Source organism: Crocodylus siamensis, chromosome 1, assembly GCF_052110815.1.
Source record: "Crocodylus siamensis isolate JL-2025a chromosome 1, ASM5211081v1, whole genome shotgun sequence".
Taxonomy (NCBI): Eukaryota; Metazoa; Chordata; order Crocodylia; family Crocodylidae; genus Crocodylus; species Crocodylus siamensis.
The window spans coordinates 336,297,434-336,369,522 of NC_143395.1; positions in this window are offsets into that span (position 1 = coordinate 336,297,434).

Here is a 72,089-nt window from a genome sequence, read left to right on the forward strand (position 1 = left end):
TCATATATGTGGCCTAGCACTCAGACTCCAGTCGGGTGGCACACACTGGGCCTTTACCAATGCCTAGGTAAGTCTGAGTTGTTACATCCAGTAATCAAGCATTTACTTATCTGGTAATTCTGTTTCCTTGTTTAGGTAATTCTGCATTCTCTGTTAGGTAAATCTGGCCTTTCACCAGCGTAATTCTGCCCTCTCACCAGGCCACTCATCTCACAGCCCCTTAACTGGGCCACTCTGCACTCTGACCTGCTGTCTGGCCACTCCACATGCTCAGCCCCTCTTTGGACCACTCTACATGCTTCAGATCTTGCACCCTGTGGGGCTCAGATGGCTGCCACCATGCCTGCCCCCTAACACTAGGGTCTCTTACCCTGTGGGCTCATGTGGCTGCTGCGGTGCTTGGCTCTCTGTACTGAGGCCAGGCAAGCACAGCATTGGGGCTGCCTGAGCCCACTCTCCTCTGGTATTGTAATCTGCCTGTAGGTGGGGTGCTGGGGTTTTCAGGTGCCCCTCCTTGCCTTTCACTGGGGAGGTAACTGGCCTGGTATTTTCTAGGGGTTCCCACACCACAGGGAGTCCCACCAGGTCACCCTTCCCCAGCAGGGTGCAGTTTTAGGTCATACCCAAGACCAGGAGCCTCCAGTCAACCCCCATAGCTCCTGTCCTTACCTCCAAGATGTTTCTGAGCAGCCACTGTCACTCTGGTCTCCCCCAACAGACTTCTGCCTTCCCCTCTGAGGGCCTGGGCTAAAATAGAGGCTGCTCTGCCCCCTCAGCCAATCCCAGGGCCTTCCTGGGGTCATGTGTTAGCCTTGATGAGGCTAGCACCACTTGCCTGCTGCTTCACTGCCGAATTCAAACCTTAAAGTGGCAGGCACACAGGTGCTCTGCAACATCATGATCTGTTTCAAAGGTAATCAGCCAGTTCAGCTGAAGCTCCTTTGCCACACACATGATTCATACCTTAGAATGGGGAAGGCTCGAGGTGTCTTACAGGTCCTGCTCCTGTGTTTTACAGCATTCAGTAGTTGTGATATTCTTCAGGCAGCTAAGCTGACACATGAAGCCAGAAGAAGAGGAGAAAGACAAAAAATGTTGATGCCAATTGGCAGCAAAATAATAAGTTTGTTCTGCAAATTGGAGTGTACTAAAGAGACCTGTTACAAACTAGTCAGAGGGGACGAGCAGGCATTTGGGGAGTCCCTGTTCCCCCGAGCACTGCCAGGAGTGACCAGGAATAACAGTCACAATCTGGCAGAGGGTAGATTTAGGTTAGATATCAGGGGGCACTACTTCATGGTCAGGGCGGCTGGGATCTGGAACCAGCTTCCAAGAGATGTGGTGCTGGCTCCTACCCTAGGGGTCTTTAAGAGGAGGCTAGATGTACACCTTGCTGGGGTTTTTTGACCCCAGTACTCTTTCCTGCCATGGCAGGGGTTGGACTTGATGATGTGCTCAGGTTCCTTCCAACCGTAGAAACTATGAAACTGTGACCTCAGTCTGGGAAGAGATCAGATGTCCCTTTCACATTGCAGGCAAAAGTTCCAGGAACCACAACCCTGGTTACAATTACGTCTGCAAGCTGGGCATTATTGACTTAATCTATTCTGAACACCAGTTGAAAATTGCTACAAAATAAGCACTACTTTATTACGTCCTATATATTCAGTTTCCTGTTCTTCCTTCTTTTAAAGTGAGCTTACATGATGCTTCAAAGTAGACAAAAAATAAATCTTCTTAGCCCTTGACAATTTAACCTAATGGGGTGGAAGTGTTCTCTCCTGACCCCGAAATGACATTTAGACTACTAGCATTCTGGAAACAGGGCACAATATATATTCCAAATGCAGATAGCAGTGTGGGAGAGCATTTGCAGCAGGATAGCCTGACAACATCTAGGAAATCTTTCAATTAAGGGGTTGCTAATCTTATTCAGCAATCCCTCATAGTCAAGGATGATTGTCTTCCATGACTGTCTTATCTGTGTGTCTGAAGATGGATGATGAGGCCAATCCAGGATTGAAAAACTCTATAGTTTCATAGTTTCATAGTAGCTAGAGTCGGAAGGGACCTAGGTAGATCATCTAGTCCGACCCCCTGCCTTGGCAGGAAAGAGCACCGGGGTCAGATGACCCCGGCAAGGTGCTCATCTAGCTTCCTTTTAAAAATCCCCAGGCTAGGAGCCTGCACCACTTCCCCTGGAAGCCTGTTCCAAGCCCTAGCCGCCCTGACTGTGAAGTAGCGCCTCCTAATATCTAATCGAAACTTACCCTCCGCCAGCTTGTGACCGTTATTCCTGGTCACTCCTGGCAGCGCACGGGGGAACAGGGACTCCCCCAATACCTGCTGATCCCCCCTGACCAGTTTGTAGCAGGCCACAAGGTCCCCCCTTAACCTTCTCTTGTGGAGGCTAAACAGGTTCAGGTCCCGTAGCCTCTCCTGATAAGGCCTGCCCTGCTGACCCCTGATCATACTCAGACATGTGTTTCCATGTGGGGTGGATGGCACTGGTGGGTGGGTGGATCCTTCATTTGGTCTGTGACATGCTGCTTTTGCCAGTTCCCCTTTTCCTTCTCCTGTTGTTGTCATGAGGTTTCAAATTACTGAGAACCCAGCAGCAGACTCTTCCTCTATTTGGAATAGTCTTGGGTGATAGTCTCCCATGAGCTGACAATGATGTTGCATTTTTTGAAGTTGGCCTTGAGGATGTCCCTGCAGCACTTTCTCTGAACTCCTCTTGAGTGTATACATTGGCTGAGCTGGGGGAAAAAAAACTTGCTTTGGGAGTCTGGAGCTGGACATCAAGATGACATAGCTGGCCTAATAAAGTTGATGTCAGACAATCATGGCCTCAATACAGTACTTATGTTGTTTGCTTGCAAGAGGATGCTAAGTTTGGTGTGTCTGTTTCCCCACTGGGTATTCAGCAGGCAGTGTCAATGGTACCTTAGATGTCTCCTATATGTTTGTAACAGGGGCTGAGGCAGGAGCCCCATTACTAGGGTAGCCACAGGAGTGGGTAGACACAGAGAGCACCTTGCATAGGTGAAGGGAGTTGTGCACCAGGGGAAGATCAGGATAATTAGTCTGCCACAGCTTGTATGAGCCTGGTGGTGAGTGAATGCATTTTGCCTTCAGGTACTGGAGGAAAAGGAATGGACTGCAGTGGAAGGAGAAAAAGAGAGAAGTGCAACCACAGCCAAGGAGACCCAGGGACCAGGGACCCTGAGACACCATGGCTGGCCAGTAAGAAGTCGTGGTACTCACCCAAAGCCTGTAGCTGATGCAGATAGCCCAGGGAAGAGCCAGGGCTCTGGGAGACCAACACACAGAGAAGAACCCTGAGGTAGAAGGTTCCAGGGTGGTGCACAGGCAGCAAAAGTGGCACAGAGCCTTCCACTCCACCAGACAGCTGAGAGCTGAGCCAGGTTCACTGTTGGATGCAGGGAGATAGTAGCAGAGACATCTCCTTGCCAGGTACCCATGGAGATGCTGGGAACATTCCCCACTGATGAGGTAATTTGCAAGGAAGACGTGGCTCAGACCAAAATAGCCTAATGCATCCAGGGCACTCCCTGACTTAAAGAGTTATCAGAGCAGCTGTAATTATGAGGTAATTAGTGTGGTGGAAGCAACAATGTAACTCTGCTAAAAACAAAACCAGTACCAGGAAAGCGTACCATCTGGGTGGTCTGTGGTGTTTTCTCACCCCAAAGGGTTGAACATTTTTTCCTTTCAATCAAAGTTGTGGCAGGTGAGTTCAGAGGGAGATCAAGATAAACCCAACTACCCCCCTACAATGTTGTACATGTCTCAGCTCCATACAGCAAGGTGGGGATCATGAATGGTTGATAAACTAAGACCTTTTGTTTTGGATCTCATGTCATGATCTTCAAACACCCATTTCTTCAGGCATTCAAAGGCTGCACTTGCACATTAGAGGCACTGTTGGATTTCTTCGTCAATGTCAGCCGTCTGTAGGAGATGGCTTCCAAAGTACAGGAAACATTCAACATTCTCCAGAGTCTCACCATGGATCTGGTTTACTGGAGTGTGTTGGTGAAGGGCCTTAGTCTTCTGAATGTTAAGCATCGGTCCATTTTCTTGTATGCTTCGCTAAAGACATTAATGATTGCCTGAAGGTCTGCTTCTAAGTGAACAGCATCATCAGTGTACTGGAGCTCAAATACTTAGCTGGCAAATGGAGGAAGTGAGCCCATCCTGCAAGCATGCTTCCATATGTACTCTGGGGTTCAAAAAAGGAGTAGGCATGAGCTCTTTTTTGCTCCCCCCATCTGTTCCAGGTAAATCTTTCTTGAGGCATTCCCATAACAAAATGCCAGATTCTGCATCTGTTCAGGATAAAAGAATTTGGAAACTCAACTATAATACTGCAGTTTTCATATTATGAGACCACTGAAATAATGACATGCATTTCATTGTTAGATCAGGGTGAATTCTTGTCTCTCAAAGAAAATAAGTCACTAATTCAGAAGAGAAGTGTGCACAATGTTCTCTGCCCCAAAGTAGCCAGTCAGACCCTGCCAGATTTGAATCTATTCTAGGAGGTTTCATCACATGATGTAATGACTTTAATGACTGATTTACTGTACTGAGTAGACTTTACATCAGGAAGGAAAATGCACATTGCTACTACATTTAAAAAACCCACTGGACTACTGTAGAAATCGGATTTAACTTTTAATATTTATTTTAATTAATGCCCTATCATTTATGCCCTGATTGATTCTCAACAGTCTCATGGAGATATATAACTAATTTCTGGAGACTCCAGGGGAATCCTGGAGGGCTGGTAACTCTACCCTGGCACCTTTACAAGGGACCCTGTCACAGATTTGTAAAGCCAAAATGAAGCTCTATCCCTCACAGTTTTGTACAGATTTAGTATTCTCATACAGCATTTTTTTAAGTATAGCATGCTTTCTAATTGTTGATTGCAACAACAAGGAAGGATACCATAGTAATATGTGAACAATTATGCTGTCAAATTCAACAATGTTAGGCATAGAACTAAAAAGAAAATAGCAAATTACATTCAGTAAAGAAAAACAGGCATCAAAATCTTTTGTCAGTAAATGGCAGAATAATTCACAGGTTAAAGTCCTAGAATTGTTATCAGTATTGATCCTGTTTTGCATTTGAGGTAGGCTAAATCTACTACAGGGAATCAGAGCCTGAACTCAGTTGAGCAGCTTGATCCATATTAGGTTAGGGTTTCACTGAAGACTAGGATATGGTGTGAAAATATGCAATCTTGCTATCTTTCTATATTTCTGTGCTTGTCTTTGAATCCTGATGGAAAATAATGTTTACTCTTCTGAAAACTCAATCTAGTCCTGAACCTTGATCTTTTCAATTGGGCATTCCATCTTCACTTGCCATATTGCAGGGTAAATCAAGCAGGGTTCTGGCAGGAAAAAGAATCTTTTTTTTTTTTCCCTTACATTTATCAAAATTCTTCAGCTGATAAGGAAAAAAATCAAATAAAATACATGTAGAGAAGCTGGATTTAGGCATATGTTGGCAATAATCTGTTCACAGTGTCAGCGGATAGTATGATGCTGTCAGATTATTAGGATTATATTGAAGAGAGGATTCACTTGACACAGACTGATTTAGAGGTCCTTTACATTTTACAGCAGGAAGCAGGTCAAGAGAATTGTTGCAATATCTGAGGAGATAATGCTACCAAGTACCTATAGGAGAAGGTTTCTTGCAGCTGAAGACTGCTACTCATTTTACCAAAAAGATAAAATGACATAATGACTGGGAGCTGAAGCTAAATATATAAATATGTGCACCTCAGTGAAGGTAATCAATCATGGTGATGTTGATGTTGCATCTCCTTAGTTCCCTGGGACAATACCAGTTCTTCTTCCTGGTTCTTCATTGTCTTTGTTGTCCATCAAGGTGGAAACATTCATATAATGTTTGTGACAATGGATAGAATGATCCTGCTGGATGCAGTTTTTCACCTGAGAGTAGATAAGACAGCCCAGGTTTACAGCACCTTTTTTAGTTCCTCCTCATCTAGGTTGAACAGAGAGGATCCTGAATAGGGCTGCTAGTAGCATGGTAGATGGGTAGGGTAAGTTGGCAGCATGGTAGCAGCTTCCAAATTGCACCCCTGTCTCAACCCAGGTGCAAGACAAGCATCAAGCTACTGCCATCTGAGGTTTCACTGAAGACTAGGATATTGTGTGAAAATATGCAATCTTGCTATCTTGCTACTGCAGATTCATAGCTGCAAACTGCCAATGTCCCATTCACAAAAGTATTGGGAACAACATCAGCATCTGTACATAGCCTAACTCCATCAGTCACAAAGCCTGGTGGAAAGTACTGGCCAGATTTGGATGCCCTGAAGAATACATTGAGGTCCTGATGCTTCTTCATGACCAGATGACTGTCTGTTCTTTGTAGCAGATCGGAGACAGATCCATTTACATCCAGACTGGGGTCACGCAAGGATGCTCCATCACCCCAGTTCTGTTCTCCATTTTTTTTTACCATGATTCTGGCTTTCCATTTTTTTGCTACGATTCTGATTCTTCCAGAATTGATATTAAATATTAAACAGAGAGAAGGGGCCTCAATTTGGGAAGTTATCACACAAAAACCAAAGTACTCAAAATAACCATCCTTGATCTTCAGTATGCTGATAACTGTGGAACATTTGTGTACACTGAGGAAAACCTCCAGACCACAATGGATTTCTTCACAGAAGCCTACCAAACATTGGGCCTCTCTCTCAACATTAAAAAGAATAAAATGCTCTATCAATCTACTCCAGGACATGAATATGAGCTCTTCTCAAATTACAAGCAAGGGAAAGATCCTGGAGATAGTCAACTACTTCCCTTACCTCAGTAGCCAGCTCTCTTAGAGAAGAAATACTGATGAGGAGCACAGCAACCAGTGCACAAATTCCTTTTTCACAAACTTACTTCTGCATATTTTTACTGATTATGATCCCTGGAAAGACACCAAGATCCAGGTTTACAATACAATTATCATCCTCACTTTCCTCTATGAATGTGGAATGTGGGTAATCTATAATTAACATCTCAAGAGCCTGGAGAAATATCAGCAATGACACCTCTGCAAAATAATCCCTATTAAAAGGGAAGATTAGTGAACAAACACCAGCATCCTTTCTGAAGCCAATATTACCATCTTTGAATTAATCATGCACAAGCACCAACTTTGATAGACTGGACATTGTGTACAGATACCTGACTCAACTCCCAAAACAAGGTTAGTTGTGGCCCAGTTTAGTTGTGGCCTGAGATCTTGCAGTGGCCAGAGGAAATGCTGCAAGGATGCACTGAAGATATAACTCAAGAAAATGGGTGCTGACATCAAGAGCTGGGAGGAGCTGGCTGTTAACCAACTCAAATGGTTCAACTTCAACCAAGTGGCAGCCCACTTCAGAGTAAAGCATCTTGCCATCAAAGCAGAGAAAAGAGAGTGGAGGAAGGAAAAAGAGAAATCCTGGCCTAGGGCTTACTCTGTCTTTCAGAAAGATCTGTAACTTCTGCGAATGGGTCTGTGGCTCAAGGATTAGATTCTTAAATTACTCCATGACCCATCAATTAGCCGTGGTAGAGATCTGTTGAGTAGAGATCCCTTGATCTCAAATCAAAGGACTGCCAATGATGAATCAATTGCTGAAACAGTTTAATAGGGGATGTGGTAAATCCTCTATTTAGTGAAATCTTTATGTCAAGATTAAATAGTTCTCTAGGATTATTAACGTGTTAGGTTATATATGATAGGCTATAAAGAAAAGTTTAAGCATCAGTGACACAAAATAGAGAAGTCTCCTGTGGTTCAGTAGTAGAATCTTTGTCTACTAGGGCTGTGCAAAACAGCACCATTTTGTTTCAACCTCCATTTCACCATTTTGATGGGACAGTGTTTCGTTTCAAGTTTTGTTTTCTTTCATCAAAACTCTTCCACTGTTTCAATGTTTTGCCCATAGGCTATAATGGGGAAGCCCAAAACTGCCTATAACTTTGTCATTTTTTGGAAGATTTGGATGAAAACAGCAGGGGTAGTAGCCCCTTCTGAGGACATGAAGTCTGACAAGTTTTAATGAGATAGGTGTACGGGTTTCTGGGAAACTGCACCTTAACATTTTGAAATCAAAACGTGTCACTTATAAGTATGAAGGCACAGCAGGGTGAAAACTGCAGAAATGGCATCCCCCTGCTGAGGCCATGAAGCCTTCTGGGTTTCAAGGAGATAGGTACAGGGGCTTCTGGGAAACTGCTCCTCAAGCTGCTGACAAGCAAAATTCTTGGTGTGACTTTGTGTATGTGTTAAGGCACGCCCTCACTGGTGCTGGGGCAGCTACACAACACAGCAGTGTGACCCAATGAGGCCTCCTCCTCTCCTACAGCCTCATTCCAGTCCACTACTTTAAATGATAACAGGTGATAACTTAGAAAGTAGCACAGTAGCACTAGCAGCATTTCAGGCAGCCAAACAGTCACAGTCAATAAAGCGATCCTTCCCTACTTTTCCCCCTCCCTCTCTTTACTTTATGTTTCCCTGCAGGCAAGCCCAGCTTCAGCTTTGAAATTCAAAACATTTCAAAACTTTCCAAAAGTTTTGATGGCCCTTATTTAATTTCAAGGCTGTTTCGAAGCCCTTCATTTCATTTCAATTTTGCTGTTTTGAGCTCAAAACAAGTCAAAACAGTGTCAAAATGAAACAGCTGGTAAAATTTCACACAGCCCTATTGTCTACCACACAGGAGACCTGGGTTCGATTCCCAGACACTTATACAACTACAGCCGTGGAGACACCAAACATCTGGACTCAGTCTGGTCTTTGGATTCTGTTTCAGTTGCCTAAAGGGAGGATGAAAGGTCTGGGCAGCTTCCACTCCTCCAAAAAAAACCTTAAAAACTCCTTCCCAGTCATATGCATTGAAGGTCTAGGTGGCCCTCATGCATACACCAGGATCCAGGAGGATTGGTTGTTGCCACACAAAAAATAGCCATTTAATGAAATGCTACTGTAAATTGTTATGATGTAAGTAAATGAGGTGGTATCTTCAGTTTTATGCTATATTCTATTTCATGTGATTGTATGTTATTTACTTTAAATATAATGTTTACCATAGACAATAGTGAAAATAAAGAATCTACGTAACATAATAAAGCTGTCTTCTCCTCAGTTTAATAAGAGTTGTAAATGGGTCTATACTGCCATAAAGTATACTAACTCTACTTTATAAAAGCATGTAATTGTTGTAGCAAGATGATGAATGAAACAAGAAAGTTGTATTAATAAAGAGCCACATTTTCATGCCTTTCTTCAACCTTAATGGAATATAATTCCATAACTGTTCACACAGAAGTCAGTGAGTATCTTTGAAGTGAATAGCTCCACCCATTGAATGAGGTAATATCTGAGTGGTTTTATTGACTTTGGAAATACTATCTAACTCTTGTTACTCAGTATTTCTAAAGTGGGAATACTTAGAGTATTAAGATGAACAAATGTATCATAATATGGCCCTCGTGTGATATTAATTTCAAAATGGTGTAGTGATAACCTTAACAGAATTCAGTAACGTTTGTTTTCTTTTTGTGTATGTGTGTGTTTTTCTTGTTAGAATGTATGAGGGGTTTAAAGTTTGTTGCACAGAAGTTATCATTAGATAACTTAGGCATATATACATTGAAAACAGAAATTAGGTTCATCCTGAAACTCAAAAATCAGGTATCTTTGAATATTAGTGTATAGAGATCTCACATTACAATAATCTCTAATCAGAAAGCCTTACTGAAATTAACTGAAAAAGAGAGCCTAATAAATTTCTGAACCATGGACATAGAAAGTGTTATCAATGCTATCAAAAGACTTAAAATGCCCTTATGGAACAAGTATGATTCTCTATTGTGTACTGTATAATTCTTTGGAGACCCAAACATATTCCACTCAAGTCAGATGTGAAAGTCTTATTGGGAACTGTGCTGTGGCTTCAAATGTCTGTAACTATCTTATAGTTTTTAGCAAAGACTTTATATTATTTTTCCTCTTCTGTATAACTGCCGTGCGACACTCTCACATTTATGTAACCTTGAAGTCGACTGTTAATCAAAGTGAACGCTTTGTACTTTTCTCCACTGGCATTAAGCTACACATGTGCATTCTGTAAATTTCATTTCTTATCTAGAAGTGTCATTTCTGCAAAAATGAAACTTATGTAGAAAGTCTGCCTAGCAATAATTATGTAAAAGAAAACTATCCTATCTCTATATATGATAGTTAGTGTCATAGAGGCAGTCCAACAAACATCTATAAAAGAGGCAAAAAAGCAGGAAGCAGCAGAGACGACAACTGGAAAATTCTGTGGGCCTGATCACCCCGCAGACCAGTTCTCAGCCTCCCCGCCTGGGCATATCCCAGCGAAAACAAAGGCCTCAGAAATCCGACAACTGACAACGATTCACTGTGTTACAGTATTGCTTTGTATTTCCCATTCATGAGCTGTTGACCAGTTCTGGGACTTAAGGAGCCGGCAGCCGCACCTAGCTTTGGACTAGCTCCACTGTTGGAACGCAAGGGCTGGCTCTGGAACCTCGTGAACCAACGGACACCCTATAGAATATCCCATTCATGAGCTGTTGACCAGTTCTGGGACTACGGCGTCGGCAGCTGCTGGCTCTGGAACCCCGTGAACCAACAGACCCCTTTAGTATCCGGCATCCTGTAACTGAAGAAACATCGGAGACTCCGCTTCTCGACTGCCTCTCATCGTAGCTTAGACAGCATACCTACGCTCGCTATACTTGTATTTACTGCAACTTCGTTCCAACCGGCCTCCCCTCTTACTTGTAAGAGGGTGAGGCCAGGTGAGTGAATAAAATCTTTTTATTTTACTCTATATCTACTCTGTAATAACTTTTATTACTAACATTCCATCTCAATGAGCCATTGACCAGTTCTGGGACTTAAGGAGTCGGCAGCCGCACCTAGCTTTGGACTAGCTCCACTGTTGGAACGCAAGGGCTGGCTCTGGAACCTCGTGAACCAACGGACACCCTATAGATTAAGAGACACTAACTACTTACTCTAAGTCGTCTACCTGTGCCAACTCAGCGAACTTCGAGGGCGGCTAAGAGCTACCTCAATCCCGCCCCACAAGCCGCGCGCTCGCACAACTCCGCAAAGCCCGTGGCTCCCCTAAGCGGTGCCGGAGCTGCAGCTGCTAGCCCGGCATTTCGCCACAATGTCTTGTACATCAAGGAGACCAATCCTCTTTCCCTTTCAACTTAACACTAATATGAAGGGTGGATCATGGGATACAAACATTAAGCCAGAAAGCAGTCATGAAGGGGTTCTGACTGGCAACAGATGAAAGTGATTATGTAAAAAATCTTGATCTGTACAATACAGTCCATTGCCAATAATTAATAGATAAGTTAATAATGCTGCAACTTAACGAAATCACAGACCTTGCATCTTGCCTTTGTCCTTGAGTATCTTGTACAATGAATAACTACTTTGAAATCTGGGGAGATTTAGAATCATATTGAAAGTTTTCTTAAGTGACTCATCTCTAGTTTCAGGTGCTTCAAATCTTTGTTGTTTCATTTTATCTTATGTTATTTCTGTTGAAAGGTATCTTAAAGGTTTTGTAGGATTGAATAATGAAAATTTTCACATATTTTTTCAAAGGAAATCTATGCAATGTTAAGTGATGAATCATTATGTCCGTCAATAAAGCCACTATTGTTTTGAGGCAAAGATTAAAACACCTCAATGACCTTGGCTTTGCATTGCCTAAATTTTGAGAGCCTAACACAAGAGCCTGATTCAAAATGTGTATTATGTGTCTTAGATTCCTGTACAATCAATAGAGAATGTTCAGAGATACTTAACAGTTGTTCAGGTTAAGGCACTTATTATGTACCCTACACAGAATGGGAGATGTAGGTGCCTCCAAAAGACAGTTCTGAACATCCTGGGATACAGAAATGCAGCCAATAGGAAACACTAAATGTGAAATCTTATCCTTATACAAATTTAGAAACATGACTCAAGTTATCAATTAGAAGTAACTCTATTACATTGCCTGGGCACTTTACGAATGGGAGGGGACATCTGCACATCTGCAAAGTGCAATCTTACATTTAGTTGGATGAATCACAGGAGGTGAAACAGCATTCTGTGAGCGGTGTCTCCATTCACAACATCTAACATCACTTATGCTCTGAGATAACTCCACCTTCTGTCTAATAAGCTGCTGATTGCAGTAATTGCCCAGGATATGCAAGACTTCAAACCCAGGCACAGCTCTTGTTAAGGGATCCACAGTGGTCTGGCCATCAGTGGAGGAGAGCGGGAGGGTAGGTTTTCTTCCCTCCTTCAAAAGCATATTTCTGATTTTAATGACTAATTTTAAATGCATAAATAGTTCGGTGAGAAGGCAAAAGGGAGTTTACTTGGCAGTTTGATTGTTAGAGCACTTCCCTGGGAAAGAAAAGGATTGGATCCAAGCTCCTGCCTAATATTGGTCTTCTGTTATTAGAAATCTTGACCTTTTCTTTATTAATATCTTTTGGGAAGAGAGATAAAACCATTTTTATTTATTTTTAATTACTAATTCTCATCATAAGCATTTGCAAATAAATTTGTAAGACACTTGCAGGTTAATGAAAACAATTCTACCAGTTGCTCATATAGTATTTGCTAAATTCTGATACAGTAATATTTTGTATAGGAACATATATTTGCTATTTAGGAATAAAACAGGGTTTTGTTTTGATGTATTTATTTTTAAATGAGCTCCAACAAACTTATTTTTCCATAATTTAGGGCTTAAGATCCAAACCTCTATAGGCAGTTTTCACATCTCTGAAATAAATTATTTCATGGTAGGCTGGAGGTGTTAAGAATATGCTGATTGGCAGTGACTAGATCAACAAAAACAAGTGCAGTTATTCAAAGAGTAATCCACAGATGTTGAACTGTCAGCTTTAAATAATAAAACATTACCCAGTAAAGTGAATTTGATATCTCAAAAACAGTTTCCCAAAATCCATTACAATTTAATAGTCTATTACCAGTCCTGTATCATTAAGTCCATGTGGTAAGAGGTGATTGCATATTGGAAGATATAAGGCTGTAGTTTCAGAAGGGTGAGAAGGAGGACTAATATTAGTCTCTGGCTTAAAGTGTAGTATTATTTTTATTGCAGACTGTATTTTTGTTTTTGTTTTTCAGTTTTTTCTGTGGATTTGGGGGTTTTTGGTATCTGCATAGAGCCTCTTTAAAATGTACTTATCACCAGTGGTTACTCCTAGCAGGAAAATAGCTACCAACAAGATAACATGTCAAGAGTAAATGGAAATGATTAAATACAAGTTTCTAGATACTCAATTAATCTCAAAGGTGTCTACTATTTACTGCCAGATATATAGATATAGATAGGTCTATATCTCTCTATAATGGGTGTGTGAAACAGGCTGTATTGAATTCAGATTTGGCCCAAATCAAGGACAGTGAATCAATTTGTTGATTCAGATCACTGCCCCCATTCAGTTCAGCCAAATCCAAATCTAAAGATTCAATTCTGGTTTGGAGAATCAGCAATTCAGTCATAGACACAGCTTAAAATGTTTTTTTCTCCATACCTTGAGGTACCAGGCGTGGCTCATGAACACTGTGATGGTGGGGCAGATGGAGTGTCCCACAGGAGCGCAGGGGGGGGGGCCTCAGAAATACTTCTGGTTCACTTCTGGGTCCACCACTGAGTGCACGGGGGACTCCCCCCCAGCACCCTGTCAGCTCAGTGATTGCCATGACGGGACCCCAGGTGTCCCCCAGACCCAGGAGGTACCAGTCACTGAGCTAGGGGGGCATGTAGTCCCCTACATGCTCCCCAGTGGATCCAGAAGTGGACTGGAAGCACTTCTGGGTCTGCCAATGAGCATGGGGGGGGCGGGGGGTTAATCCTGTGGGACTCTCCAACCGCCCCACCATCAAGCATTCATTGTTGGGGCAGTCTGCAATAGGAGCCTGGGCAGGGGCAATGTCCCCCTGCCCAGGCAGCAAGGAGCTCCCAGCCCCAGTGCCATGATAGTGGAGCTGGGGCTGAAAACAATCTCCCAGTCACCACTCCATGATCACAATTGCAGAGTGAGGGCTGGGAGCTCCCTGCATGGGAAGGTTTCCCTCCCACTCCTGGAGCTGGCTGGGACCTGGCCCTGACAGGGACAGGTCCCAGACAGCCTGGGCCTGCATGGGCACATCTGCATGTGCTACCTGGAGGTGGATGGAGACTGTCCCATTTTGGGCAGTTGCCAGCCACCTCTGGGCTGCACAGATGAAGGTGAAGCAGTATGAGATAGCAGACTGAGCCCCTGGGCCTTCTCCCAGCCAGGGCTGTGTTGCCCTGGCTCACATTGCTGTGGTCCCAGGCGCATGTGTAAACACTATGCCTCGGAGCAATAAACTCAATTATGAATTACACCCAAGTTTATTGCATTGCATTAATACCATGTGTAGATGCACCCAGCTTATTCTAACTTGCCCTTCTCTTCCATGTGCTACGGGGAAGCAGACTGTGAAACAAAAGTTTGGAGAAAGAGCTGCAGTCGGAAGAAGTTGGTGGGGCATAGAGCAAGGGGGCTACCTGACCCTCCCAGATTTGTGTTCCCTGCTGTAGCAGTGGGAGGAGGACAAACCTCCAATAATAGGATTCTATACCTGGAAAAATATAACAATCTTATACATTTTCCATATCTAAATTTTCCAATTTCCACTAATTGTACAGTAAGTTACCTGGTGTGAATACATGTGGCAGGATCTGAACATTATTTTTAAACTCATGGATTCATGAATCCTTATGTTCAAATATAATTTATTTATTTAGAGGTCAAGTCCTTAAAAATGTATGTCTCTGTTCCTCTTTCTTTCTTACGTTGGGTCCCAGACCCAAAAATAGGAATCCTTGCTTTTACTAAAAGATTATATTAATACATTATTAGATGTAGCCACTGACAGTCCTAGCCAACAAAAAAATGTAGTGTGACATAAGTAAAATATTTTACTCTATTTGAGGGGACATTACCTGAACAATCAAAGTCCTCTACAAATATTAAAATATGTTGTTTAATAACATACCTCTGGAGCTTATATATCTATTTCATAAGTATTTATAAAAATCTTGATTATATACATCCAAAGATACTGAGAGCAAGACTAAGAACTGTTCTGCCTCTAAGACATTTTAGTCATTGCCACAGATGACCTGAACAATATGTCTCTTGCCTCAGAAGTGTGATCCTATTCTGCCAAGAACAAGACAGAATTCTTCCAGCCTCTCAGGGTGTCATGGAATTGGAAAGGGTACAGAAAAGCAAGAAGGATGATCCAGGGTATGGAGCAGATGTCATGCCAGGAGATACAGAAAAGGCTAGGATTCTTCAGTTTGGAAAGGAGAATGCTGCACTGGGATATAAAACAAGTCTTTAAAATATGAAGGTTGTAGACAAAGTGTGCATCAGTAGGGACTAGGGACCACCCACTGAAAACAGAAATAAACAAAAAAGAAGTACATTTATACACAGTGCAAAATAAACCAAGGAACCTATTGCCCTGGGAAGTTGTAGAGGCAGGTAGTATAAACAAATTCGAAATGGCAAATTTGTGGAGAACAAGTCATTTGGGAACTATTGCACAAAACAATCAGGGATAAATCCTCTGACATCTATAAACCAATGACAGTTAATTGCAAGGGAGGTATAATGGGGATGGATCATGCCCAATTCATATACTTTCCTCCTAAATTATCTACCAGTAGGATGTTAGCTTAGATAGGCCATTGGTCAGAAATATTATGGAACTTCTTATGTTCTTAATCCTGAGAAATGCTACTGTGTAGTTTATAGGTTTTTTTACTGCAACTCTCTAGAAAAGTAGGAGTGCGATAGTGGAAATGTGAAAAAAAAGTATTTTTAAGTTTACAAGATGCATGAAAAAGCAGAAGTCTTGAAATCATAGAGTCATAGGATTTTTACCAAGGCTGCTAAAATTTCGGTGCTAAGTTGTCACAAAAAATTAAGGGAAAAAAGTACTTCAAAAAAGCCCTACATTAAATAGACTTAAAATGCAAAATTAAATGTTGCTGGAGAGTGCACAGAAGAGTTCAGACTCTGAGAATGTCATTAAGTTCCATTTTATGAACATCTCATTTACCTTCCTGCTATCAGTAGAAATGTGCAAACTATAATTAAAATGACATTGTTTGCTCCCGAAGACAAAAAGGATAAGCAAAAAAAAATTACTTCTTGAAAAAGTACTATTAGAGTACAGTTCATGCTTAATTATTTAAATGTCAGAGGCAGAGAAAGAATGCTGAGACAAATAAAAGTCAATCTATATTTTTTGTTGACTTGAAAAAGGTTAAGTGCTTATGGAAGAAAATGATACCTTTTTGATTTTAAGAACTAGACAGAGCTGAAATTATACCATTTAAAGATGTTTAAGTAAAATTTGCTCTTGTTATAGATAGAGTTCTAGAGAGAAGTCACCTTTCTTTTTAATCTTAATTGGAGGGCATCCCTTTTTACCTCTTCATTTTGACTCCTTGCTGCTTAACCATATCCGATATCAGGCAACTACAGAAAGTATATTTCCTTTTGTTTTGAAAATAGGAAAATGTAATATTAAAATCAAGAATGTGTCATTTGGCTTTTAAAATCTTACGTTTTCTTAACATCCTTTGAATTGAAACATTAGTACTATAGGGCATTTAAAAGCACCCAGAACATGGCAGGGGCACTTTAACTAAGGCTCATCAAATGAGCTTCAGTTAAAGCACCCCCACTGACTTTTTTCAACACAGGGGTACTGATACACATGATGCTGGAGTCAGCTGGAGCACGGTAATTACCACACTCCAGCAGACTCGATTAACTGAGTTAGTTCTGAAGCACTGTAATTACAGCACATCACAGCAGCCTTGTTACACATGCATAGGTGCCCATAAACTCTTTCACAGACAGATTTAAAGTATAATTCAAGAACTGCACAGATAAAACATTGAACATAAGGAACAAACTTAGTGCAACTTTTTTTCATAGTTTCATAGTTTCTAGAGTCGGAAGGGACCTGAGCAGATCATCGAGTCCAACCCCCTGCCATGAGTACTGGGGTCAAATGACCCCGGCAAGGTGTACATGCAGCCTCCAGGTTGCAGTACACTGGGTTACCACTGGGGACTCATGACAGTGTGGTACAAGGCAGACAACATGGGATACGGGCACTGTGATCTCTCCCATGTCTCAGAGAAGAGTTTCCTGCATGTGCTTCCAGCTGCTTCTATTCTGCCTTCTCTAGATCCAACAGAGGGGAATGGTTTCTGGGCTAGAGAGGGGGAAGTGGTGGGGTGGAACAGATGGGTGGAAAGGGAACCCTAAAAAAAAAAGTGTATACTTGTATCTGTACTGAAGTACGAGTACAGGAAAAAGGAATACCCTTCCAGCCCAACTGCATCATATCTGAGAAGGCTGCAGTCAGCTGTTCTGTCCCTTCTCCCTATCCCTACCACCAAGAGGTATTAGGCAGGGATCTTAGGCACCAATTACATGCCCATGGGACCGGCGGATTTCTGGATTCTGTTTTGCAGTTATGTCCCTCATGATCCTGTTACACTTAATATATTAGACAAGATCACAGCCCTAGATGATACTTTCATGTAAAGGAGAATTCCTAAGATAACCCACTGGCCAAGCACAGCTGGAACTCATGCTGATGCTTTTCCTCATCTCTCAGCAGAAGGGAACTTAACACAGCAGAGTAAAGGCCAACATACCTGGGGGTTTTGTCAGAACCTCATCTACATTCTTCTTCTGGAACAGTAGTTTTCAAACTGTGTTATATGAAGCTCTGGGGTTCCACAATACATTATCAAGGGCTCCCCAAAGAGACTGGAGGTAGTGGCAGAACAGGTCAGTGAGGTGGTGCGTTGCCATTGCCAGGCAGGGCCTCTTGCCTCCACATCAGCTCAAAAGGCCCATAGAGCTAGGAGTTGGGGGTCTGCAGCAGAAGTGATACAAAACAGTTGTGTGATATTAGGAAGTTTGAAAACTTCTGTTAGTATTCAAGATTGGAACCATGCTAAGAGAAAAGTTCTCTTGCTTCCCTGAATTATTTCACTCTTTATTTACTCAGGACCTTTTTAAATAAATTAAGTCATATCTCTTCTAAAACTCTGGGCATAATTCTGTTTGCTTTTCAGCACCTAAATTACAGTGTTTTACCTCTATAAGCGGAATTTTTTACATGTAAAGTATAGGTTTTATTACCCCTGCACTATGGCTCTATAAGTATGCACATGCAAACTGGCCTAACCAGTAGGCTATGCATTAGCTGGGAAGGTATGAAGCCAGATATGTACAACCATTATGCATGCATAGGTACATCCAAGTCACAAAGCCAGAAATCCATGACTATTGGCTGTTAGATGAAGGAGGATAGCCTTCATATATTTTAGCTGAGTAATTTTGGCATTCACCTAGCAAATATGGGTGTGTGTAGATGAAATGGGGGCCCTAAATTGAAGTGGTAGGTTAAAAAAAAAATGCCTTAATTTAGGGCCAAGTAAACCCCCATGTCATGGACCTGTGCACTTACCTGCCTCTCCAGTGGAAGGAAGGGGAAGGCAAGCTGCCAGCGGACATAGCAGTCCCTGGGCTGGGGGGGCTGGTGCTTCCCTCCACGGTAGTGGCAACCCCCACAGGCTGTACCCACCCGCAGACACCCAGCTCACGTGGTCCCGGGGGTCACCACAGCTGTGGAGGGAAGCACTGGGTCCCTGTACAGCTCAGGCAGGGTCCAGGAAAAAAAAAAACCCCAAAAATAATCACCGCTTTTTTTTTTCCTTGGGTGGAGCCTGCCTTCCCAGGCTGCTGACAGGTTGCCTGCATGGGCTTCCTGAAGAGCTCCTGAGCTGCATGGAGCCTGGTGCTTCACTTCACAGCTGCAGGGCAATAAACTAAAACTCCTCATAGGAGTTTTAGTTGGCTGCTCCCCAAGTCATTTAAGGCACATTATGCCACCAAACTTGCTACAGTGGCTGGAATTACTGCACAATACGCTGCTGATGTGTGCAAACCATTAAAGTAGTGCAAAAGCATTTAACCCGCTTTAAAGTGGTGTGCACACATGCTCCTCTTTTCATCTACACACAGCCATATAACATCCAGATAATACCTCCTACCCGCTTATCCATGATGGGATTTAAAATAGCATCTTACATCAGTGTGCTCTTCAAACCTTACCAAACCACAGGTTATACATTGTCCATTGTCCTCTGCAGCACTCCTGTGGAAAATTAGTCTCTTACCCTGGGAAGTAAAGAGAGGGAGATATATGAGGACAGGAAGAAAGAATCAAGTCAGATGGTATGTGACTTAGTGCAATGGCTGCTGCTCAGGCAAGGAACAGGCTCTGGGTTCTAGTCTGAACCCTAACACCCAGTGGTATAGAAATTTTTAACCTTCTCTCCATCCATCCAATGACTACTAAATGCAAGAACTTTCACTTACCTTTAAAAGGATAAGTGCAGAAGAGTCTTGATACCTGTGCTTTAATGTTTAGAGAGCTGTGCTAGAAAGTCAGAGACACATATTCAAATATCCTATGGGATATGGACATTTTGCTTTTGGGGTTAAGCATGGGAGGATTCTGTTTCCCAGACTTATGCTCACGTACGTGCACAAACCTTTGCATCTACTGTGCAGAGGAAAGTCAAATGTGTAGCTAGAAAACAGTCAAAACAGACAAATACGCAGCTAGAAAACTACTGTTTGGGTGTCCTATGTGTCATTAATGTATTAGTTCCCTCTAACTTCTTTCAAAGTTTTTTATAAGTATACTACCTCTCTATAGTGCTCACAGTCATGGAAAATCCATTCTAAGTCTTGCTCAAAACCTTCAGTGCCAATTTCAAAACCCTTATGGTAGCGCAACTTAAATGTTGAGATTTCTCAACAAAGATTTTCCATCATGCTGTGATTTTGTTATACAAATCCCATTAATTTTCATTTTTATGTGTGTTCTTGAAATACTTGGAAATCTCACTGACAATCCACCTAAGAGTTCTCATTGAGTGACACCGGAAAGCTGGAATATCTCTCCCTTCTAAGCAATCAGCCAAAAGCCTGATTGTGTTTACAAATAGATGATGAAGAGGTATTATAACTGTCTTTGTGGCAATGTGTTGTTGACAATGGTGAAATCAAAAGTGCCTTGCTTGAACAAACTTCAAATTCATCAGTATACCACTCTGCTCCCCTAGCAAACACTTTCATTCGGTGACTAATTTGATACTGAAGACATGAAAGAAACTGATTTTCAAAAGTGTGAGATAAGTACGAGCATATTCTATTTTGTTACATAGTGTTGCAAAATGTTTACATTTTACTCAGAGGTAAAATGCTTCCCTTTCTAGTGAATTCAGGTCCTAACACTTTCTTAACATTTGAGCTGTTGCATGTACTATTTCATTTATAGCATACTGACTCATCACCGCCACCATATCTGCAAATGTCAAGCCATAGGCCTCTGTGAAATAGCTGCCTTAAGAGTCCAAAACAAGAGACACAGGTTTATCTCAGTTGATGACTCAGAAAATCCTTATCAGGACATAGGCCTCTTGTAAAGTTTTGATTAGATTATGTGAGAGATGGAATAGAACTGAGAATTCTGTTGTTTGTGCAAACCTAATAGGAGAACAAATGGAAAAAAATCAGAGTTCTTTAGAGTATGGACAGACATGCACTTGGAGTGATTAAAAAAGAAGGGAGCTAATAGTTACATGTGCTTGAGCCAGTAACAATGCAAATATGACAAAACAGGTCCAACCTTAACTCTGTTTCCCCCAGGGCTAAAGTTGGGACGGTTTAGATCACTTGTATCACTAAAGGATTATGAAAATATAATAATTAGAGCATAACAGCTGCTGCATGCTCCTGGGCATCAGCTCTCCTTCCCCTTTTGGAACTGCTTCAGGTAAACATTTATCTATGTCCTTAGCACTGTCAGAATACAGAATTCTGAACATAGAGAACAGAGAAGGTGCTATATCTACACCTACATTTCCAACTTCTTGCAAGACATACAAGAGGGTTCAAAAGAGTGTGACCTGATGGTGAGGGTCTACTACCGGCCTCCCTCCCAAGAAGAGGAAAACAATCAGACATTTTCCAGGGAATTGGCTGAGGCAGCCAGCACTAAAGACCTGACTGTCATGGGTGACTTCAGCTACCCTGACATCTGAGTAGTTCAACTACCCTGACACCCTGAAAGAAGCCATTCCCATGACATCAAAAAGCAGGAAAGGAGCCAAGAGACCCACTTGGCTCAACAGGGATATTAGAGAACTTTTGAAAAAGAAAAAGGACACATATAGGCAATGGAAAAAGGATCAGCAACCAGAGAAGAGTTCACTTACATAATCAGGGTCTGCAGGTATGAGATACAGAATACCAAAGCAGGCATAGAGATCAAGCTAGCATCCAAGATTAAGGACAACAAAAAGTCCTTCTACACGTACATGGGAAGCAAGAAAAAATTGAGCTTCACTGTGGGACCCCTATTGAGGGGCAGCCCACAGTAGATCCCTATAAAAAGGCAGAGCACCTAAATGGTTACTTCACATAGGTATTCTAGAAAGCTAACAAGAGCTGTGCACTTGTCCAGAGGCCCAGGGAATATGGGAAGTCAACAGACAACAGAAATCAGCCCTGATCATGTGAACAATTGGACCTTTTTAAGTTTATTGAGCCAGGACTCTACATCCTAGAGACCTGAAAGAACTGGCTGAACTCATATCAGGGATTTGGGAACGATATTTGAAAAGTCATGGAACTCAGGAGGTGGGTGGATAACTGGCTTAGAGCCTGGTCCCAGAGAGTTGTCATTGATGAGACGGCCTCAACATGGAGGGATGTCTCCAGGGGTGTCCCACAGGGATCAGTGCTTGGACCTGTGCTTTTTAACATATTTATTAATGACTTGAATGAAGGGCTGGAATGCTCTATGATTAAGTTTGCCGACAAAACGTGGGGAAATGTGGGTACGCTAGAGGATAGAATAAGGATCCAGGACAACCTAGACAGACAGGTTCTATGGGCTGATCAGAATTAGATGAGGTTCAACAGGGAAAAGTTCCAGGTCCTTCATCTGGTAGGAAGAACTTTCACCATAACTAAAGGATAGGTGGTAGTCCACTGGCTGAATGGGACTGGGGGCTCACAATCAACTAGAAGATGAATATGAGCCAAAAACGTGATGAAGTTGGCAGCAGGTCGAATAAACCTCTGATGTGCATCAGCTGATGTGTTGTCAGCAGATACAGAGAGGTACTTCTCCCACTCTACTCAGCATTGGAGAGGCCACAGCTGGAGTACTGTGCCCAGGTTTGGGCATCACATTTTAAGAAGGATGCAGATAAGTTTGAAAGTCACTCTTGACTTCCTTCAGTTTTATATGGGAGTAGTTCACAGCCCTGTTAGGGTCTTGTTACACAGTCATTGTGGGCAGCTTCTAAAGCTCTTAACACCTAGATTGTCTGCACATTAACATCTGAAATGAGTTTTAAGCACTCATTAGGTGGCTCAAAGTTACACTGCTCCAGGGCAGATTATCTCTGATCTGTGTTACCCACAGTATTGCTATTTTTGGCATTGTTCTTAAAGTCTACACTTTGGGAATGTGAAAAACTTAAGTGCTTTCATATATATGTGTGTATATACACACACACACATACATCTGCCTCCCCCCTCTCCCTTCCCCCTTACTTGTGGCTGCCTGTGCTATCTGTCCTAGGGGAACAGGCATGAAAGGTTTAACTTGCCTGCCCAACCACTGCCACTACTGCAGTAGCTGCCTTCTGGGCCAGATGCAGTCTAGAGAAGAGCAGAAGCAAGACAGTGCTGCTTACTTCCTTCTGATAGACAGCATGGGCATCCAGAAATAATTGTGGGGATGGGGAGAGGCATGAAAGAGGGACCCTCAAGGGCAGGGGGGAACCTCAAGGGGCAGCAGGGAACCTAGGGAGCCCCAGGGGGAAGGATTATTAGCTTTCAGTCCTCCAGGCCCCTGCTAGCCTGAACATGTGATTGTTCCAAATCCAAGCTAGCACTAACACTGATCAAAATTTGGGTGGCTTATAGTATCATATCTAACAAAGGCCCTTCCTTAAATAAGGCATCATGTTTTAATAAATCAGGATTAGGATATGGGGAGTGCTTTCCATACTTCCTGGGGTAGCTGGTAGCAATGAGGAAAGTTGCTTTTTGGGGAGCTGCTGCTTCTGCCCTGGGAAGGAAGCCCTAGCTCGTGGGAACACAATCTAACCTCCTACTTTTCCCCCCATCTCTCCAAGACACCACTCCTACACCTCTCTATGCCCTGCAACCTGGCTAACTGGCATGTGCTCTGCAGGATGTTTGCCTGGGGTTTCACCCTAGGGTGGGAGGGGGAATTGGCTTAGTGCCAGAACTGGGTCCTGGACAGTAAAGTTGGGGAGGTGGACATTTTGTCCACAGAGAACAGAGGGGTGAGGGGATAGAAACCTGCATTCTGGGATGCTGGAGGATTCTAACTTGGGCTTCTTATCTGTGGGGAGTAGCCACAAATTAATGGAACACAAGCTGGGTAAAACTGGTCAGAGAGAAACCTGTCCTGGAGTGCTTTAACTTTAAACTACCTAAAGACTGCTTAAAAGTAGTTTCAGGTGTTAGTATGTGGACAATCCAAGGGTTAAGAACTTCAGGAGTCACCTAAAATTAATGTGCAACAAAGCCTTTACTCACTTTTCATGGAACAACACCCAATTCAAAACTGAAGCAGTTTAGTGGATAGCATGCTTTTACCTTTCATGGAAGTGATTAGATTATTCACATGCACATGATATATTGATTATTCAGATTTTTTGCTGCAGTGCAGCTGCAGTCTGCTTAAACAAGCACTTCAATGTTCTTTGAAGGCAGGCACTTAATTTAACTTACTTCCTGATAGGTAGTGAGAAAGGTATTTTTCAATTCAGACCTGGGCTTGGGAGGACACCTGGTTGATTAAAATATTTTAGAGTGTTTAAAGTTTTCTAGAAATAAAACTATTCCAACTATTGAAACTCTTTAGAAAGTGATGAAGAAAGATTTTGTTCCCCTCAATTCATCACCAAGGACTCTTCTTTATTTATTATATAGGAATTGCATGTAGTAATAGAATAGAAGTTTAAAAGCAAATCAATATTATAGCAGGTGAAAGGGATAGGACCTCTTCTTGTGTACTGCTTCCTCTTGCACCTCAGACAGAAAAAAATGATTATTGATAAACTAAGGTTATTTTGCATGCACCTGGCTTGTCCTTCTCTGAACTGTACAAGGAATTTCAGATGAGATAATGACGTAAGGAGGAGGAGTGGAGCAGTGTCAAATTGAAAAAAAAAAGCCAGTGAAGATACTTTGTAGGAAAGCAAATGAAATATTACGTATTTTTCTTCCCATTAACTTTGTAAAAAATATTCATTGAGTTTTATTATACCATTTTAATGAAAAAAAATATTTAAAAGTTTGGGATCCCCCCCCCCCCCCACTCATTTACTTTTGCCACTGAAAAAGTTTGTCCCCAGATGCTGAAGGATCAGGTGAACTCTGTGCCAAGGCATCTGTATATGCATTTCAAATAAGAGAGTTCTTCAAAATAATTAATTTATTTTCAGAATAGCAAAAGATTCTCTCTCTCAAATCTCCTATGCAAACAGTGGGAAAAAAATCTATATATTTTAAATCTTTTATTCTGGAGGTCATATCTGATGGAGGGGCACTTAACAAGTTTTGGTGAGGGCTGAATGGGTAGCCCCACCCCTTGAGAGTTGCCCTGCCCCCTTGTCACCATCTTGGGACCAGAAGTCCCACCTCCTTTGCCTCCCAAAGTCCTTTCCCTTACCCCCTGGAAATACTGTTTTTGGGAGGGGGTAGTTGCCATCTTGGAATCAGAAAAACACCAAATCATACACTAGAAGTCAAATACCTACTATAACATACTATAGTTTTATTACAAAAAATTTTGTCATGGTTGGTTTGTGTAATATATAGAGAGGTGTTTGCATAATAACTCAAAAAAATTCTTAGTTTTGTATATTGTGGAGGGAGGGTGTGCATGGTGTGGGGGGTGTGGTGTGTGCATGGTATGTGTGGTATGTGTGGTGTGCATGGTATATGTGCATAGTATGTGTGGTGTGTGGGCTGTGTGTGTACAGTGTGTATGGTGTGTCTGGTGTGTGTCTGGTGTATGTGGTAAGTGTGTTATGGGTATGGTATGGGGGTGTGGCGCGGTGTGTGTGGTATGTGTGGAGTGTATGGTGGAGTATGAGGGGGCGTGGGTGTGGTTGGATGTGAGGGTGTTTGCATGATGTGCAGCTCTGGCCAGAGCCACGCCCTGCCTGCTGTTGCTGCCACCACCTGTTGGGGCTGTTGGGGTGTTGGGGCTGAGCATCATGGGGGGGGTGCAGGATCTCCACACACCCCCACTTTCCCTCACACCCACAAGCTGCCCACCCCACCTCCATGCTACCATTGCCCCTTGTCCCCCTAGGCACGGGCTCCACATTGCTACCAGCCCCAGTCCCCTGATCTGGGCTGCCTTCCAGCTGCAGCCCCACCCCTGGTGCTTCCTTACCTGCTGCCTGAAGCCAGTATGAAACTGGGGAAATGAGCTGGTCCTGGGGGCTGTGGCTGCAGCAGGCCCACGTGAAAGCTGCATGGTGGCTGGCTGGCCCTTCCACCCACAAGGGTGGGAGCCAGGCAGTAGGTACGTTTTTGGTGCTGCATGTATACATAGGCACCTGGCTCCCAGCTTCATGGGTGAAAGGGCTAGATGGGGTACAATTTGTTGGGGGGCCCTGTGGGTCAGATGAAAATGCTTGGCAGGCCAAACCCGGCCCACAGGCCATATTTTACCTTCCCCTGGCCTACTCACAATTCATAGTGATATAATGATGAAGAACCATTCAGTATATGCTTTGCTCAAGGTTCAGCATTGCCGAGATACCAGTTCCAGTGCATCTAACAATGGTTCTCTACATTGTTAAAGTGCAATGAAGGCTTCCAGGGAACTGTGAAAATGTCAGCTAAAGGGGCTCTGGGCTGGTCCTCCAGGCTGGGGGTAATGCAGGGGGTTGGTAGCTCACCCATGTAAAAAATTTCAATTACAGTCTACAAGAGAAGAAACTAGATGGAAACAATGGTCTAAAAGCTTTTGAAGTTGGAAGAGACAATGATGCATAAACCATAAAGTGAAGATGCTGTAGGTTATGACAAAAGGATATAAAACAATACAAAAATCAAATGAATCTTCCACAGTGAAGTGTGGGTTAAACTAGTAGTTTAATAAGCTTTCAAAATAATCATCCTTCTATAGTTCAGATCTTATACATTTCCTTAAAAAAACTTTGAGAAACTTATAAGCAGGGATCGTGTTTTTCACTGATAAAAATATCGCCAATTTTCAGAAAGTAACCAAACATCCAAAAAAAGTGACCCCAAATCCACATTTTCCCATGGTTAAGATGAAACATCATGAAGATACAGATATAGATAAATATAGATATAGATTAGTGTTGTTTCCTTTTAATCATGGGAAAATTTGGATTTGGGGTTACTTTTTTTATAAGCATCACTGAAAATCATTTGCAATGCATAGATGTAGGCAGCCTCAAGAATAGATACCTTTCTATGCTTCATCTACAATTAATATCATTTTAAAGCACATGTCCTATGTATTACTTGATTTCTAGCTTCATCATTTATCAGATAAGGATTTAAAGCCTGTTTTAACAATTATCTTTGAAGCCATGTCATTCAAATTTTTGGAGAATTTTAAAATATACAAGGCACCCATTAGAAGCATGTGTGTGGAGAGGATGTAAATTTATCACCTGAAAATTTATTACAAGAAATCTTGTCAGGCTTCTTGGCCAGTGCTTTTGTCAAAGCAGCAAATTAAAGCACAAGGTATATTACATGGAATTTATATGCATAAAGCTGTTCAGTGGAGCATATTTTTGTATTTTCTTTTTCCCCTGCCTAAAGTTAATGCAGACCCTTCATACTGCAAAAGGAAAACAGATGATCACACACCTGCCTTCCAGCTGCCAACACTTAGGACATGAAGCATGTTGTTTATCTGATGCAGTTCCCAGACCACTCCTTGTCAGGATAATTAGCCAAGAAGGCGCGCTCACAGATTTATCTTCATAAAGATGAGTGAACCATAGCAAAGTGAGTCAACTTCAATTTAATTTGAAGTTTAGATACGTGGCACTGTTTACCAATTTTAAATGTAGTTTAAATCTGTTAATCTTCTAAGCTTCTTTGAAATGGGTTTTATTTAGATCTTCAGCTATCACAGATGCTACTGCTGTTAAAAGTAAGATACCAGTAAAACCCCTAAGTATATATTTTTCCAGTTTTAATGGAGTTGAATTTGAATTTTTTTCTCATATTAAATTACAAAATATGTATGCTATGTTTTAAAAAAATGTAACTGCTTCAGTCCTGTATGTCATTACCTCAGCTGAAATTGCTTGTGCAACTGACAGAAAGACAAGCAAGGTGCATGCAAAATAAGCTTAGTTTATCAATAACTATTTTTTACTGTCTGAGGTGCAAGAGGAAGCAGCGCACAAGAAGGGTTCCTACCCCTTCCACCATTGTATGATAGCTGAACAGTAATCCAGTCCAGACTTTCTCCTGCCTGACTTGCTAAGATAAAAGAAATTCCCAAGCTGGATGTGTGGAGGTAGGGCCATGGAATGACACCAAAATTGACCTGGTATAAGGGGGAAAGTGAGGATGATACAATGGTAGGCATTCTTCCCCATGGTAGCATTTTACAGCAACTGCGCTTATAAGGGAATTTTTAGTTCTTTTCCTCCAAGCAGAAAAAATCAGAAAAATGGGTTTTGGTCAAACTTAAACAGAAACTTTTAAATGGAATTTTAAAAGGAAGAATAAAATTATTTGGGATCACACCAAAACATTTCACTCACCCTCATACATGTCTTGTTCTTATTATTCAGTTTAATTAAACCTTCTGTTTACCTTATTCTCCCTTTTAAATACAGTCTAGTGTTTATGAGTGCAGTTTTGTACCAAAAAAATAGTAAATTGAAATGTCTCAGACTTTCATTTAACATTATCAAACTGGGACCCTGGTTGTCTCAGATAAAAAATCCCCAATTTTTGGATTAAAAAATAATATTTGTCTATATATTAGTGGTGTTTCATTTTGATCATGGAAAAATGTGGATTTTGGGCTACTTTTTTAAATCCAAAAAAACGGATTTATTTTTAAATCAGAGAAAACCAGGATCCCTAATTATCAACAGGAATACTTTCAAGATTTCCGGAAAAAATTCTTCATTTTTTTTCAGCTAACTAGTTACCAAATTCAACTCAAAATTGAGAACAGTTCCTTAAATCCCATTTTTAGCAAATATACTATTCATTGAATAATATTGTGTTACTCTATATTTTACTTACTTGATATTTTAACATCTATTACAATACTAGCAGCCTGGATCAATTAGCCAGCTGGTCACAAGCTGCCCACTTAAGGGGTCTCAGCTGGCAGGCAATTAGTGATAATGAGGGGAAATGACTGGCTGAACAGAAATAAAAGAACAGGAAGAGGAAGTAAGTGTAGGGAGTTGGAGGGGGAAATGTTTGGATGAAGAGGGAAGGTTTTTTGAAAGAAAACTAAAGGGTGAAAGTTAGCATATACTGTGGGGGTGTATTTTGATCATTTGATATTTGTAGCTGAACTCTATGGTGAAGATTAACTCCAGGGTTTTGAAGCCTGGGTTGCTGTGGCCAGGCTAATGATATGTTAATTTGGATTGTTTTGCTTTGAGCTCAGTACTGGGAAGCAGGGTAACCTAGGGTGCCTTTGGGTTTATGGCCCAGAGAGAGACTCTGTTACTGAGGCTAGATTGAAGGGCTCAAGGACTGATTTGAGCTGGGCTAGCTATCCACCTGCCACATAATCAATTATTATCTGGACTTTTAAATGGCTATATGAAGAGGTATGATAGGGGAAGGTTCTTTCCTTGAACTCAATATCTTCTGTTTCAGTGTCTGTGCTAGTGGCATAACGGAATCCCAGAGTTCAGTAGTGTATCCACAACACCCAAGAAATTTCTAAAGAGTCATTAGCTTAATAATTTCAGCCTACTGCCTAGTAGAAAATCCTTTTAGTTTGTGTACAACAAATCTCTTCTTTTTCACATTAGGCAGCTTCAGAGTACTCTGAATTAAAATTTAGAGGTCACAAGTGGTGCTCAACTTGTTTGGCAAATGTAATGAACAATCAGTCCCAATTAAGAATGCAATTTATTACTGAATTCCTGGGAAGGGGGGGAGTTAACCCCCAAACTTAATGAGATACATGTGCATTATGTTGTAACTTGTGAAACCTCATAAAAAGAAGCAAGTAAAACATTTGTCAAGAGGGTAAAAAAAAAAAAAAAACCTCTGGTGAACTGGTAAATAAAATTCAGTGCATAGAACATAACTGAATGGTAGACCAAAGTAAACTATGTAGGATCCAGATAAACAATTCATAGAAAATAGATTTTTGGATATGCTCTCAGAAACTGTCAAGGAGAATAGGGGCTTCAATGAGACAAGTGAGAGAGCAGATGTTTTCCCTCAAGGGCTATAATGGAATATTCAGGAAGAGGCAACATTTCAAAGAAAACAGAAGATTTTTTTTTTTTTAGCATCTCAAATGGAATACGTTCACATAGGTAAATAAACATCTTTGACCATGACATCAAGTGGTAAATATGAACTTTCCTATATTCAGTAAACTTAGCATGTAGTAGAAAGAAGAAGGAAAGCATTTCAAAATATTATATTGCTCCACTTTCAGAAGGGGTGGTGGGGATTGATCACCGTATCACATCAGGAAGATTTTTCTCAGAGGAATAAATAATAGTAGCACTTTGTCACAGATGGATGCTATATAATAAATTAAACTGATCTCAATAAACTTTGTAAATTACCTCTTTCTTGGCATCTCTCCAGTACTGCATTCTCATTCCCCTTGACCTGCCAGCTACCTTTGACATTATTTGACCATGATTATCTTCTGAAAAGCTTGTTCTCTCTTTGTTTTTGTAACTATCTTTCTTTTCCTGTTTTTCCTTCTATTGCTTTAATCATTCTCTCATTGTATCTTTAAAGGATTCACAGATGTTCCTTAGTCCTTGCATACCTTATTTTTCCAGAAGTGGCTGGAAGAAATTCAGTATTTTTATTTCCTTCAGCAACAAGGTCTTGGGTGTCTTGGATGGAACTTCTAATCAAAACCAAGGAGAGAAAGACAACAGTCTTTCCCTATAGTCCACAGATTTCTTCCTGCCCCCCCCTTCCCCCCCCCCCCCAGCTACCTGGGATGAGAAGGGCCAACATTCAAGTCGCTGTACTCAGTCAGTGAAAATAGGGACTGAACTTGTTCCCCCTACATCACAGGAAAATGCCTCACCAAATATATATATTTTTTGTAACCTGGGATACATCTTTCTCAGATTTCATCTTCTTTCTCAGCACTCAACCTCTGGCTGGAGTCACAACAATTAATGTTACCACCATTCTCCCACTGCTAAATTTCTGGACCTTTAGGAAGATCTGCAGTCTGGATAATGTGGGCTCATGTCCTGGATTACATGGGCACATGGCCATTCTGCAGCTGGATCCAGTATGTCTGGATGGGTCAGCACATGGGGTCACACCAAAACTATATGCAGAGGACAGAGTCATGCCAGAGCTCAGAGTTCCATTGCAGCTGGATCCAGTGTGCTTGGGGTTAGGCTGGCATACTAGATCACACTCACTAATCAACCTTGTTCCCATTGCATAAACTCTGTGTGTGTGTGTGTGTGTGTGTGTGTGTGTGTGTGTGTGTGTGTGTGTGTAATTATTTTTGCACACGCGCACACACTACTGCAAAATTCCCACATCACATAGAATATTTGTAATCAAATAAGAGAGTAAAAATTCAGTGGGCAGTGTCATAAAAAAGGCCTTTTTATTTTTTTTTTACAAGAAGAAATGTTATACGCATCACAAAGGGCTGTTTTCTCATTATAGGAGATAAAATCTATACCAACAATCCCAAATGTCCAGCTGAGCCATTTATTTGGGATATTGAGAAAAGAATATAGACTACAGAGCGAGTCAACAATCAAATACAAAAATGTCATAGCATTTGTGTGGAAATAATAAGTTTTCTATCTTTTTCAGCCATATGCATTTTAATAAAGAATCATGTTCTTATTCTATTTTTAATATGGAAAGCTAGAGTATTCATCTTTAGGCTCATGTGTTGCTAGGACTCCTACACATAGGTTTGTTGTAATGTGATCTGCAAATATATTGTTCTGCTGGCCACTTTTTACCTCTAAAATACTTAAGCATAGTCCATCTCTGTTATTCAAATGCATCAATTCTTCCATTCCCCTGCTGCCTTCCTAATCTGTGGTTCTGCAACACTGGGAAATCTCTGAGGTACACTCATTAGATAATCTCATCCAACATTCAGAAGTCTGACTTGCTTGTCTTACCACTTATGTCAGGGGGAATTGAATCTGGTTAGATCTGCAGAATCCTACCGACATCCAATGACTCCATTACCAAAATCATACACACCATCATCAGCTTAAAGTGGCCCTGTGATGTCAACATTTAACAGATGTTGAACTCTACATTCAAGAACGAAGTAAATACTGATCTGATATAACTTCCAGAAAGACGCAAAAAACCGGGGAGGGATATTTTAACCTCCCTGGACATTCTATTGCTGACTTATGTAGAAAGCAAGCAAATGGTTCATGCCCAACTTCAGGTTTAATTAGGGATGAACTCCTTTCACACTGAAGCCCAACACAGTTTTGCCAGTGATGTCAACAGGACAACAATTCTACCGTTGGTTTCAAAATAGAACTTAAAAGAGATTTAGATGTGTATACAACTGCTTTAATAAAAACACAAATCTGGAAGTACTTTTGTACTATTGAGTCTAGTCTTGTTATAATAGTCAACTATTTCATAAAATCCCATTCATAAATGCATCAAGCTTCATTTTAAAGTAGTAATACCCTACTATTCTAATTGACAAGCTGTTCCACTTCTCTAAGACCTCAAAGCTTCTTTTATTTCTAAGCCTAAATGTATTCATGGACATTTTATACCTATTTTTCTTAAGCCAAGATTCCCTGTTAGCCATTGTGCTTAAAATATACAATGCATTTACAAATGATGGAAGACCCATTTTGATTTATAACACTTTGCACTGTCAGCAGGGATTCACCATGGGCAAGTCAAGCCTGACCAACCTAATTGCCTTCTATGACGAGATCTCTGGTTGTGTGAATGTAGGGAGATGTGATATACCTTGACTTAAGCAAGGCTTTTGATATGGTCTCCCACAACATTCTCACAAGTAAGCTAAGGAAGTACAGGTTGAATGAAAGCTCTGTAAGGTGAATAGAAAACTGACTGGAGCATTGGGCTCAAAGAATAGTGATCAGTGGCTCACTGTTTAGTTGGAAGCTTGTTTTAAAAGATTGGTCCTGGGGCTCATTTTGTTCAATATTGTTATCAGTGATCTGGAAGATGGGGTGGAGTGCACCCTCAGCAAATTTGCAGATGACATCAAACTTGTAGCTGCCTAGAAGCTTATCAGGGGCCAGCAGCAGGGACTTGGGGAAAGTCTGTTCACCAGGGCCCTCCTTGGAGTCACCAGGAACAATGGCCACAAGCTGAGGGAGGATAGGTTTAGGTTAGATATTAGGAAGAACTATTTCACTGTCAGGGTGGCCAGAGCCTGGAATAGGCTTCCCAGAGAGGTGGTGCTCTCACCTTCCCTGGAAATCTTCAACAGGAGACTGGATAGACACCTGGATGGGGTCTTATGACCCTGCCCACCCCCAGTGCTCCTTCCTGCCCATGGCAGGGGGTTGCACTAGATGATCTGTCTAGGTCCCTTCTGACTCATTGATTCTATGATTCTATGGGGAGAGTAGTAGACATGCTGGAGGGTAAAGCTAGGATTTAGAGTGACATCAACAGATTGGAGGGTTGGACCAAGAGAAATCTCATAAAGTTCAATAAGGACAAGTACAAAGTCTACACTTAGGACAGATCCCATGCAATGGTACAGGCTTGGGACTGACAAGCTAAGCAGTTGTTCTGTAGAAAAGGACCTGGGGTTACAATGGACAAAAAGCTGAATATGAACCAACAGTGTCCCTTTATCGTGAAAAAAGCTAAAAGCACACTAGGTTATATTAGTAGGAGTGTTGCCAGCAGATCAAGGGAAGTGATTATTCCCCTCTAGTTGGTGCTGGTGAGGTCACATATGGACTACTGTGTTCAATTTTGGGATCCTGCTACGGAAAAGGCATAGACATATTGGAGAGTCCACCAGAGGGCAGTAAAAATGGTTAGGGGGCTGGGGGACATGACTTCTGAGGAGAGTCTGAGGGAACTGGGCTTATTTAGTATGGAGGAGAGATGAGATGAGACAGAGGGGATTTTAACAGCACCCTCCAACTACTTGAAGTGTGGCTCCAAAGAGGATGGAGCTAGAACTGTTCTCAGTGATGGCAGATAACAGAACAAGGAGCAATGTTTTCAAGTTGAGGCAAGGATAGTTTAGGTTAGGTATTAGGAAAAACTTTCTCCCTAAGAGGATCATAAAGTACTGGAACAGGCTATCCAGAGAGGTTGCAGAGTCTCCATCCATGGAAGTATTTAAGACCTGACTAGATAAAGCCTTGGCTTGGATGATATAGGTGGGGATGGTCCTGCTCTGAGCTAGACTAGATGACCTCCTGAGGTCTTTTCCAACCATAATTTTTCTATGATTTTATGATTCTCTTGAGGATTCCCTTCACATTTTTAGGCATTATTTTTTTTTATTGTGATTCTACACATCTCTATTGGGTGGGCTAGATTTTTTTTAACATTCTATACCTATGCTATATATCCTCGTCACAGAAGTGGTTGGGGCTTTGACTTGGACCATGCAATATGACTTGCAGTAAAGTACAGTGATAAATTGTGGAGCAGGCACAAATAGAAACCAACAAATAGAAACTGCCATCACATGCTGACTTCCCTAGGGAGACAGGGGAGTACATTAGACTCTCATGGTCTCTTTTCTGGATTACTCTGGCAGCAGTACAACATAGAGCTCCTTGCATTAATCTAGAGAATTACATAGCCTTTACACTGTTGGGGGGTTTTTTAGGGGGAACCATAATTCACTCCATGGTTCTACAGTGCCAACTTTGATTTACACTGCTATGTACTATGGGAATACAAATAGAAATAATAAGCCTATTGAGTCTTGTCCAAAGTATATACCAGTCTTAGCTCACATAGCATATTGCTTTACTCTGCCAGCATTTCATTTACTTAAGTATAATAACACTGTTTTGCATGAGTTGACAATCTGAGTAATATTATTTCCTAGGGACCAAGAAAACAAAAGAAATGCTGGTAGAGAAAAGCCCCTGTAGCTTTAATATGAAAAAGGCATCATTTGTAAAAGCTTTTTACTACTACTGTGGGGATGTTAGAGTTTGTTACAATATTTGAATCTGTTCTAGCTTCTGAATGATAAATGCTGGTAACTGAATGGTCCTGTTCTCAATTTGCATTTGCAGTCTCACTTGCTACATTGAGAAGAAACAGTATGGAATATTATCCTCAAAAGGATATTTGAAAATTGCAATTTGTCAATTAGCAAAACCAGCGTAATCCTTCCAAAAGTTTCAGTGTACACCAAGCATACATAAAAAGCTTAAATAATGTTATGGTTAGGTGGCTCAAAAAAGTGTGGTAGTACACTGGCCATGGGGCATGATCACTATTGGTTATCCGCCCTATACAACTCCCTCTGGAGCTACAAGGTCTGTAAACTTGAGAATGAGGGGTCATACTAGGAGAAAAAAAGGCTGGACATAAATTAATGTTAAATGGTCAATACAGTCTGACACGCATGTTGGGAGGAACAGGGCTCACATGTTACACTTCTTATTTGATGCAAAGCACTGAACAGTTTTTCAAGCCTCGTTGCATGACAGTGTTAGTTACCTTGTAGGATTTTTCCTAAAACAAGCCAAATCATTTTTAATGTGTGTAGATCTGTAGTTAAAATATGCACATACTGATTTTCAGCAATTCAAATCTTTCCTTCCTTAAAGCACTGATCACCTAGACCACATTTTGCTATTCAAGAATGTTTCATGTTGTAATTCTTTTCACAAAACATTAAAGTGATTTTACAATTTTCAAATGCTTCCATTAAGATGCATTAAGAACTAAGGTGAAAAATAATTCTGTATCTTTGCTCTTCTTGCTGCCTTTTCATAGCAGCAACACATAGGAATTTCATAGCAACATATGTCAGTATGTCCACTCACTGAAGCATTTTCTCATATAGAATTATTGCCCCTAGAATAGTACTAATGTTGTGGAACATGATATGATAAATGTCCTTTGTCCCAATTTCTCCACTTTTTAGTATGCTACATTTTGCTTCTGTTTAGGCAGTGGTGGCACAAGGCTCCTCATTAGTCACAAACTGCAAATAAATGCGTACAGTTCCATACGGCTCTGGTTTGAACAAAAGGAACTCAATGATTCCAAGCATTCCAATATGATGCATTTTCATGTAAACTCTTAATATTTTCTTGGCTGGCTCAAATGTTTACAGATACAGGATGCTTGTACACATGACAGAGGTTTAGTCCTTCAGGATTGCATTCTCTGACTTCAGAGTTGCATTCTATATCCCCTAAATTGAAATGGTGGGTTTTATTTTTCTGTCACTGTACATGTCATTGCTCTTAAATCTCATGAAATGCTCAGTGTGCTATTCACAGTGAATTACTGCACGGGACACTGCATGACAATCCACCCCGCTGATCTATTCATATTAAATTAGAGCAGAGGGCACCTATAGCTCACAACATGCTGATATGTGCAGATGACCAAAAGTGGTGCAATTTTATGACTTTAAATAATCTAATTAAGTGTTGTTTCCTTAATTTTATTAATTTGTACACACATTTTTACACATTTTTACCAATATTGGTTATTTGTAATTTCATTTTTATTCTTATTCCTATCTTTATTTTTATTATCTTATTTTTTATTTTGCTATTTCTGTCATCAGGTAACCTTCATTTTGTGTGTAAATTTGCTGCTTTTTTTTCCCCATTCAAACAACCACCTCTATGTACAGGGCACTGAAATTCTCCTATGATTTATAATCAAGGATCTTGGTTTTCTCTGATAAAAAGAAAAAGAAATCAGATTAAGAAAATAACCCAAAATCCACATTTCCAGGATTAAAATGAAACACCAATAGTGTTTCACTGCTAATGGTGTTTCATTTTAATTCTGGAAACATGGATTTAGGGTTACTTTTTTGACCTTCATACATTCCTATGGAGTAATTTCCTATCCAAGATGCATAATTTTTGCTTTTAAGCAGTTTCCTGGAGCCTGCGGAGCCCATGGAACAGTTTCCCAGAGCTGGTGGAGCCTGCACCAGCCCATGTCCCCACCTCGCCATGCCTCTGGGAGTGAGGAGGCACATGGTGTCAGGGCTGGGAAGTAGAGCAGTTCCCCGGTGCCAACCCCTAGGCCATGTGCTCCTGTCTTGCCTACAGGAGCACATGGCCTCGGGGAGAAGCCGCTGCCTGAGCTTACCTCTGGTAAGTGTCCCACGGTGGCCCCGGTGCTTCTACCGTGCTCCACGCCCAGCTCATTGCATGCCTTAAGTGCTAGGATCCAGCACCGTAAGTAATGAAATGAAATGGGTGTAAATGGCAAAGTGCCACAAGTATGAATCACCATAAATCAAAATGCCTTAAGTCAAGGACTGCCTGTATTCCAGGAATACACCTGACGGTTGATGAGCAGCTCACTGAATTCAGGGGTCCCTGTCTCTTCAGACAGTATATGCCCAGCAAGCCTGCCAAATATGGCTTGAAAACTTGGTGGTGCTGTGATATAGCAACATCATTCCCCCTGTCTGGAGACATCTACCTAGGCAAGCAACCAGAAGCTCCATGCAAAGGTAATCTTGGTACCCAGGTCATTGGAAAAAATGGTTCATCCCTGGTACAAGATGGGAAGCAATATTGTGGGTAACAATTTCTTCACAAGTACTGAGCTGGCAGAAAGGTCAAATCCTGCTGTATGATTCAGAAAAACAAGGTTGATATCCCAAATGAAATGGAAGCAAATTGAAGAAGGGGAAACTTTTTCTTCCATTTTTGCTTTTGATGGGGAACTCACTATGTTTCCTATGTTCCAACGAAGGGCAAAGTTGTGCTGCTGCTGTCAAACATGCACCATGACATGTCAGTGGGTAAAAAGCAAAGAAAGCCAGACATCATCCATGACTACAAGAAAACAAGGATGGGGGTGGATAACTTTGACCACTTAGTCTGTATGACCAACTGCAGATGGAAAATCAGCAAGTGGCCAATGACACTATTTTTCAATATGCTGGATGTGGCTGCCATTGCCAGCCTCCTGATTTAGCTATGCCACAATACAAACTGGAAGCAAAGATCACATTTAAGAAGACAACACTGTTTTTGCAGGAGCTTGGAGAACAGTTGATCAACAGACAAATAAAACAAAGGATGATGGATACACGGAGTCTAAGTCCGTCAAGTCTGGGATGACTGCCCTAAATTACAAATTTCCACAATGTACCCTAGTAGAACCTTCTGCAAGCATGAGTGGACACTGTGTGTTTTGTCCAAAGACAGATGACTGCAAAACCTGGAAATGATAAGAAGATTGTAAGTGATTTGCTTGTGTGCACCACAGTACATCACTGCTGCTTTGTAAGGTGTGCAATATTTAGTTAAAACAGGTAGGAAATGTTTTGGACGTAATTGTTAGTTTGAAAACAGTGTGAGCTGCAGACTTAGCAAATTGTTCATTCACATTTTGAAACTCTAAAAAAAAAAGTTTAAATTTAGTTCATAGTTCCTGATAAATAATATTTTGGGTTCAAATCATAAATACTCTTTCAAACAATTTGTATAAATGTACCAAAAACTATTTATTAAACGTATTGTTGTCACTGGTTCCATTTTGTTCATGTGGGTGGGGTAGAAAGTTACCCCATGAGAACAACAACGGTTATGGTTTCATGAGAATGGGTGAGGGTTAAATCTGAAAACTTGAGGATTTTTTTTTTATCAGAGAAAACTGGGATCTCTGTAGCTCAATGCTTGTGGCTGGGATAGACTTATTTGTGACATGGAGTCATCTGAGGTGAAACAACTTACCATTCTCTCAGTAGTTTAGCTTCACTCTGACAGAAGTGGGTTTGTGGTCAGATGTTGCATGACAGTAAGGAATATGAATGAAGAGTATTGGAGCAATGACATAGCCTTGATTACTTCCTCTCTCAACCTCAAAGGGATCTGTGATAGATCTGTTACTAAGAACCACTGCTCACTTACCATCATGGAGTAAGCAAGGAATGGTGATTAATTTCAGTGGGAGTGTGCATGCGCATGTGTGTATACATACGTGCACACACACACGCATGCACACACACACACACACAGATGCCCACTGAAATTAATCACCATTCTTGGCCTGCTCCATGATGGTATATATCCAATGTGGATTTGGCGTTACTTTTTTAAACTGAAAATTGAGGATTTTTGTTTTTATCACAGAAAACGAGGATCCCTGTTTATCAAGCAGTCATGATCCTTATCTTATTGTACAAAGCTGAGGCATAGACAATATGGAGGAGAGCCCTCAAGTTGCTGGAGAAAGACCATCAATGCTGCCTTTGGAAGATCCTTCAAATCCTGTAGGAAGACAAACATACCAACTTTAGTGTGTCCTCTTGCAACCAAACACCATGAGCATCAAGATGATGATCATTTAATATCAATTTTCCTGGGCTAGATACCTTATCTGGATGTCTGACTCCAGCCTTCCAAAGCAAGTTTTATACTCTAAGCTCAGTCAAGAGGAGGACAGAGAAAGTTCTTCAAGGACATCCTCAAGGCTAACTTGAATACAACATTAGCATGAACTTGTGGGAGGCTATTGCCCAGGACTGCGCCAAAAGGAGGAAGAGTTTTTTTCTTCAAGACTCTCAGTACTTTGAAACCTGATTATGACAACAGACAGAAAGCATGCTGTAGCAATGAAGTTTGGCACCTGGGGCAAAGCCTGCATTGGCAGCCATCCCTTGTCCTGTGCAGGGATCCAGAGGGCACCCCCCCAGCCTACCCCCATGCTTTCCCAGGTGTGCACACAGTAGCAGGAGCCACCCTCCCCTTTTCTGAACAGCTCCCCCACCCAAATGAGCTGCTTGTGACTCTATCATGTGCTGTGGCCTGGCTGGGCAGTGCCTGTTGGTGTCCCTTTGCTTTGGTGCCTGGGCAGTCACCCTGCTTGCACCCCCCCCCCACTATGGCACTGTACAAAAGTGGGAATGGCAGAAACAGTGTGTTATGAACCTATTCAGGAACACAGAGATATCCATCCCACAAGAAAATACATGTCCAAGTTGCAGTAGAATCTGTCAATCCTGGATTGGCCTTGCCAGCTATCTTTGAACCTACAGATAAGATGATCCTGGAAGGTAATCATTCTTGACTGAGGAACTGCTGCTGCTGATACCCAATATAGGTAGGGGGAAAAGAACATGGAGAAGTCATATAGATGACAGTGAACTGTATTGTAGAGACATTTCTGTGAACCTTCCAAAAGGTTTTTGTAGGGGTAAATAACCCCATTCCAATACAACAATCTTGTTTAAAGTAAATAGTCACTGGATATCTGAGATTATTTTAATAGACTCATTGCCATAGAGTAAGCCTTTACCATTTGTTCCACCCTCCAGGTAGGAGACTGAAGCCCCCTAATTCACAACTGCATTGTAAAAATAACATAAGAAGTGATGTAAATGCATGTGTGTGTTCTCTATTCATGCTCCATTCATCTGTTACATTTGAGCAAAAACAGTGGGGAAGCTTTTCTTTCTCTAACTTAAAACCAGATTCTCAGAAAGTGAGACTCTGGCACAGCTCCATTGTAATCAATAGTTGAAAATCTTGTTTGTAGCACAAACCCTCTGCTGTTTAAATCCGAGTTTTTCCTACCAGAAGGTGTCATTGTACCTGATTCATGTCTTCTGAGCACTGATTTTTTTGAATGGCCTGGCAAGTTTTTCTGCCTATTATCCTTCTAAGGAATTCACCTCTTATTCTTCTCGTCTTACTCTTTAACAATGTGTTCAACTAGATTATCACAGAGCATTTTCTTTCAATATCAGTGAAAGAAATTTATATTTTTTACTATTTTCCCCGCCTGTAAAACAGAAAATTATCTGGCACAATGCTGTAAATATAACCATAGTTGTATATACCTTGAATTTAGATCTCATTTTCCCAAACATGACTAGACTTGTCCTGAACATGCTCAGAAGGGTGCTACTGCAGCTACTTACTCTTTTGCTACCCTATTCTACTCCAGGACGTTTGTGTTGTTTTATGAATTCTGAGACTTTAACGGATGGAAGTGAAGTTGGACCATTATACATGCCTCTGCTACTATTTATCATTTTATTCAATTACTTTAAATGCAAAGTATGGAAATACCTTTAGGAGCAAGGCACATATCCAGGGTTCCCTGCATTTTAAGGTATTGGCCAACTCACTTTGGATTTCTAGTATCTTATATTGCTTAGATTGCCTGTTCAGTAAACTAACTTCCACATGAGAAGCAGAGGACAGCTTCTTCCTTGTCTAGCCCATGGATAGATGGTTAGGGCACCTGGTTCAGGAATGGAAGATGCAAGGTTAAATCCTGTATGGCTGAGAGTGGCTAGGACCCCTGCCTTCACAAACTAGAGCAAGCACTTCTCTGAGAGAGCTGTTATGTCTCTGCTTCCCCCACCCCCTTCAACAAGCCAAAGTCTGGGCACTTACACAGAGATACATACTTTCCCTGATGGCTCACCACAGACATAAGTGACTGGAGTGGACATTTTCTGAGCATATTCAGAAGGAGAAGTTGAGTCATAGAGGTGGAAATGCATTTTAAATTCTGCAGAAGTGACATGTATCCACATTTAGATAACTTTGGACAAAATAGGATTTATGCTCTGTTCCCAGCACAGCTCTTTGGCTTGGTATCTATGATGCTGGGGATATCAAGGCAGTCTTTGATCTAAGTACTAACCGGACTATCTTCCAAAATCAGGTATATGAATCTTTTCATGTCTGCTAGCAGATAGATATTTCTGACTTTAATTACACAGTATTATTAAGAATGCAGTTCCTGTGCCCTCACTTTGAAGATTACAACTAAGGAGCTAAAGAGTATGACTAGGATATAAATATATTTCTTACGGAATAAAATCTTCTATTGGGATAGAAACACATGTTATTACATTACATTACATTACCTTATTTCACTACGTAATACTACTGCTATATTACTATTACATCCTAATCTTCATATAACTGTATTTTTATCTTTTGATCTTTTAGATACTGAGGCATACATGTGTATGCATATGTATTTTTGTAAATATACGATAAGATTAGAAATTGGTCAGTATTTGAGGGATGGTAACTGAGAAAAAAACCTGTCACTGGTCTAAAGATGGTGACTATAATATGACACTGTAAGATGATTTTCATTTAAAATAATGTGTGTTACAAAAGTTGTTTTTTTTTTAAATGTGACCTGTCAGTCTTACACAGGCAGGAAGATTAAACTATATGGCATGTTTTTATGCCACAATTGTCAGTAATGTATCTGTCTATCATTTAAAAGTATCATGTTAAAGTTAATTTTATACAAATAAGCAGCATCCTCTATATATTATAGTCCTGGAACAAATTATATCTCCAATAAGATTTTGATTAGAACAATAAGGTGTTTTTTTATTTGGTTAATTGAAAGGTATATATTCAAGGTGTATACAATTTCTGAAGCATTATATTTATGGTAAAACTATTCTGAACTCCATAAGCTCCTTGCTAATAAAAAGAAGTAATAATTTTGTTGACAACAATGAGCTAAGTAGTATGATTTGATTAATACAGTAGGATGCATTTGATATTCCACCATATTATGCAGATGTTCATTTTTTCATATGAACAAAGATTAAAAAATAAGTAAAAAAAGGTTCTATTCTGCATTTTAGTGGGGTGAGAAAATACCAAACATAAAAATCTAATTTCAGCACTAGAAGGTAAGATTAAATATTTCTTTTCTGGAATAAAATCTTCATAACAGCAGCACTTCATTCTAAGTAGTATTCCTTTACAAATGCACATGCATGTGCACACACATTAGTACATAGCACCTTATATATTCTATAATGTTTCTGCTATATTCTTTTACCCTGAAAAAGTATTTTGCTAATTCCTTGAGGATGATTAAACAAAAAATGTTTTAGAAATTTTAAGAAAAAATATGGCCCAAATGCATAAACATTAATTCCCAAATTGCCCCTCTAGTATCCTACAATAATAATCCCCTTTTCATTATGTGATCGATTGAAAAGCTCTGGCAGTCCCTACAGTGGTTTTACAAGGTACCTTTAAACTAGGGCTGTGAAATAATTACTGTCAATGGGTGCAATTCATGCAAAAACAAATTAACACATTATTTTTTTATGCCTGTTAATCACTGCTGCCAGGCCAGTGCATGCTATGGGAAAAGTGGCCCCTCTGCCACCAGGCCACACACTCACACATATGGCCAGCAAGTAGTTGGGCAAGATCATGACAGCAGAATGGGCAGCGGGATGCAGGTAAGTGTATGGCGGGCTGGGATTGAAGGGCTAAGTACTGGGGACTGTCTAGGGTATGTGTACAAGTGTGAGGTGGGGCCAGTGCCTGCTGGCACTGCGAGAAGCTATCTGAGTGCTAGGTCTGTGGCAGGGCAGGGTGAGGTGCCTGCCCCTCCAGAGGGGAAATGGGTGGGAGGCCCTTTGAGGGTGGCAGAGAGCTCTGTGGCCAGGCTGATGGCACAGGGGCTGGTGCCTATGCTTGTGGGGGCTAGGCAGCTGCAGGAGATACTGCTGGGGGGAGCTAGGGGGAGCAGAGGACATCAGGTCAGGAGTAAGAAGAAGCACTGGCACTACCAGGGGGTTGTGCATCAGGAGCACAGTGTACTAACAGTGCCAGGGGGCTGCAGGTGAAGAGTGAGGAGCACTGGCAGTGCCAGAAGGCTCTGGGTTGAAAGTGAGGTATGCTCCCAACAGGTGTCTTCTTTTTAGGTATTGGAAATATGGTAACCCTAGTTTTGACCCATTTAGTTATAATAAACTGGGATTCTATTGTTTAACTGCACCATTAAAATTGCAATTAATCACAACTATTTTTTTAAAACTTGTAATTGATTATGATTAATTTTTTTTAATTGTTCAATAGCCCCACTTTAAACCATATAAAGGCACTTGAAATGGGAGCATTCACCCATTAAAGAGTGTTACCCATGCTGAGACTCCTCTAAACATTTTAAAGTTATGGCACTTAAGGTGAAGCTTATCTTTGATCCATTCTATACAGGTCATTTCAGGGTATTGTTAGTCTACTCTGGGGAGATAAAACACTATTTTCATTCCTCCATCATCCCAGGATGCACAATTCCTAGCTCTCTTTGATCCTTTGGCAAGCTTTAGACCCTCCTGAACTCTAATAGCCAGAGGTGGGTGCTGATCCCAAGGCAACAGACCCTCCTGCCCCCAATAGGTGCAACTCTACCACACCCTGGCCACCCAGAGTGTCCAGGAAGTGTGACATCTCAGGAGACAGAGTGTATGAGAAAGCAGGAACTCCCTGAGTAACAATGCTAGGCCCCAGCCCTTGCAAGGGAATTAGGAAACCTGTTATTTCCTTACAGTAAATAGTTCTCTATATAAGCTCCTGAAAATAATAAAGTGTTGTTTCCTCACCACAAGCCCCATCAAGATAATACAGACTGGATGCAGCAGTTCACTTGCCCTGAGCTAGCACAATTCCCACTTCAGACATTAAGCTACAGTGCTCAGCCAATAACTGCTGCAAATTCCTTGGTGGCTCTGAAAGTGTTAACACAGGACTCCTGGTACCCTTTAGTCTTTTGAGATCCTGTCTATGCCCAGGACTTATTTGAAACCTTAGACACAATTCTTTGACAGTTAATTCCATTAATGCTTACTGTTTCTGTACAGCAATCTATACAATCACAATTCCCAATGAGCCTCCATTCCCCCTTAGCAGGGGAGGTACAACAACCACCCAAATCAGATAAAAAAGCAAGAAACAGATTTTAACCCAACCTTGTTGCTTACAGCTCAAAGCACATGAGCATTTGTCTCTATGTCTGTTTAGCTACCTGCAACAGTATAATACAGGTTCTCACCTATATTGGCTTGAGGGAGAGGCAAAAGAAGGAGGAAGGTGGCATGCAGTCTACCAACAAGTTGTCTTGAGTTTGCTGAAGTCTAGCAGGCTAACTCAATTGTTATCAAGAGGCACAACATCAGTGGTTAGTTTTAGCTGCTGTTATACATTTTTTCCAAAAAGCTATTATTCATTCTTGGCTTAGTCTAATATTAGTGTCTTGATAATCAGAATCTTATTTTACTTTCCTAGGCTACTGCTTACGATTCAAGTGCTAATTTATTGATTGTATACAAGTATGTGTACAGCTTAAGATAATGTACATTCATTATCATTCATAACTCAGGCTTTTGGTAGGTCCATAGTCTGCTCCAGTCAGTGTGGTCTGTGAGTCACTGACCATATTTACACCCTACACTCCACCCATTCTGCTTGCTAAAGCCAGAGAGAAGCAATTAAAGTACAGTTTCTGCATACTTCTATTCTTCCCCAGTTCTGTTCCAATGAAGAAAAAACATCTTCTCCACTTAAGAGACTTCAATTTTGGAGGGCTAGTTGTGAGGAGAAAAGTGCATGTGCTGAGGTATGCAGGGAAATACTCAAATCATCGATAGCATCTCACATTAAATACTTCTCTCTGTTTTTATACACCTGCCTAGCTTTAACATGCAATGCAACTGTTGACATTATCATTAATCTAAGAGATCAATCTTTGTTTTAATGGAAAATTACTTCTCATAGAATTTGTGGATAGTTTTCTGAAGTTTCTGTCGCAATAACAATTGTTTACTTCCTTGTTTGATTGACAGTCTTCTGTGACAGTGACTCCTAACTACTTAAAGGTGTTCACTCTATTGAGATAATTTCCTTTACTGTGTATGTCTTCATGCCCTGCATGATTATGGTTAAAATTAACTGAATTATTTTAGAAATAATGCTATTTCAAAATGATTTTGTGAAGGTAAGAGTTGATTGAAATTGAGACAGCACCAGTTATAGAACAATTTTTCAGGCCTCTCTTGTGGACTAAGATTAAATGTATTATCTGGGCATGAAACTGAACTGAAAATCAGAAACAATACATCTTCTTTTAGTTGAACCATTGATTACCTGCATGAACTTGAGCATATTACTTCACTTTTTGGGGTCTCTTTCACTTCTTCCACCCTTCATCTGTCTAACCTATTTATTCTGTAAGATTTCTGTAAGTAGCAGCTCACTAACAGCAACATTATATGCAAATCATAGGTCTTTTATACATGACTAGAAACTTCAAAAAAAGCACCTAGTATATTTCTTTCTGCTAGTACTTTGCTTTGAATGGAAACTTATAAACCAGTAGTGAACCAAATATAGGGCAAAGTGACACTGCATTTCAATTTGAAAACCATCTGTAATGATCTGAAATATTGTTCTCCTACTCCAATTGAATTCAGCTCTAGCCATTAATGTTAAAAGCCCAGAAGGAAAAGTGATACATTTATAGACAGGCAATTTCTCCGGTGAAATATGAAGGTTCCTTTCTCTTCTGTTAGAAAGAGCACAAAGGCTGGGTCAAGATTTGGACACAATAGTGTCAAGAAAATCTATTTCAGACATCCTGACCATTTGGAATACAACCCCAGAGAAGGATTTACAGGTGAGACTTACACTATTGATAGAAAAAAATTACCTAAGTGAGAGTGAATGAACATGAAGTGATGTTTTCTTCCCTTAGCATCTAATATCATTCACAAAACTAAAATCTATTGAATTCCTTGACACTAAAGGACAAGCCTGAAATGTCACTGTGCCGGTAAGCATATAAGATTTTATTTGAAGATTTTTGTTCTCATTTTCCCTAAATTCTGACTGACAAGATCTAGCACTAAAAAGTAATGGTCTTCAGCTGTGTAAAAATGGTGATATTTTTCCTGTCTGACTTACCTTAGCAAACATAGGACAACCATTTTAATTTAATCATCATTAGCTTGCTCCTTTGTTCTATCTGATCAATATTTCTGGAACCATATTTTTTTATTATATATGACAACTTCTTTCCCTTATTTTGATCTCTTGACTGCTTTTGGCAAGCATTATAGAATAATACCTTAGCAAGCCTCTATTTTGATTAATGTGGAATAGCTAAACTGGGATGGCCAAGTCATGCACTATTGACTCCATCGAAAGTACTCTTGTGCTTATTGTCTGGTAGCAAATGTTTGAAATCTTTTTTGTGCAAATGAATATTCTGTGGTTTTAATTTATGGTTGGCCACCAGTCCTCACCCATTCTCACTTTCAAGGTCTACCAAATTGTATGTCTTATTATATTTTGTCTGCCATTGTTCCTTATTATCGGGGATCCTCATTTTCTCTGATTTAAAAACATCCCCAATTTTTGGTTTAAAAGAAGTAACCAAAGAAGTGATTTATTTTTAAACTGAAAATTGGGTTGTTGTTTTTTTTTAAATTGGAGAAAACTGGGAACCCTGGTTATTATGCTTTTTTTCCATACTGTTCCCTTTTCTTTATTGTCAGTGCTCTTTATGCCCAGATCTACAGTAGCATAGTCACATTTTTTCCAGGACTAACAATGATTCCAATTTTTACCAGTGAAGGGCCTATTTTTTGCAGCCCATCCTGAAAACCATTATCTCCATTATGAAAATGATTTAGTTGAAGCTGTAGCTTCTTCCCTCCCTCCGTCCCCAGTTGCTTTTGAGCTTTTGCATCTTTCTATCCCTGGCAGTCTCATGATTTTTTCTTACTGTTAACTTTTATTCTTGTTTTATTTTCTCACATTCCTGAGTACCTATAGTTTTATTTTCTCTCTTCCAAATCTTTCCAACTGCTTCATTTCTTACAAGTAGATTGGTGTTGCTTATTCTCGCTCTGGCATTAACTTTGTTCCCTCCTGGAGCTAAGCATGCTTACAAAAATAAAAATAAATAAAATTAAAACAAGTTCAACAAATTAGAAAAAAGTATTATCTGTCTTTTCATAAATAATCCTCTCCCAAAAGGGAAAACTGCCTTTGTTTGATTCCTCCACTTCTGTTCCTTCCCTCCTTCCATGGTCTATTGCTGTTTCTCATTATGTTATCTACCTAATTTAGAGTGTGATTTCCTAAAAGTAGAGGCATTATTTCCATATTTATTCTTAAAGCCCTATGTTCTCTTTTTCTTCTATATAAACTGGGTCATATGGTCTTCTTATTTGCACTGATACAATTCATTTGAAAAATAATTTAAATTAAACTAGATAATGATTGCAATCCAGTTTGAAACATGAAGATTACATATTAAGTGCAAATTGCATTTAATAAAACTCAGATATGGGCACTAAGAAACTTGCAAAACCTAACCGCTACATCCTAAAAAATGTTAGTGGGATAGAGTAGTACAAGTTCTGCTGCAAGTCAGTAGAATATTTGCTTTAAAATCCCTTAGGTGATTTATTTTTTAAAATCTCCTCCTTAATGCATATAAAAAAAATCATACTTGAAGTTCATACCAATACTATAAAGTTAGGTTAATACCATGAAAGCTAATCATAAATGGGCAATATCTAATAGATGGCATGATTTCAGAGGGACATGAGAAATCTCTGTTCCTAAACACTCACAAAATTGTGACTAGCATTTACTATCTTTTACATTCTTCTCTTCATGCAGTTACTTCAGCATTAACTCCACCTTCTTCCCATTTTACTGAGCATGACCCTGAACAGGCTCTTTGCTACAGGTAGTTGGTCAGAGAATCAAATTATTTACTGAATGTTCATGAGGACGATGGTGCTCCAATTTATCTAGTGTCCAATACTTATGAATGATACAGACACTGATGGCTACAAAACTGTAACGATTCAAATCAAGAACATGTGTAACAGCAAGGGCTTCGGGTACTTAACCATCTTACTAGAACTTGTAGAAAGAAGATCTACTTTGCACGATTACTTTTAAGCTGAACAGTTGTTTCTTGGGGTTTTTTTGGTGTTGCTTTGAATGCATTTGAATGTTTACAACTGGAATTTTAAATGGTTAATTAGGATGCACTCTTTCAGGGACAAAAAAAAGATGTATGAAACAAGTTTGAGAGGGAAAAGGAATAATGTATCTCAAAATTACTTGTGCGCCTGCCTAGTTCTCAAAAGGTAATTCAGTCAGTTAGATCTCATGAAAACTGAAATTCTGAGGATGTGCACATAACTAACAATACAGGGTTTGAAAGTCTTGTTGGGCTTATGTATTATATTTCCAGTAGTAAGTTTAAGACATCAAACCACTAAACTAGCACTATAAAACAGATTATACACCATAAAACAAAATCTATTCAGCTGCAATTGATAAAGTTTCACAAAATAAAAATGAGAATCAACTTGCATTATCAGCATCATCATCATAATGATGTGTTCTGTACACCTTTACTTGTAAGTAATACATTGCAAAGTGAGAAAAAATGCCTGCTATCCATTATGGAAGTCAGATTTTTCTCCTCTCTGACCTCCTTAATATATACTGTTATCAACAAAGATAAATAGAGAAAGAAGTTCAGGGAAGGGGGCAAGATTAACTTTTTAGTTCTTCAAGTATCTGGTTTCCTTGAAGGAATTACAAACTCAAAACTCAACATAGTTGATTCAGCCATTCATCTCTCTGAGAGAGATAATTTGAGTAATACCACATGAAGTTTTATCAGAGTTTAAACATGAGACCTAAAAATAATTGTCCTTGGATATTTGTTAGACACAGAAACCCTTCTGATATGTAAAAATCAGTTTTGAGTTATCAGGCCTATGTGTTTTTTATTTCCCTCTGGTTGCCAGGGGTAACATATCTTGGCAGGGACAATTTTGCAAGCAAACAAGATGTATTTAATCTTCTGTTTGAGGAAAGACTTCTTGAGAAGTTTATTTTTAAAACAACTCAGAGTATCTGGAGTCATCAAAAATTTCTGGCACCTGACCAGTGCTGCTTGGGATCACTGCCCCTTGGAAACATTTACTAAGTGACCAAGTGTGCCATTTAGACTTCCATGTAGCTATGTCTATTTCAGTTCATGAAGATAAATTCAGATGAGAACATTTGTTGAGCAAGGTGTACAACACTCCCAAATCTTAGAGAAATCATCATCTATCTAAAAGGATGTCAGTAAACCCCTTATTAATAAATGTTTTATTATGGATTGTGTCTAGAGGCCAAACATCTATTCTGCAGTGCATAGTCCGTTGACCAAGAAGTTGAGACACTAAAACCAATAATCCCATTTGAATATCTACCACTTCTTCAAACCTTATAGTCCCCTGTATCAATATAAAAATATTAAGCTCTAAAATCATGAGCATGTTTTTTAAGACACCAATTTTTTTCCAGTGTTCACAGTAATAGACCTTTTCCTTAGATTCATAATGTATGAAAGCAGGATTATACCTAATTCTTCCTTGGACAAAGTAAATATCAGCATGCGTTTCACAAAATAAAATAATCTCAAAATTTTGTATTTCTGTCTATTATGAGTTTTCCAAATCATCAGTATCATGACCAAATGTTAATTTAATAGCATGGTATTGAGTTAATAGGAGTGGGTTATGCCAGTTCACAATTTGAATCCAAAATACAGTGTTTTTACACATTTTTAAGCATATCACTCCTCTCTACAGCTACCTCCAAGTAATAATTTGTTTTCACACCCCAATGGTTTGCTACTTAATGCTGCAGGAGAAATGTCTAATTTGAACTGCATAAATCACTGAAAATATTCCAGAATACCATGATGTATAGCTGAAAAGAATAGTATTGTTCTGTATTCTCCAAAATAAAATTAAAAGGCAATTTAATGAAAGGACACAGCTTTAGTTCCTCTTTAGTTCTTATTCTATATCTATTTCAGTCTGTATAGACAGTGGTATATTACTGTTCAATAAGAATGATTTCAAACTTCATTTGACCTTGACAAGACTCTGCTTTTCTCATGCAAACTAAGACAGGCAGTGTAAATTTAGCATGTACTGATGAATTGTGCACTGGATACAGCATGCAGTTTTGAAAAGCAAACAAGCCCCTGAAAAGCAGTTTTGCAAAAGGGAACTGATGTAGTGATCACTGGGTCAAATACAGGCATATAATGAGTGAACTACATGACAATCTTTATTCTGGAGTAGTGTACTCCCTCTACGGTATGTGTCTGGCTCTAACTTCTATCTACCTGCAGCCCAGAGCATTATCTCTCAGTTCCCAAGTCCCTCAGCCTCCTGTTAGGGAGCATCTATAAATTATAATTCTATCTACAAGTGAGTATTCTTCCTCCTTCCTGCCTTTTTAGTGACTCAATCTTGAAGGTAAAATGAGAGTGCATTATAAAAGTATAAATGTATACTTATAAAAAGTCTATATATTTAAAAGTATAAAATGGATTACTGGATGTTCAGGACTTGAACAGAATAGTGTAGAACTTCATAGTTTCATAGTTTCTAAGGTCAGAAGGGACCTGAGCAGATCGTGGAGTCCGACCCCCTGTCTTTCCATGGCAGGAAAGAGTACTGGGGTCAAACAACCCCAGCATGTAGGTACCTAAGTCCACTTAGAAGTCTAATAGGTGAAATAACATTTGACCCTGGCAATTTGTTAGTGTACTTTGAATTGCAGTCATTATTCTGAAGTTCTGGCAGTATAATGTATTGGTAGAAATGCCCTAAAAGACCGTTCTGATCCCATATATTCTCTGGTAATGGTAACAAGTAGTAGCTAAAATTAGGTGTCTGTGCATGCATATGTGGAATGAACAATGTCTCCCATACACGTAGACAACACAGACATCAACAAGGTTTACAATGACTTTCATGTGCACAAGACATACCATTAAAACCAGGGGCAGATCCAAAAGAGGTGTAGTAGCAGGGCTGTACCTCACTTTTTAACCATTCATCAGGAGAAGAAGTCAGGGACTTTAAGTCTCTGAAGAAGTTAAGAATCTCTCCTCACCCTCTTCCTTCCCTTCTGTGCTCCATTCCTCTCCCTTCCCCATCCCCTCCCCTCCCATTCCCCTCCCCCCATCTGCCACTGCAACTGGTGCAGAGGTGAGGTGATATGTTGCGTTCTGAGTTGCCAGGTCACAGGCCATTCAGGGAACACAGTGTCAAGAAGGGAATGTAATCCAGGTACAGACCAATTCAGTGAGCCAGAAACTCAGCTTTAGAAGCTGAGTCAAGAAACCAGAGGGTTGGTAGGAGCATGGAGTCAGAAGGCAAACCAAGTTGGAGATCCAGTTTACCAAATCAGGACTCAGATTAGGAAGGTGCAGATTCAAACATAACCCTGAATCTGAGATCAAGCTGAGTCAGTAGCCAAGGGATCAGTAAGAGAGCCAGTAGAAGTACAAGGCAAGAGTGATGCAGCCTAGGTAGTGGTTGGACACTGTTGCCTACACATTTCCTCTTATGCGTAAGAGGTTTTTATAGGAAAGAGTGAAGGGTCAGCTGACCTCAGCCAACCACTCTAGTGGCAGAGAATGGGTGGGTGGCTAAGCCCTGATGAAAGATTCTGATCACCAATGCCCCACCTAGAAGCTAAGTTAGGGAGGTGGCAGACTGGGATGAATGGTTGTGTGAGGTGGGCCAAGGTCTTGATTTAAGGCCATGGCCTGACATGAGGTAGCTCCTTTCCCACTCTGGCCAGGCAGTATGGAGGCTGGGATCAACCTGGGACAGTGGTAATGGCAGCAGGCTGGCAGGTTTTTCCCTCTGCCTGTTCCTCCCTTGTGTTCTCCGCAAGCCCAAGAGCAGATGTGTAGAGAGGGAACATACCTGTGCCTCCTGCTACCATCCCTGGTGGGAGGAACTCCAGAGCTCCTGTAAAATCATAGAATTATAGAATCATAGAGAAGGAGGGTTGGAAGGGACTTCTAGTGGTCATCTAGTCCAACCAATGTATTATATAGGATGGTTTGCATAGGGATGATCCTCCTAGCCTGAGGAGAATCATCCCTATGCAAACCATCCTATACAATACATAATCTAAACTGTACATAAGACTACCATCAACCCAGACACAGAACAGACCTAACACTCTAACCTGCCACAGGTAAAGCAGGGGAAAAATGGCAGACAACACCTTGCTTCTATGAAATGTTGTCAATATAATCTCATGAGATCCCAGGTAGAGGTCCATGCCCCCCGCTACAGTGGCTGTAGTGGAGGGTAAAAATCCCCACAGTCGATACTAACCTAACCATGGTGGAAAATCCCTTCCTGATCCCAAATATGGCAATTGGTCTCACCCTGAGCAGAGCGGCAGGACCCTCTAGCTAGGAACTTCTGGCTTTGGTCCAGCAGAAGCTTTGGCACATTCCAGTCATAGTCCCCAGCCTTGGCTGTAGACAACACTCAGTGGCTCTGAGGAAGGCTTAAAAACACCCTGACACATGTAGCAGGAAAGGGGGAAGGGATAGAGGCAACAATAAAAGCTTAGAAGCATGAGAAATACCCATAGTAAAACAAAGACCTACACCTAGATCATCCCCAACCACTGGCTGTCCAACCTCATCTTGAACATCTCTAGTGATGGAAAATCCACAACTTCCCTAGGCAGTTTGTTCCACTGCCTCACTATTATAACAGTGAACAAGTGTTTTCTTTTTCGTGGTATCCAGTATAAACTTACTTTGCTGCAGCTTCAAGCCATTGACCTGTGCCCTTCTCTCTGCAGCAAGGAAGAAAATGTAGGACATGAGGGAACATCTTGATTCTAATGTCATCCATGGTACAGTGAGGAGAGTGACAGTGATTAGTGGGAAGGGTAGAGGATGTGCCTCTGACCAGGTTGGGCTGGGGGGAGTGGGGAGTGGTAAGATTTTTACCTCTTAGGGATTTAAAAATCCCTGCTTCTCTGAAGTGGTCTTCCTTCATCGGCTAGGAGGAGGCCAAGAACAGGGAGTGCTGCCACTCCTGAGTTGCCATTTGCTGCTCCTGGTCCTGATTTTCAAAATCTTGCATTTACTTCTAGTTAGAATTAACAGATTAACTTTACTGGCTGTTGCCAGAATATTCTTATGGCTACACACCACAAAAAAGGATTGGTGAGATCAGGCCTAAGTCGCTATACTCTGCAACTATTTATTTACATGGCAGTGCATACAGAAAAAAACATATTTGATTTCTCCCTTGAACTACAGAAAATATCAGTATCAATACATTTAGAGACATCTGCATAGAGTCCAACTGGACTAAGTGAACCACAACTGAAAAGGTATATTCATTTCTGACTGATGATCAGGGATCCTGGTTTTCTCTGATTAAAAAACAAATCCCCAATTTTCAGATTTAAAAAAGTAACCCAAAATCCACATTTCTCCATGATTAAAATGAGACATCACTAATATATAGATAGATATAGACATATATGTGTGTCCCCCATGTACACACACACACACACACACACACACACGTCTAAACCTATCTAGCTATATATTAGTGGTGTTTCATTTTAATCATGAAAAAATGTGGATTTTGGGTTACTTAAAAAAAAACAAACAATTCTGAGATTTAATCAGATCTGACCTGGACCAGGATCCCTGACCGTGACAGAAGCATACACTGAAATATATCTATGATTGAACATTCTTTTATAGATAGATCAACTCTACATTTGCCTTTCTTTAATAGAGTCTTAAAGAGTGTTATAAAAATATATTCAACATTGTTCTCGTGAACCTCACCGTAATGGATATTTGTAAATCCATAATCTGCAACTAGAGGTCCTTAGTTTAGGTCTCAAGTGAATCACTTCTATTTCTTAGTACAAGTCAGGGGTGGATATAAGTGACATACGCAACTACTTTGGTTTGTGGCAGAGAGAACAGGAGCAGATAGAGAAGAACAATGGATCAGGCAAACAAGCAGGATCAGAGTGACAGTTCAGAAGAGGGCAGGGCTTACCTTGTCTTTGGGAAAAAAATGCTCAAAGATTTGGCCTCCCTTGGAATAGGTCATAAGTCAATATGTTGTCCTACAGTATCCCTGTATTCTTTCCATATACCTCTTTTTTTCTAGACAAACTCCAGGTTCTTTTTCCCCTTATACTTATATTGTGCTCTAATACACAAACAGAGTATTATATTGTTTATACAATGAACTATTAAGTTCCTTATCATGATGGAACGGACATTTAAAAACACCTAAAAACAATCACAAATTTTGTTAACCCACAACAAATTCTACATTTTCACCTTAGAGTACCTATGCACAAATAATATAAGCCAATTCTGTCAGGATGAGAATGAGACACAACCCTTGAAAAATATATGATTAATCAAATTGATGTGAATCATTTCATAAACACTTATTTCTCCCACCTTTTATAAGAGCTAAAAGGAAGCTATTACAATATTAAAGATGAATAATAGATACCTTAAATAAAGCTCTATAAAACCAATATGTACTGCATCTTAAATGTATTATACATAATAAATAGAATGTGCAATGTGCCTTACTGAATGAAATATCAAAGTATTAGAACACTGAACAAGAAGAGTGGTTCCTCTTATAAATACTCAAGTCCAAGAGACTGATGACCTGATCCTGACTGCACTCAATAATGTTGCATAAGCTATAATGTCTTGAACAGAAGTCCTCTTCATTTAAATCAGTATAAGTAATATCCAGGGATCCTGGTTTTCTCTGCTAAAAAATCCCCATTTTTTTGGATTAAAAAAGTAACCCAAAATCCATATCTTTCCATGATCAAAATGAAACACCACTAATATATAGATATATAGGATGAATGAAAATGAAACACCACTAATAAGATAGCTAGATAGAAAGAGGGAGAGGTAGTTGTGTTTCATTTTGATCACAGAAAAATGTGGATTTTGGCTTACTTTTTTTAAACCAAAAATTGGTGAAGGGGAGAGGATCGCAGAAAACCAGGTTCCCTGGTATTATCCCACCAGAAGAAACATATTGGGACGGAGTTGCCATTTCTTTTTCAATTATCTGCATATTGATAAGGAAGGCACAGAGCAGAAGCCATGTGAATATAACCACAGAGGTGAAAGGGAAGTGATTCTTAAGGTTTACAAAAACACTTCTAATAAAAAAAATGACAAGCAAGAATATCTTTGGAAGTTTCTATGTTCAAAACAGTCTACACTGAGATTGGGGGTGGGCTAGTGGCTCCAGGGCAGGGGGTCCCCATCCCACAAACCAGCCCTGGTGCTGGTTTTATAAGTGTTCACTAGTGCTGGGAGCCCAATTGAAGTAAGTTGCGGTAGGGAGAGGGTAGGTAGCTGATCTACAGGGTGGGATTGTCTCTCCAGGGGTGGAGGGAGGAGTCGGGGGTGTTAAAAACAGCCCACTGCAGGGGTAGGAATAACACAGCCCTGAGGCTTAACTGAGGGGCCAAGCTTTCTCAGCTCCAGGGCTGTGCTCCAAATGTGTACAGATGTTCAAGTAGATTGGTCTAACCATGCCTGATCTAACTTAATGCATGTCTCAGGAGAACCAAAGTTAGATTGGACTTGTGATTTTTGACGACTCCAATCTTTAGGGAACGTCTGCACATTTTGGCACTTATATTGGCCAAACTAGGGATCTAAGTGTAAGGTCTACACATGGGAGAAGTATGTTAAATCAGACAGCCACTTCTTAACCAGTCTAACCTCCTGAATGTCTGTATGCACCCTAGATATTAGCCTTATGTGCCTTAAAATGGCAGTTACATACTTGTGGATTTAGCCAATTTTGTGGAATTCTTCCATTCAGTTCTTTGGTGCCCCATCTTTGTAATTCATATTTATTTCTTCTTATACTCTACCACAGCAACCTAACAGGTGGAAGTATAGTCCAAAGCTGCTATAACATCTCCAGGAATGAGGGGTTGTTAGAAAAACATTCAAGAGAGATTACATTTGTTTTAAACTCAATATGTGTGTGTGCATACACACATGGATTCACACATGCACACACACGTATACACACACACATATATACACACACAACACATTATGTGTGTGTGTGTGTATGTGTGCACACATACACACACACACACATACACACCTGCATATATACAATATAAATTACTTTCACACATTGTTGGTGATTTCCCATTCATGCAGTGCTTTAAAGAAAGTTTCAGGTAACTCTTAGTTCTATTGTAGAAATAAAGTCCTGGTTCATACACACTCTTCTTATTAAGCACCATCCCACTGAATAAAAAATATACAGAACTTTGAGTGCGCTGACAGTAAGTATGACATATAGTCATTCACTAGAATAATAGCACTGTGTTGAAACACCTACATTCCTCATGCACCATGCTTTTGCCACTGTGTGCTCTATCCTTCTCTTTCCTGTCCCCACATACATTATAATGGGGAAGTTTTCAAACCAACAGCTACAAAATATGGTTATGTTCCCAAAGGGTCTTCCCTTACAAGAAGGCAATGCTCTGTTCCAACCACGGCTAATAGTTCTGAAAGCCTCAGTACCTCAGGAACCTCAGTTCTTATATCTGATTTTTCAAAGATCTATTATTATTAATATTATTATTATTTTAGTACAGGGCTATTATCTGCATAAAGTAACAGAATATAAAAGGAAGAATGCACTAGAAAGTGTCACTATGACCAGCTATTCCAAAGCTATGTGCCCTGCGTTACAGACAGTTGTTACTGTAGCTTCTCTTTTGATTGAAGGGGTCATTGCCAACTTTTTGTTTGCTTGTTCTCTTGATGATTTCACTGGTTTCCCTTTGATTCTCTTTATCAATAATTATTGTCTTGATTTTATATGTCAATAAATATTTACAAATAGATTAAGCTCTGCTTTGGGCTATAAATAAATTATGTTAAAAATTGTTTGTTATGAAGCAGCTGTATCTTTCCAAATGCTTTACAAACACAAGCTAATTAATATCCTCTCCACATCTATTAGGCAGGTAATGATTTGGACTACAATTACAATTAGACTCTTTTGGCTTTAGTTTGTTTTAATCCCTTCAAATTCTCTCTCCTATTTTTTTTAAAGGTTGGGCTCTGTTGATATATTTTATTTAACAATGCTGTTTTTTTTTTTAAAGAAAAATAATTATTATTTACAAACATGTACACCCAAAGGGCTAGATTCTAGCTCTCATTTATGCATAGAAACCCATCTGAAAACTTGCAGGGAGAGAAGGGATGACCCAGAATTTCTACAGTGCTAATTCCAAGAGTCTCTACTGCAAACCATCTTCTAACATGTCTATACAACAACCCTGTGGCAGAGCACTGTTAGTGCCTGCCACTTTAAGAAATGAGCCAAGCAGCCAGCAGGTGCTTGATTGTGGTGGCCGTTTTAGATCTTTGGCCACCTATATAAACAGAGCATTTTGCAACTGGCAGTCCAGGCAGCATGTATCAGCCTACAGGTAAGGGCAGGAGCTGTAGGGGATGGCTAGAAGGCTCCAAGTCATGGGTATAAGCTAAAACTGCACCCTGCCATGAGTGGGTAGCCTGATGGGGGTTCTCACTGGTGTGGGAGCCTCCAGGAAATACCAGGCCAGTTACCACTCTGGTGAAAGGCAAGTCAGGGCACCTTAATAACCTCAGTTCCCACAACTGGGTGGATTACTCCCTAGTAGGGACAAGAAGGCAGACCTAGGAGTGAGAGTGGGCTGGAGATGCAGAGGCCAGACTTAGAGTGCCCTTGACTGGCCAGTACTGGGGCCAGGACCAGAAGAGTCAAAAGGGGCAGGCACTGACCTCGAGGGATGCTCAGACCTGAGAGCCTGGGGTTCTTGACTGATGTTGGAGGCAAGGCCAGGGCCTTTGTGGCCAAAGGTCTGGGGGAACCATGCCCAAGGGGGGAAATAGTTTCAGGAAGGTATGCAGCCCAGAATAAGAGTGGGGTAGGTCACCTGAATGGAGGGATCTCAGAGGGGTTCCGGGGCCCAGCATGGGGCTGGTGAGATTAACATCTGTGGATACCATCTGTGAGGCTTGGGCTGCAGTGTAGGGAAGGAGCAGAGCTGCAGATAGTTCCCCCTGGCATTGGGGCAAGAAATGGGCAGCCTCCTGCTTAATTAACATCTTAATTAATTATCATCAAGGCATGGCAGATGAGAAAGCAGGTGGCTTGCCCAGAATAGGTGGGCAGGGCCGTTGGTAGATGGACCCCGAGAAGACCTCCCTGCTACAAACCCCCTTGCTCCCCCTCCACTGTTTTACTCCCTAAACCAGACCTTTTGAGAGGGGGTTCAGAAATAAGCCTTATTATTTACTTTCTTGGTTGCTTTGCTGAGGCAATTAACTCTACTTACACCCAATTCCATCTGGACCCAGGGATTTTAGAAAGTTTGTACATCATTTCACCTCTTTGGGTGTGTCTACATGAGACATGACATATTAATATGCATTAGCGTAATTTCATATACATTATGGGCATGTGTCTACACATGCATGCCCTTAATGTACATTAAAAATGGCAAAATTATGTAAATCACACCTAAATTCGATGCCGGCAAATATCAAGTCTGCAGCCCTGCCATGTGCAGACCCAGCACTAAGTTAGCACTGGATTGCATCTACACATGCATGAATGTGCTTTAACTAATTGCACCTCAATTTGATACCAAATGCAAATATCAAATTTAGGTGCAATTATTTAATGCACATTAATGCATATGTACATGCGACCTGACCCTAACTTAGAGCTGGGTCTGCCCAGTCACCAGGGGCACATGGAAGGTCTTCAGGGACTTGGCACTAATTTTAGTGCCAAGCCCCTGCATGTGTGGATACCTGCCAAAATTGTTTAATGTGCATTGTCTTAATGCACATTAAATTTAGTCATGCTTAAATGCACATGTAAAGTGTGCCCTTTATGTACCACACAGAGACCAGACCAGATGGTGAGAATGTTGTCTGTAGTGTTTTGTGTCTTGTTTAAATTAGAAAAAATGTTGGAAAAGTCTATCATATATATGCATTTGGGAAGCGCAGCAAGAGTTTGAAAAACATCTGACTTTCAAAATGCTTCCTGTGGTTTTGGAGTATTTTTTGTCAGATAAAGATAGCTTGCAAAGTAAACTGTTATCCTTTGATTTTTCTGACAAATTAAACTCCCAGAAACAATTGGTATAATTATCTAGAAATCTGTTTTCCAATGTGCCATTCCAAACCAAAAAAACCGCTACATTTGTAATGGGTGTAACACAAAAATCTGTGTCTTGCAGAATCAAAAAAACCAATTGGTATGTTTGTATATTTTCAAACTCTACTAGAGGATCCACAACACCTGATAAAAGTGGACATATTATAATGCATTGCTGAAATTCGAAGTAGCAGCACATATATTGCTTCTCTCTCACAATGAGTGTTTTGTCTTGTAAAATACTCATTTAGAACATTTTGAATATATACAATCTACACATGGAACCAAACGGAATTGTATTAATTTGACAATTAAAAGGTATTAAACTATATCACACACAAAACAAAGGAAGCATTCATATGATAGGAAAATTCTTCAGTGATGTAGACAAATACAACATTTCTGACATTTATTCATAACCAGTGAAGTCTCTTTTAGCCAGAACATTTCACTTCAAACCTGTGCTAGAAACATCTGTGTTTAAACATAGTTTTAGCTAGAACAATTTCAACCATATCAAAACTTTGGGCTCATGGAATTTTACATGGACACAAGCTTTTACTACTACTACTACTACTATTATTATTATTATTATTGAAACTGATGCAACTTTATTGAAATAGTAGGCAACCTCTGGATCATGGTGAATGTGAAAAAGATCTAGTCAGGTTCCTGATTAATCCTTTTCTATGGACTTCTGAGACCTAGGAAAAAGTATGGGGGAAAAAGTATGAGACAGAATCCAAAGGCCAGGTGGAGTCCAGATTTTCATTGTCTCAATGGTTGCAGCTTCTGCCAGAGAGCAACAGATAAGAACTGCTGCTGGCTGCCTAATGCTTCAACAAGGGCACACTCTGCCACTTAGCCCTTCTGCAACCAAGGATTACCCATAAGACAGGTTTTGAGGCACCCTATACCTGCCTTTTTCTGGAGGCTGCAACGCTGTGCATTATGATATTTTATAGACGCTACCATGCCATGAATAACCCCACATTGCCACCAGGCCCTCCAGTCTGATGTAGTTTGTGGTAATCCCCAGAACCATTATTAGAATAAATTTTCTTTGTATCACCCAGGTCAAGCACAAAGATTTAAAATTGTTTTATGTTATATATGTTCTCAAGGACTACATTTAAAAATGCATGCACACATGTTGCTCTGATCAGTTTTGGTATGCAAAGCTTTTGGTCACTACAGTGGAGTCACATCATACACCCATTTAACTTACACAAATTCATCACATGCCCCGGAGTGCGGATTGTTTGGATTCAGCCTGTAGCTGACCCCCGCAGTGCTATGCACGGGGCAAAGCAGCTACATTGAGAGCAGCCCTACTGGGAAGCTGTGAATACTGGCTGGGCAGGAGTTTGGTGCAGCCTGCCCTGGGCAGGAAGGAGGGACTGTACCACTGGATGGGGGAGAGAGCGGACTGTACCACTGGGCAAGCCCAAGGGTAATTTTGACTATACACAATTTTTGCCTGATGCACTGACTTTAGAACCTAACCCCTGTGTAAGATGCGACTCAGCTGTATAACCAAAGGGTACCTTTCATATCAAATGCTGCCATAAGCAAAGTTCTTACATAAAGCACCTAAAATGCACCCTGACCATTCCCCTAGCCTGAAGATGACAAAGGTAATCACTGAGGATCCTGGTTTTCTCAGACTGAAAAAATGCCCAATTTTTGGATATAAAAAAGTAACACCAAATCCATATTTTTCCATGATTAAAATGAAACACCACTCTCTATCTAGATATCTATCTAGATATTAATATATATCTAGATCAGGGTAGGCAATTATTTTGGGAAGAGGGCCACTTACTGAGTTTTGGCAAGCCATCAAGGACCACATGATAGTCAGCCAGAGGAGATAAATATTAATTTTCTAAATTTTTTAGGGGCCTTGCAGGCTGGATAGAATGGGCTGGTGGGTTGCATCTGGCCCACAGGCCATATTTTGTCTGTCCCTAATCTAGATAGATAGGTAGTGGTGTTTCATTTTTATCATGGAAAAATGTGGATTTGGGGTTACTTTTTTATATCTGAAAATAGGGGGGGGGTTTTTCAATCAGAGAAAACCAATAGGGCTGTGTGAAAATTCACCACGTTTCATTTCAAAGCTGTTTCTATGCACGTTGAGCTAAAAACAGCAAAATTAATATGAAACAAAAAGCATCAAAACAGTCTTGAAACAAAATGAAGACACTCGAAACATTTTGAAACTTTTGAAATGTTTCAAGTTTCAAAGCAGCCCAGTGGTGGGAGGCAGGGAAGAGCCAGGGCTGCACTCCAAGTGGCTCCAGAGCCCCATGGAGCTCAGCCCAGCGGGGAGTGCAGCCCTGTCTCTCCCCGTCTCCCACCACTGGACTGCACCCCATGGGGCTGGTGGAGCTGATTGGAGGGCAGCACTGTGCTCGTCTCCCACCTCTGGGCTGAACTCTGATCAGCTCTGTCAGCCCTATGGAGCTCAGCCTGGTGGCAGGAGGCAGAACACAGCACTGGCTCTGTCCACCTCCCACTGCCAGGTGGTGTTCCTATCAGCTTTGCCAGTCCCCTGAAGCTCAGCTCAGTGTTGGGAGGTGGAGCACAGCACAAGCTCTGTCCACTTCCCACCGCTGGGCTGCACTCCATGGGGCTGGCAGAACCAATTGGAGTGCAGCCTGCCAGCAAGAGATGGGCAGAGCTGTGACTGCACTCCACCTCCTGCCACTGGCTTGAGCTCTGTGGAGCCCAGCGCTAGTCCCATGCAGCAGTGGCAGCCTCCTATCATCCAGTGCAGATCCAGGAGCCTGCACTCCTCGGAGGAGTCTGGCACAGCCCGGCAGCCCTCCCAGGGGTGCGAGCCCTGAGATCTGCACCCCGGATAAGAGGAGGCTCAAGCTGCCTCTCCCACCTGGGACTGGCACCCGACAAGATTGCTGCTGACACAGCCTGAGCCTCCTCACATCCGGAGCACAGATCTGGGGGCCCACACACCCGGATAGGGCTGCCGGGCTGTGCTGGACTCCTCCCAGGGATGTGATCTCCCAGATCTATGCACTGGAGGAGGGGAGGGTGCTGCTACTGCCTGGGACAGGTGGCAGCATCAATTTTTTTCTGTGCTGGGCAGAGCCCATGCCCGGGGCCAGAGACAGGGCAGCCTCCTCTCATCCAGGACACAGATCGGGGGCCTGCACCCTTGGGAGGAGTCTGATGCAGCCCTGCAGCCCTCCTGGGGGACCAGGCCCCTGGATCTGTGCCCGGATGACAGGAGGCTGCCACTGCTGCCTATGGCCAGAGGCAGCATCTGTCTTCCTCAGCACAGGGTGCAGGCTGTACCCAGCACCAGTCCTAGGCAGCAGCAGCAGCCCTCTGTCATCCAGCGTAGATCCAAGGGCCTGCACCCCCATAAGGAATCCAGCACAACCCCACAGGCCTGCTGAGGATGCAAGTCCCTGGATCTGTGTGCTGGATGACAGGAGGCTGCTGCTGCTGGCAAATTTTTCTTTCAAGATTTTGAGGTGCAGTTTCTGAAAAACCGCTGCACCTATCTCCTTAAATCTTGGCAGGCTTCATGCCCCCAGCAGGGGCTACCATCCCTGTAACTTGCATCTGAATCAGGAAACAAATGACAACATTTTAGGCATTTTCATTAGTCACCATTATAGCCTATGAGCGAAATGTCCTGTTGAGTCAATACAGTGAAACAGTTTCAACAAAATGAAATGGGACAGTGGTTTGAAATGAAATGAAATGATAAAATGAAACACTGTCCCTTCAAAGTGGCAAAACGGATGTCAAAACAAAATTATGGTGTTTCGTGAGCCCCCAAAAACCAGCTTACCTGGTAAGCATTGTATTTGCCAAGGGAAAAGTCACTAGGGACCTATTGAGCCCTAGCTAGCATGCACTGTAGAATTAATTCTCAAAGGCTTTAAACCAGGAACAATTTTAAACATCCCTAATTTAATGTAACAGGTACTGCAGGTTAAAATCACTTCCCCTCCCCCATCCTGCAGATGATAGCATGCTTAGGGGAGGAAATGATGAAGGCTGTCTAAAAATCCCTCCAGAGTGCTATCCTGGCCTATCTAAAGTTTAAGATCATTATGTACATCTGAGAAAACACATGGTTTTACTCACCATAAAAGAACATCCCGATGAACACAGACATGGAGAGGGATGCAGGAGCATGCCTGAGGACAAATAGCAGCAGCACATATTTGTTTTTTTGATATTAGGATATTCCAGTATCATAAAACCACACTGTTCTCCTAATTAGCAGTGTGCCAAACAGGTGCACATGCAGTATTTGTGGTTTGCAACACCTCAAATGGGTTTAAGGAGCCACAAACTGCATATGCATGCTTATTGGGATGCACCCTAAATGTGTAACTCTGAAGCACATACCTTAAACATTATGGACATGTACAGCCAAATCCTATTCACCTTATTCATTCAGGTATTACCCTTAAACAATGGTAATGTTTATGTGAACATGACCATCTCTATTATGATCTCCATTACACAGGTCCATAACTGAATGGTAGTTTGCCCAAACTAAAATTTTAAATGCAGAGTGTTTGAAAAGCTTAGAACCCTGCTTGCAAAAGGCTGATGCATGTAAGCTAGTAGAAAAGTTCAAGCTAGTCAAAACTAGTCTATTAAATTTATAACACAATAGTCAATTTACTAGTGTCTTTGATCATTTGTGTTGCCAGAAATGGCAAAAGTGTAAGCTAGTCATATTTTAGACCTTGGAATATATATTGTCTTAAGGTTATTCACTAAAAATACATCTTATTTTTGCTGATATGCTGCTTAATCATTTTATATATTAACTCTGCAAGTATTTTCTTTCATTAATTATGTCAAATTATGTGTCATCAACAGGAATCCTGGTTTTCGCTGATTAAAAAATAATCCCCACTTGTTGGATTAAAAAAAAGTAATCCAACATCCACATCTTTCCTTGATAAATATACATATATAAATGTCATATATATATAGATATAGATATATCTATATATATCTATATCTATATATATATAGTGGCATTTATATGTCACTATATACCACTGTATAGTTTCATAGTTCCTAGGGTCGGAAGGGACCTGAGCAGATCATCTAGTCCGACTCCCTGCCATGACAGGAAAGACTACTGGGGTCAAACGATCCCAGCAAGATGTTCATCTAACCTCCTCTTAAACACCCCCAGGGTAGGAGCCAGCACCACTTCTCTTGGAAGTTGGTTCCAGACCCTAGCCGCCCTGACCGTGAAGTAGTGTCTCCTGATATCTAACCTAAACCTAACCTCTACCAGCTTGTGACTGTTATTCCTGGTCACTCCTGGCGGTGCTCAGGGGAACAGTGACTCCCCCAATGCCTGCTGATCCCCCCTGAATAGTTTATAACAGGCCAGTAGATTCCCCCTCAGCCTTCTCTTGTGGAGACTAAACAGGTTCAGGTCCCGTAGCCTCTCCTTATAGGGCCTGCCCTGTTGTCCCCTGATCATGCGAGTGGCCCTCCTCTGGACCCTCTCCATGCTGTCGACATCCCTCTTGAAGTGCGGCGCCCAGAACTGGACGCAGTACTCCAACTGCGGCCTGACAAGTGCTGCATAGAGGGGGAGGATCATCTCTTTGGACCTGCTCGAGATGCATCTGTGGATGCATGACAAGGTGCGGTTCGCCTTCCTGACTGCCTCCCCACACTGCTGGCCCATGTTCATCTTGGAGTCAATGATGACCCCAAGATCCTTTTCCGCCTCTGTGCTGATAAGAGGGGAGTTCCCTAACCTGTAGGTATGGTGCCGGTTGTTACTCCCGAGGTGCATCACCTTGCACTTGTCTGTGTCGAAACTCATCCTATTCTCATCCGCCCACCCTTGTAACCTGTCTAGGTCTGATTGTAGCCTGTTGCATCCTTCTAGTGTGCCCACGTCCCCCCACATCTTAGTGTCATCAGCAAATTTGAACAGGGTGCTTTTTACCCTCTCGTCCAAATCACTGATGAAGATGTTGAACAGTGCGGGCCCGAAGACCGAGCCCTGCGGAACCCCACTGCCCACGTTCTTCCAGGTGGAGAAGGACCCATCCACTACCACCCTCTGGGTGTGGTCCTCCAGCCAGTTGGCGACCCATTTGACTGTGTGGGTGTCTACACCACAGCCCCCCAATTTCTTAATGAGAACGGGGTGAGAGACAGTGTCAAAAGCTTTCCAGAAGTCCAGGAAGACTATATCCACTGCTACTCCTGCATCTAATGATCTGGTGATCTGATCGTAAAAGGCCACCAGGTTGGTCTGACAGGACCTGCCACTGATGAACCCATGTTGGTTGCCCCTAAGCATGCAGTCCCCTGCTGGCCCCTCATGGATGTGTGCCAGCATAATTTTCTCGAACAGCTTGCCTAGGATCGAGGTAAGACTAACCGGCCTATAGTGTCCCGGGTCCTCCTTCCTGCCTTTTTGAAGATGGGAACCACGTTGGCCCTCTTCCAGTCCTCCGGTACTTCACCAGAGCACCACGAGTGCTCGTAAAGCCATGCCAGGGGACTTGCAATGACCTTGGCCAGTTCCTTTAGAACTCTAGGGTGGAGATCATCTGGACCGGATGACTTAAATATGTCCAACCCCTCCAGAAGGTCCCTAACTAAATCCTCGGTAACCTGTGGCCCAGGTGTGCCTCCCCCAGGGCCCAAGGGGGGCCCAGCAGGGAGGTGGCTGTTCTGGTCCCTTCTTAAGAAGACGGAGGCAAAGAAATCGTTAAACATGTTAGCTTTGCCATCTGCTGTGACAACCAAGTTTCCCAATGCATCCTGCAAGAGCCCCACATTACCCGGGACCTTCTTTTTACCCCCTACGTTTTTAAAAAAGGACTTCTTATTGTCCTTAATCTGGGAAGCTAGTCCCAGTTCCATCTCTGCCTTGGCCTTCCTAACTACCCCCCTACATCCCCGAGCAACTACAGAATTGTTCTCCCTGGTGATGATCCCTTCTTTCCATTGGCTGTAAGCCTCCTTTTTAGCAAGGAGACATTCCCGGATGTTTTTGGTGAGCCATGGAGGCTTGTGTGCTCTACTGCTCCCTTTGATCCTCGTTGGGATTACCTTCCTTTGGGCTTGGAGGATCATCTCCTTAAGGAGTGACCACTCTCCTTGGACACCTGGCTCCCCTCCCCTCCGGGACCTCAGCGCTTCAACTATCCTCCTTGGCTCATAAAAGTTTGCCCTCCTAAAATCTAGGGCCGCTGCCTTACTGCATGCCTTTGCCACCTTGCGCTGGATGGTGAATTCCAGCAGGCAATGCTCGCTGTTGCCCAGGTGGTTGAGCACCCGCAGCCCCCTCACCAGGTCATGACCTGTGGCCAGCACTAGGTCCAACAAGGCGTCTCCCCTGGTGGGGCTGTGCACTTCCTGGGTTAGATGGAGGTCCTGCACTCTGTCCAAGAACCTACGTGAGCGTTCAGACCTGGCTGACTGTTCTTCCCAGCAGATGTCTGGGAAGTTCAGGTCCCACGTGACTAGTACATCCTTAGCCTTCACTACCTCTGTGAGCTGACCCAAGAATTCCTGGTCAAGCTCTTCTCCCTGGTTGGGAAGTCTGTAGTAGACTCCCACCGTTAAGTCTCTTTCCCCTCGACTGCCTTGTACTCTAACCCAAAGCACTTCAGAGTGCCCCTCCCCTGACTCCTTGCTAATTGACGAGGATGTGTATTCCTCCTTAATATAGAGTGCCACGCCCCCACCTCTCTTTCCTATCCTGTCCCTCCTGTACAGCCTATATCCCTTGACATTCACCACCCAATCATGTGTTGAGTCCCACCATGTTTCCGTAATCCCCACTATGTCTGGGCTGGTGTCAGCCAGCAGGAGGGTGAGTTCCTTCTGCTTGTTACCCATACTACGAGCATTTGTGTAGAGGCATTTGAGGCCTCCTGTGGATGTGTGTACTGACCCCCTAGTCCAAGCGTTACCCTGGCCCCTATCTCTTACCTGTTTATTCGCTTCGCTCATTGGTCTGGGCTGGGTTGTAGTTGTGGATGCTGTTTGGTCTGGCAGTCTGATGTTTCCTCCGCCCTTATCTTCCCCTTCCCCTGACGAGCCTAGTTTAAAGCCCACTGGAGGATGTTTGCCAACCTAGAAGAGAACACATGCTTACCTTTAGGGGAAAGGTGGAGCCCATCCCATCCCAGCATGTCTACATTGTTAAAGTGTCATGAAGGTCTCCAGGAAACTGTGGAAATGTCAGCTAAAGGGGCTCTGGTCTGGTCCTCCATGTTGGGGGTAGTGAGGCAGGTTGGTAGCTCCCCCATGTCAAAAAATGTCAATTACAGTTTACAAGAGAAGAAAGCAGTTGGAAACTTTTCAAGTTGGAACAGACAATGGTGCATAAACCATAAAGTGATGATAATAATAATTATGACAAAAAGTTATAAAAAAAATTAAAAATTAAATTAATCTTCCATAGCAAAATGCAGGTTCAACTAGTAATTTATAGAATAGTAGACTCCTTGACTGAAGTGAGCTTGATAGTTTTCCTACATTATCCATGAACTTGGTTATATGAACTTTTGAGAACATTATTAGATCCACTGCAGACGGTATTTAGGTGATGCTTAATCTTGAGCTAAGCTTTTACTGAATGGCATTCATTGTTATATCACTATGAATTGAGCATAGGCCACTCAGATGGGAAAAATACAGCCCACAGGCCAGATCCAGCCCGCCAAGCACTTTCATCTGGCTCATGGGATCCCCCAAGAAATTGTGCCACTGATTATTACCCCATGGTGTGAGGGAGAGGGAGGAGTGTGGGGAATCCCCCATATTCCTGCCCCCCCCCCCCCCTTGGCACACAGCCCTGGTAGGCAGCAACAGCAATAGCAGCAGCAGTAGCAGGTGGGGCACCTAGGGCACAGGCACCTGGCAGGGTTTACCTACTGCCAGCGCTGCACATCACAGCAAGGACTGTGGCTGCCTGTATCACCAGTGCTTCCTGACACTCACGCGCAGTCCCTGCTCTCACACAACTGGGAGGGAAGCCCCACATGTTGGAGTCAGGTGTCTTTTCTGCTGGAACTGTGCAGCACCAGAGAGAAACTTCAGGCTCTGGAGCTAGTTGCCTTCCCTGCCTGGGTCTTCCCTACCCTGCAGCACAGCACCAGCAATACAGGCAGCTGCCATTTTGCACAGCCCTACTATATAGACTAGACAAACCCAGAATCTGTCTTACACCAAAACTGTATACTCCACACTCAGTCCCTGGAAGGTTAGTCCCCTAGTGGCAGGGCAGATCCAACACTAAAGTTAGTGCCGGGTCACATCTACATGTGTAGGTGCACATCTGTAATGTGCATTGACTTAAGCTAATGTGCATTAAGGCCCATGGTTCATCATTTCAATAAGTGTAACGTCTGCCATGTAGCCACATGTCAAAAAGCTAATTTAAATTTGTGTAACCTGTGAAAATTATGGAGACTTGCTGATTGACATTTGTACTTATAAATCTATTTATTTAAGTAATGTATATCGTATTCACAATCCTGATATCTGACTAACCAAGGTGGTTGTTAACAAATCATATATTTAGGTGACCCAGAACCTTCCATTATAAAAGACTATTATATCTTCTCCAAAAAATATCAAAACAGTTCCATTATTTCCAGGATATTTTTGAAACTCAGTGGTCTGATTTCTATATGGTGATTTAAGGCACAATAGCCATTTTTTAAGGCACATTAAGGATACTGGTCTACTTGTGTGCACTTAACGCACCTTAAAAATGGCAATTTTAGGCTAATCACACCTAGATTTAATACCTGCATAAAGCAAGTATCAAATTTGGGTGCTATTAGTTAAGGCACTATAAACCATGTGTAGGCATAGGTGATGTATGTGGAGGCATGGGGAGGAGGGAGAAACATGCTTCTCCTGAGACTGGCTGCTGCCACCCACACCCACCCCTCTACTTCTGCTGATGCAGCAGGTAGCGGCTGCAGGTGTTCCCCACTTGCCGCCGCCAACACGGGCACCAGTGGCTGTGGGCAGTCCCTGCATGCCGCTCACAGCTGCCGACACCGGTGGTCCCCACTCGCTGTTTGCTGCCATGATGCCCCCTCCAGTTTTGGGAGGCACCAGTTATTCATGCATGTAGATGTCATAAGGTGCCTTAATGCTATGTAACTCCTCTGCTCTCCAACACCTCTTCTTCAGGGTGGGTTTGCTGGCTGGGTAATACAGCCCTGGAGAGGCAGGACACCTTGCTGCCCTCCTGGGATTCAGGCACCCGTAGAAGCCGACACTGGGGCTCCCATCTGGGACAGCAGGCAGGCTAGGATTGTGCCTACCCATAGGACCTAGCACGGCTTTCCCTGTTCCTCCCACCTCCGTCCCAGACAAGTGCCTGGCCGCCGTACCAGATACTGTGAGTGGGAAAGAAAACATCAGCTGCTGGGCACTCTGCACAGCTCAGCCCAGGAAGAATGGGCAGGGGTTCAGCTCTCTCCTTGGCCCACCTGATCCAAGGCTGGGCCCCCACCTGTATTGAGCCCAGCCTCCCAGGGATGAGCCATGCAGAGCCCCCATGGACAAGTTAGTGGAATGTAATGGTTTGCAATATACAGGAGATTTGATTATCTGCTTTAGTGATCCCTCTTGGTTTTAAAATCTTTGAATATATGCAATCATGGATCTACTTCTGCCTCTTCCTATATGATGCTGAATAAGTCAATTAAATAAGATTTTTGTAGGTGGTATCTAATGGTGAGTTCCTCATTTTCACAACATGTAGATTATCTAAAGTGCTTCTCACACCAGCAGCTTCAATCCATAGAAGCCGAGGAAGCATTTTTGTCATGGTAGACCTGAGAAACAGAACACATGAGTTGGAGTGAGACAATTTTGAATTCTCATGCTCATGCTTATTCCCTATGTAGCCCTAAGCTAGTCTTTTTGGCTAGGTACTTCAAAAAGACCGAGGCAGAATCAGTCTTTATTACGTGGTTTTCTGTAAGTGATGTAGTTTATATTGTTAATAAACAGAAGACATATTCACACTTTCGTGGGGGCAGGCAATCTTAGACTGGGTTCCATCATTTTTAAATCAGCCTGTATGTGCCATTTTTTGTTCTGTTATAGGTATAGACCAGTTTCTGATCACTTATGCTGGTGAAAGTGTAATGTCTGTGCCTGGTCTATGTCCTACTTTTCACATTTGTAAAAAAAATGAATGTTATGAAGCACTCAGTTTTTAAACTATATTGATAAAATGTTAAAAATTGTGATTATTACATGACTTTGGAGAGCTAGAAGACAAAGTAGGACCCAAGCCAGGCTACAGGTATATAGGCGGTATATGTTAACATAAGCAAAGACATGTAGCCATAAAATGAGAAAATGACTAATTAAATCAAACAGCTTAGATAGTGTGCAGAAAATATAGCCCAAGGCTTAATACTGAACACTGATCAACAGGGTTCCTAGTTTTTTTTGATAAAAAAAAAAAATCCCCAATTTTTGGCTTTAAAAAAGTAACCCAAAACCCACATTTTTCCATGATCAGAATGAAACACCACTCTGTGTGTGTCTCTGTGTGTGTATTAGTGGTGTTTCATTTTAACCATGGAAAAATGGGGATTTGGGGTTATTTTTTTAACCCCAAAATTGGAGATTTCTTTTTTTTAAATCAGAGAAAACTGGGATCCCTGGTGATGATAAAGAGAAGAATCAGTTGTCTTAGTCAATGGAATGCTGCCTAAGCTATGCACCTAATGGATCTTTGGAAAAGTAGGGACTGAGAAGCGTAGGACTGGAAGGGGTTTCCTCAAGCAATTAAGTCCTGTTTCCTGCATTTATAAAAATTGTTGTGTGTTGCCCCACTTGTTTCCTTCCATATCTTTAAATATTTTCCCTTCATTTTTTTATCTAAGTTGTGTCCACTGCTGAAGTCAAGTTTACAAGATTGTAATTTCCTTAATGCCCCTTTCCCCTTAAAAAAATAAACACCATATTTGACATTTTTCAGTTACAGGAAACAATCCCCGAGTTAGCACAGATCATCACTGAATCTGCTAAAGGAGCTGCTGTTTTGTGTGCCAATTCCTCCACTATTCTAGAATAGAGATTATGTGGGCCCAGAATTTATGATAGAAAGTAGTTTGACTTTTGCTTCTATCTCACAAAACAAATGCCAGTTTTTATATTTGTGTCCTCGGGATTTGCCACCATATCCTTGGTTATCTCTTTAGTTTATTGAAGACTAAGATAAAGTATTTCTTCAGTTATTGGTCTGTGCCCAGCTTTTCTTTGATATCCCTACCCAACTGTATTACTATATTATTATGTACCCATCTCCTTTCTACCATATGCTCTCATGCCACTTTTGCCCAGGCAGTTGATCTTCTTTGCTAGGGTCCCACATGTGGCCCCCAGAGGATGCCTCAGTTGTCTTCTGGGAGATCCCCTAACTCACC